Source organism: Gastrolobium bilobum, unplaced genomic scaffold (assembly GCF_033153095.1).
Source record: "Gastrolobium bilobum isolate Gb01-03AN ecotype WA unplaced genomic scaffold, APGP_CSIRO_Gbil_v1 utg784, whole genome shotgun sequence".
Lineage (NCBI taxonomy): Eukaryota > Viridiplantae > Streptophyta > Magnoliopsida > Fabales > Fabaceae > Gastrolobium > Gastrolobium bilobum.
The window spans coordinates 1-71,078 of record NW_026896046.1 but is presented as its reverse complement, the minus strand read 5'-3'; the positions used below and the strand labels follow the sequence as shown (position 1 = coordinate 71,078).

The window sequence follows — 71,078 nt, the reverse complement described above, 5'->3', positions numbered from 1 at the left end:
ATGGTTTCTCCAATCAATCAGGAACGAATTACAGTAGTCCAAATCATTCAAATAGTAAATGAGCAATCTCCCTTTGTTCAACGAAAAAAGAAAGATCTAAAAAAGATTGAAAGATGAAAGAGATATTGAGCTATTTTCTAGGATGTCAAAATATAGCTAAATTGGTGTTAATTCTCTCAAATTTTGAGTTCTGATGTGTTTCTATGTTAATCCTTTTTTTTGTGAACCCTTATTGATCGTTTATATAAGTGTAGAAAAGATTAGATAGCCGTTTATAGTCGTTACACCACTAATTTTACAATAACTCACGTGACCAGCGAAATATCCGAATATTTATCAGGCACATATCCAGATATTCTGGGTTTCAATATCCGGATATTCAGATATCCATACCCGGATATTTCTAAACAGCAATCCAGATTTCGATACAATTGATTTCTAATCGATTTTTACTCACTTCTCACACATGTATGTATGCTTCTAGCATTAATCTAACAGTGTTCCATGTGTGAGTTATGTATGGGTGGATAATGTATGTAGGGTTCCTTTAATGCATGAGTTTAAGGCTTATGTATTGCATCCATGAGATATAGCTCAATAAACTCAACCCTCTAAACTCTATAGACTCTAAAATGACTTTATATATTGTATAAGCTTGAGTCTTCAGAAATCTTCTTTGGCTTCATGTTTTGAGTCTTCTAGGTTTTTTCAACCCTTGAATCTTTGACTTTAGAGTTGACTTTATACTTTGAAGTTATTTCTCGACTTTTACATGTTGTCTTAGCCTTCTAACTTCACTTGGGACTTGTTGCACCGCCTTTCATGTTGTGCAAGCTTGTTGAGCTAGTTGGTGCTTTGTTAATCATCAAAACTATACATCTTGATCTTGGTGACCTATGGTTCAACAACCCCCCTTTTGATAATGACAAACGGTTCATTGAGAAATGGAGTTAGTAGCATAAGAAATCAGAATTAAGCTCCCCTTACAATGTGCTCCCCTAAAAATGTGCTCTCTCCCTTAATAGGTAATTTATCATATACATTTTTAGGAAATTATTTCTCCCCTTTTTGATCAATTTTAAAACAAAGAGAATATTTCTTAATCTCAACATATTTTCTCTTTTTTGTCAACATCAAAAAGTGCGAAAACATTTATATATCATAAAGAGCCAATAAGTCAACTTATAGTCAAACTAACTTCATATTAAGCATCAAGATCATGAAATATTCATTAAAAATGACTCAAAAACAACAATTACATAATATTTTTCAATAATTATAGAAATACCATTCAATAACAAATATGATTATTATGGCATCTCAAAAGCATTTAGTTTTTCAATGGCATTACTACCAATTTCTCCAGCTTATGTTCCATGAAGCTTCATTTCTAATCTTCTTTCTTCCCAAGATGGAGTGTTCTTGCTATTCACCCTTCATCTTGAGGGGGAGCGTTAAGAAGTTTCCCATTCAGGGGGAATACTGTTCATGTTGCTGATGTTCATTCTAGCAACTCAGCTGTTTTTGCCGATGTTCAACCCGACACCGTTCATGATGCTGATGGTCATTCCATCGCAGTTGTCTTTGCCGATGTTCATTCTTGCACCGTCCATGTTGCTGATGTTCATTCTAGCATATATGTCTTAGCCTATGACCATCCTGGCACCCTTTCATTCATCGATGTCCATCCTGAAGCCATTTTAGCACACTGTTGATTTTGCTTCCTCATTCAGAAGGAGATTTATTTTGATGTTATATTTATTAGTCTTTCTTGTTCAAACTTGTTGCATACGATTTATATGCTCGAGCTTGAGGGAGAGTGTTAAGAATAGTGGTTTAGAAGTCCCACATCATGTATTTCTCATTGTATTTCCTTTCCTTCCAGTTATATAATAAAACCTCCGTTGTGTAGTTTAGACACACAGAGTAGTCACAAATCTCTCGGATCTTGATATTTTACAATATATATATATATATAAAAGCGCAATATTCTTTCTCATATTATATTATACGGTTATAAATAAAAAGTGTTTTTTATACAAATAAAAAGAGTTTTTAATAAATCTGGTCTCACACTTTTAAAAATAGGACACAGTATTAACTTTCGTAATATTCTTATATATTTTTCATACTAAAATAAACTTTTTGCATACAATTTGGTCCAATTTTAAAAAAAATTAAAAATATTAATTTTATCCTTTTCTAAAAAATTAAAATCATTCTAAATATAACTTTTTTGGAGATTTTTTTTACAGAAATAAAATTAAGTAAAACTTAAAATAGAGGTGTTCTAGAAGAATCGTAGGAGGGCATTGAGATTTCTAGGTCAACCAAGCCCCAATTTACTCATGTCTAAGAGAATCAAACAAACAAAATTGGAAATCAAAGAGCCTTGGCGCACTAATTTAGGAAGTCTATTCTTTATTTTAATTAAGGCTTATATTTATCTCATTTTACATGAGATAATTAAATTTTTTACACCCACAAAACATGAATGAGTCCCATTTAGGGGTGAAAGTGGGCTGGGCTGGGTCATGCTTTGTCCCGAAAAGCCCAAGCCTACGTAAAAAAAAAAATTCAATTTGGCTTGGCCCAAGGCTAGTACGAGTCTAACTATTAGCCTGACTTGGCCCGTTTATAAAAAAACAAATGGCCTGGCCTAGCCCGTTGGTCTATTAATTTTTAACTTTCAAGCAGAACCATGAATTAACTTTACAAAATACTCAAATTCTGTTGTTAAATCAAAAATCATAATTTCAACGTCCGAACAGAATCATGAATCACAACAAAACTCATACAATCTGCATCTAAGCCACTTTCAAAAGCAAAATGCTCAAACTAAATAACATATATTTCATCATATCCAACAAACAAATCCATACTATGTAAATTAAGATAACTACATGAATACAACAAACACATCATGATGCTTGTAGTAAGTATAACCTCTCCCAAAAATCTTTTAATATATTCATATACACAATCTAACATGCTGAGATGTTGGTTCCTCCTACATAAGAAATAAATTCAGATTTCTATTAAAATATAATCAAATATAATTAAATTATAAATAATTGCAATTGATTAAATTTATATCTTTTCTTTTTTCTTCAAGGCATACTTATTTTGTTTAAAATAAATAGTATAATATAGGTTGGCCTGTAGGCTTATAGGTCAGGCCTTGTGAAAGTGAGCCTACGACCTTTTTATTAAACAAGCTTTTTCAAAGCCCAAATCCGCCTTATTTTACGAAATATATTAAGTCAGGACTGGCCTGATATAGGCCGAGTCATAGGCCCCTGTAGGCCGGCTCGATCCAATTTCATCCTTAGTCCCATTTTTTTCTCTATCTTCTTACCTATGGGTCCCACTAGATAACTATATTTCTACAACGTAAAAAAATTATTTCCCTTTAATTATTTGGTTTTAAACATATATTAATCTATAAAAATTAATGAGTTTAATTTATATATATTATCAATGTTAAATTTTTTTATACATGTCATTTAATAATATATTTTCAAGTAATTTAACAAAATTAATAATATATTAATAGAAAATAGTATAAATTTTTTATATTAAACTTAAACAAAATAAAATTCAAAATAAATTATATCGAATATGTGAATTATATATTTTGATTGACATAAAATTATTCCAAATAAAAACAAAATAAAAAGAAAAGTATGACAGTGGGTAGGATAAGCAATCGCAAGAACACCTACTAAAATACTACTGTTTATTAACGTTTTTATTTAAATGTCATGCGAACAATATTATCTTTCAATCTGCTACGGGGACAAGTTCACTATCCGATGTAGCGAACTCGGTTTGCTGACGTGTCATATTTCTAGTGGATAACAAGTACCAAGTTAAATTTTTTTTTTGAAGTTTGCTACATTGGGTAGCGAACTTGGTGTCCACTAAAAACGTAACACGTCAGCAAACCAAGTTTGCTACACCGATAGCAAACTTGTCTCGTGACAGATTAGAAAATAATAATGTTCGTGTGGCATTTATATAAAAAAAAGTTAGTAAAGGGTGATATTTTGGTGACTGTTCTGCAATCGCAACCGTGAGATTTGACGAGAATGAGCGGCTGTGCATCAAATAGTCAAAGCAGGACTGCGCCGCCCGTTGAATAAAAATAATGGGTTCATTACGCGTGCACATCCACATCGCTGTTTCGAACTCTCTTCCCTCCCACATGCCACACCCTTCTCTCTAACAACTATATAGAAGGTAATAATCTATGTAATATTATGAAACATAACATATCCTTCTCTAAAAAATTCCCCTTTAGTTTCGTCCCTCACTCTCTGGCACTGAACATTTTATTTTATTTTATTTTATTTTTTACATTTTAAGCTGCTGATTCAAATTTATTTATCTCATTCCCTAATCTCTGTCTATCTAACCCACGTTTCTCCATTCTCGCGTCGCGCGGCATTCCTGCGTTCTCCGGTGGTTTTGGATTTTGAAGGTACAATTTTTTCGTCTTTTCTTTTTTCCAGGAACTGGATTTTGTTTGATTGCCGCATTTTATTTCTTCCCATGCTTGCAAATTCTATTGGGTTCGTGATGATGCCTTTGCTTCCCTCTCAACGCTTAGTTTTTATGGATCTGTTCTTTATTTAATTTTATCTAGCAAAGATTGGTTTCATGAGACCTCGAAGATATCGATTTCTTGATGTGAATGAATGCGCCAGCTTATAATTTACATAAATATGCATGGATGCCCATTTCATATGAAATTCCGATCTGGGTTTGCGCTTAGGTCTCCTGTGTAGAAAGGAAGGATAAATTGAAGGGTTTATGTTTATTCCATGAAGATTTTCTATAATTTGAGTTTTTAAATCGTTTCAGCACTTTTGATTTTAGCCTTTTCAATTTCGCTTACCTTGGTCCCCATGTAGCATCTGGTATAATGTTCTTAGTGCTCTGTGCCCCCCCCCCCCCCCCAACAAAAAAAAAAAAAGTAAGCAGAAATTGTTGCTAGAAAGGATTATTTACAAGCACTATGTTGAACTGTATCATTGATAAGTTATATAGCACTAATAGCAGTTTAACCTTTATCTATGCATAAATGCTCATTTGAATCTCATATTTTTTTTTAAGAAAGTTATCTAACCAAATGGATTCAAATTTTGAACAGCAGAAAAAAATGGCAGAGACAAAACCAGATACAACACCCTTGATGCCGCCATCTTCGCGGAACCTTCCAGACTTCAAGCTGTCTGTTAAATTGAAGTATGTTAAGCTTGGCTATCATTACCTCATAACGCATGGCATGTACCTGTTTCTTTCACCCCTGGTGGTGCTCATTGCTGCTCAGCTCTCCACTTTCTCCCTCAAAGATCTTTATGATATTTGGGAGCATCTACAATACAACTTGATATCTGTTATTCTTTGCTCCACTCTCCTTGTATTTTTATCCACCCTATACTTTATGACCCGTCCTCGACCAGTGTACCTTGTCAATTTCTCCTGTTACAAGCCTGAAGAATCTCGGAAATGCTCAAAAAAGATGTTTATGGAAAAGTCCCAGATGAGTGATTTTTTCACGGAGGAAAATCTTGAATTCCAACGGAAGATCCTTGAGAGATCTGGGCTTGGGGAAGATACTTACTTTCCAGAGCCTCTCCTAACCACTCCTCCCAACCCTTCAATGAAAGAAGCTAGGAAAGAAGCTGAGGCTGTTATGTTTGGTGCCATTGATGAGTTATTTGCTAAGACCTCTGTGAAGCCTAAAGACATTGGAATTCTGATTGTAAATTGTAGTCTGTTCTGCCCGACCCCATCACTTTCTGCAATGATTATCAATCACTATAGGCTTCGAGGGAATATAAAGAGCTTCAACCTAGGTGGGATGGGATGCAGTGCAGGGCTTATCTCAATTGATCTTGCTAAAGATCTTCTCCAGGTCCATCCCAATTCCTATGCATTGGTCATTAGCATGGAGAATATCACATTGAATTGGTATCCTGGAAATGATAGATCCAAGCTTGTTTCAAATTGTTTATTCCGTATGGGAGGAGCTGCGGTTCTGCTTTCCAACAAAAGCTCTGACAGGAGAAGATCCAAATACCGATTGGTCCACACTGTTCGCACTACTAAGGCTTCTGATGACCAGTGCTTTAGCTGTGTTACTCAAGAAGAAGATGCCAATGGCAAGGTTGGTGTTACCTTGTCAAAAGATCTGATGGCAGTTGCAGGTGATGCTTTAAAAACCAATATCACCACACTGGGGCCTCTTGTCCTTCCTACATCAGAACAGCTGCTATTCTTTGCCACTTTAGTTGGGAAGAAACTTTTCAAGATGAAGATCAAACCTTATATTCCAGATTTCAAGCTAGCTTTTGATCATTTTTGCATCCATGCCGGAGGCAGAGCTGTTTTGGATGAACTGGAGAAGAACTTGCACCTGTCTCCTTGGCATATGGAACCGTCAAGGATGACACTTTACCGTTTTGGAAACACCTCCAGCAGTTCACTTTGGTATGAATTGGCTTACACAGAAGCCAAAGGAAGAATCAAAAAGGGGGATAGAACATGGCAAATAGCATTCGGTTCTGGATTCAAGTGCAACAGTGCAGTATGGAAGGCTCTTAGGACCATCAACCCTGCAAAGGAAAAGAGCCCTTGGATGGATGAGATCCACCAGTTTCCAGTTGATGTTCCAAGGGTTTCAGCCATCTAAACAATGCAGTTTTTAAATATTTTTTGTATCAGCCTTAGAAAGTAGCTTTTTGAACTGGTGGAAGAGGATGAGCGGTAAGTCTGGCTTAGGTTTAGTAGACTTTGTTAAATATAATTTAGTCTAGGGATGGTGCATGAGCATTGGATTGCTAGGTTTGTCAGGAATTTATTGCTCTGTTGTAGTGAAATGCTTTTAAAAGGGATCGGAAATGTAATTCCAATCCTAATTCCTGATTTGCCTGATTCGATTGTAGGGATATATTTACAATTCTTTCATATATTCTTTAATTAATGATATCTATTTGCATCCTTACAAAATTCATGAGCTACTAAAGGTGCTTTTCCACTTCATGACAGTCTTTGTCTACCAGTTAACAAGGGTTTAGAAAAACCGTTTAGATACAAGTTCTTTTTAGTACTTTTATGTAGAGTTTTGTTTTTAGGTCTTCCTCTATGTCTAACTATTGGGTTCTAGATCTTCCTTCAAATCAAGTTTTCTCACTAGAGCTTTTATTGATCTTCTCATATTGCCATCCCTACCCGTACGTGTCTCGGAGAATGTCTGTTTAATCCTGTTGGAGTGCAAAGCATAAAAATTTCGTAAACAGTTAACAAAATCATCATGATCCGGAACTGGTTGGGTTAGAAACAAAAAAACCTGTTTGTCTTGTAAAATTCATATCAATTCGAAATCTTTGCCAAATGATTTGAAATTTTAATATGATAAAGTAGACTTCCGAGGCTTTAAAATGACATAAATTTTAATATGATAACAATTGGAGGTCTGTAACTCAGGAAATGAATTTTTTAAAGTGATGAACAATATTGACGTATGAACAGGTTGTTGTCATTTCTAGTGTATAATCAGTTCAAGTGTTTTTGGTTCTTGGTGCCAAAATGACATTTTCATGAATCAAGCTGAAGTCATACTTATGACAGTTCAGTTTCAGCTCTATTTACAAAGTCTCTGTCACTTCAACTTTTTTTGGAAATTATTCCAAGGGTATTCCCCAGCCGAAAGCCAAAGACTAATTCCCTCGAGGCAGAGAGATCACGCGATCATGGGTACAACCTCTCTCACATGGCTAAGGATCGAACCTGTAACAGCTTGTTACATATCGGTGTTGTTAACATTGATTATGATATTAAACGCAATTACAATCACATCAGTTCATTTAAATATGCGAGTAAGCTTTTTCCTTTTCATTACTTAAGCTTTTTCCTTTAAAATCAATAATAAACGTAATGATAAAAGCTCTGATCATAACTGAAATCTAAACGCGGAATAATTAAAATAATTGCCTAACTATCATATAATACTTCTCTCATCTCACTAAGGGGTTCTCATAAATCCACTTAGCATAATTCTCACTTTTACGGTTTTTACCTAACTAAACATGGTTCAGTAATCTGAATATTGCGAGAGATTTAGTGATTACGAGTCTCTCATATTTTAGTATGTTACTCTAAACTTAATTATCTTCTCAAAAGCTGTCACACGCTCCATAAAGTTCTCGTTTGCTCCGGTTGTCACCGTTTGAAGTTGGACAAGCAAAGCTGCCAGCTAACCTCAAATAGGGCTCCAAACAGCCTTTACCATTTCTGCGATTCTGAACAATCTACTCTACCAATTGCTCTCAAATTTTTATATAGTAAAGTATTCATCTTAAGCTTCAATTTGACATATCATGGGCCTAATTTGACCAAGGATTGAGGGAGAAATAAATTTCCCAAAACCGGTTTCTTGACAGCCCCTGCAGCAGGGCGTTTTGAACAGTCTGGACTCAAATGCCTCTACAGGTCTGCGCACATTTCCAATGGATACCAAATTTTGACACAACATAGTTGACATCTTATACTTCAAAATGTGTATGGAACGTCTCTATTGGACCTCTGTGGAGGGAGATATGATCTCCCAAAGTTCACCCAAAATCTGCCATTTTATAGAAAATTCGACGGCATCTCCTTTGTTTATTTAACCTATCCCACTTTATAAAAAGTGTGTTATTATCCTCAAATGGTACCTAATAGACAAGGGTGGCACCCAAGGACCAACAATGCTTTGGTGCACTTACAACCCACAACAATTTATATCAATTTACTCAACTTACAAATCATTACTTACATTGTTAAACTTAAACCATTTCAATCACATTACTCATATTCATGCATTCTTTCAACATACACATAATCATAACTTAAAATAGGCCTATTGTCCTTTCATCATACATCATGCTTCAATATTACACAAGGACCAATATTTATAAATTACAATTATCCAATGAAAAGCATAATACAATAAGTCCTCCAAGATACAATAATTAAACCTCAAATACAACATGATAAATATACAACTAGACTTAGACAAAATATGGTATGAACAAATATGACACATGCATAATCCTAAATCCATATATAATGTTCATGCCCTAAGTCTAGCCTATACCAAAATGGCCTCAAAATATAAAATGTGCTCAAATCTCCATGTGCTCATCCTATGAGCCTCTTGCCCACAGCTCCAGCCTCACTGCTACTACCTGAAATAAATGCTCCAACACGGGGTGTGATATACGAATATATCTCAATAACCCAGAGGTTTTGGAGATCATTCCGCCCAATGGCTCACTCAGATGTAAATCAACAATGTACTATAACAACCAAAGAGGGATAAAGCAAGAGATTTAGTGAAGTAGGGATGCTCAATGCCAAAGCCACGCAACATCTGGCCTATTGGCCTCGGCATATAGCCTATGGGTTCTCATCCAAGGAAGTGTTCCCAGAACATCAACCAAGGCACCCACCACCAATACACCCAAGACTTTCCTAGAGTGCTCCTCAACGGATAATATCTCCATGACCCCAGGTCAACTGAAACTCCCTCATGGAGACCTATCCAGTGGAAGTCCGTAACGCCCGAAGCAAACTATCTACTGGCCAGAGACATATTTGATAACACATATTTTGTTACACTTATTTATTACTCTTGGATGATATTTTTAGGATTTAATTGAATTAAATAAAGGTCTTTTGGGTCAAATCAGAATTCTAGATTTTAATTGGGTTAGTTGATTTTCGTCAGATTTTTCCAAATTTACACTACTTTTGTATTTTGGACATATCTCAATCTACAGATGCCCGATTGACTCTGTTCTTGTTGCATTTTGCAGATAACAGGAAGGGCTACAATCTCTATTTCAGCCACTGAAGCCCAAGATGATGTGTTTTTGTTGGAATTTTATTTTGACGTTTGAACTTGTAAATTAATTATAACCCAATGTGTTTAGGGCCCAAGGCCATGTTTTAATGTTTTATTTTATTTTATTATTTTTTTATGTATGGGCCGAAGTGGTGAAACCCTAACCCGTTCTGAATGTGGATTATTTAAGGGAAACGTTAGGAAACCTTTCGGCAGTCAGATTTTGAGTTGAACAATTGTTTCAGTTTTCTTTATCGAAATTCTGCACTTTTTCTTTTCATCTTTTTCTTCTTCTTTTATTCAATTTTATTTTGAATGATGTTTAACCTCGCGATGCTAGGCTAAACACCTTTAATCAATCTAAGGTTAAAGGTTCGTTAATTTATTTCAGAGGATAGGTTTTTAATTTTTTAAATCAATTTTGTTTTTTCCCACTTCAGGTTGAATATCATGCTATTGTAGGTATTCAAATTGAATAATGTGATTGCATTCTATAAGGGAAAATTGATCATTAGATTTAATGGTCAGATTAATTTAGCTGATGAACATAAGTTGAACAGATCAAAACTACTGCGATCGCATAGTTGAGATATTGTATTCAACCAAACGCTAGGCGATAGTCTAGAGAGGGTTTCCAATTGAATTTGAGGATTCCTAATTCGATTGGCGTTAATCATGAATTGATAATTATATCTTTTTATCCAATGACGAAATAAATTAATGAATCCTAATTCCTTAGGTTGATTGCTTTTAATTCTGATTTTCAAATCCCAATTTTAATTCTATTTTTATTTAAATATTAAATCAACAAAATCCCCCTTTTATATTTTATTTACAAAACGTTTTTGATTTCTAACACATTCTTTGGGAGACGATCCGAGTTGCCCTATCACTACAAATCTAAGTTCGGTAATTTGTATGGGTTCGACAACACACGTCAACAGTACATCCTATGTACCTAATATATATACTTATGCATGAGCATGTTATAACACATTATCATCCTACACCTCCAACCACTACCCCCAAGGGGCATGATGGAGGACAAACGTGGATTAACCCTAGTACCAAATGATTACCTTGTTGAAGCTCCCTCTCTAGGTAACTCCAATGCAAGGTACCACTGAGCTTGGTCATACCAGAAATGCCTACACACAGGTCATTCCTGTAAGAACCCGCATCGCTAAACAATTAATAAAATAACATTATCGATGCATGATAAACCCTTAGTTTATAGTGTTTTAAAGCATGAATTAGCTTAATTTGTGTGATTAAATGGATGGAAAAGAGGGTTAATGTCCTAGAAAGTCCTAAATACAAGTTTTTGAAAGCTTTGTTGAAAATTTGCATTGTTCTTGTAGGGAAATGAAGCTCAATGAAGCAAAAGAGAGAAGGAAGAAGATTCTGAAGAATGGGAAAATTCTAAGTGTTGGGCGCTAAAACGCCCAAAGTCAAGAGTTTTAGCGCCCTGCTGCAAAATGAAGCCAAAAAGTGCTGGTGCTGAGCGCTAAAACGGCCAAGTCAAGCGTTTTAGCGCTCTGATGTGCAAAAAGGTCCTGGTCTTGAGCGCTAAAACATCCAAGTAGAATGTTTATCGCTCAGGACAGTTAAAAGTGGTTAAGCATCCGTCAAAGTTGAGCGCTAAAATGTCCACAATGAGCGTTTTAGCGCCCAAGTCAGTTTTTGGTTGTTTTTCAGTTGTATTTTGTAATTCTATAAAAGGCAAGAGCCTTCATATCCTATCATATTCTCTCAGATTCTAATCTGACCTGGCCCATCACACTAGGAGAGGGGAGATCAGATCAGATCTTTCATAGATCTGATCTGACTCCTCATTCTCTCTGAATTTCCAAATTCTTTAGGATTAGTTCTTGTAATAGTTAGTATTTCCTATGTAATTGTACTTGGAGATTGAAGACTCAACTATCATGACAATGGAGTTTGATCTATCTTTCTTCTCTTGTTTAGATTTCAATTATGTCTGAGTAGAGTCCTTTGTAGTCTGATTCAATGGAACTCAAGTGTGAATTTATGAATGGTTAATTAGATATTTTTTTATCTCTTATGTGATTGTATGAAGTTGTCTTGATTAATTCTTCATGTTAAAGGAATAGTGTAGAACAGACATGTTTACATTGTTTCTATTTTTGAACACTTCATCATCAGTGTTGTAGTAGTCAAGACATTGATGCTAGGATTCTGATGTGATCTTAAGATCTTAGTAATTAATGCATGTGTTAAGAAGGGAATAACCAAGACATTGGGGTTTCTTATTAATGTATCAATCAGGGTAGTAAGACATTACATCTTGATGATAAGAAAAAGGTTGATCAACATCACATAGTAGGTAATTCATTATGGAAATTGGTTCATCCATAAATTCATGCTTGAGAGAAATTGACATCTGACTACTTGTTTAAATTATAATCACATGTTATTTGCTTATTAAGTTTTAATACAATTCAACTTAGTTTCTGGTGACAAGAAATTAATGCAATCAATGATCTTTTGGTTGATTCAACTTAAGTATATATGGTTAGTCAGTGCTTGAACACAAATCCTCGTGGGAAAGATCTTTACTCATCATTTTATTACTTGTTTGACTAGTACACTTGCTAAATCTTACAACAAATTTTTGGCGCCGTTGCCGGGGATTTGTTTCTTCAACATTGACAGACACCATTAATATTTGAGATTGAATTTTTATTTTTCAGCAATTTATATGTATTTGTGAAGTTTTGTTCTTTCTGGTCCAGAGCGCTAAAACGTTCAGACGTGACCGTTTTAGCGCGATGCGACGCACATCAATGTGCACATGTCTCTAGAGACCAGCACTAAAACGCTTGATTTCAACGTTTTAACGCTGGTCCACTTATATGATTTACATGGTTATCTCATATGTTTCACACACTCTCATATTCTACTCACTTACTTTCATATTCACACACTCTCAAATTCTTCTGCCTCTTTTCTGCATCCACCCACCAATCAACCACAATGTATGTTACAACCTTCCTTCCTCATTTAGAGCATCATGGATTGTTCTTCTCTTGTGTCCCACATTGACTTTTGATTTCTCTCCTCTTTAGTTTCTGTTGTTCTGATTTTAGTTTCTTTTAGTTTTATTTTGCTCTTAGTTTATTTTTGTAATTCAGTTAAGTACATTGAAATAATTGCTGTTTTTGCATGATGCACATTACGATAGTACTAATGCTATAGGTTTATATATGAATGTGTTTTAGTAATCAATTGCTGTTTTCAATTTAAATTAGTTGCTGGGGACAGCAACATTTAAATCTGGGAATTGGGTGTGATTGAATGGCATGCAAACTTCAAGGAGATGTCACACAAATTGATGAGCCAAAACAGGGAAATATCTTAATCTTTTTCTTTTCTAAGTTTTCTGTGTGATTTAGATTTTAGCTGTAATATTGAATTTGGATTTCAGTTGTGATATGGAATTCCATGAGGATTTGACTGATCAAAGTTTTAGATGATTGATCAAATTAAGGATACAATCTTATACCTTGCATGTTGAGCAAAAAAATGAAATGATTGCATGACTCATTCAATGTGTAAGAGTAAAGAGATTAGTTTTGATGCATAGAGAGAAAGTCAAGCATGCACTCTGAACTGTGAGAAATTGAGCCTATACAGAAAATTTTATTCAGAGAGCACTTCACTGTATGAATAACTCTAGAACTTGCCATGTTTCTTGCTTGAAATGGTTTATGATGTGTAGTGTAGAAATGATTGAGGCACTTCCTTCTTGAACCAGAAAGTTTAAATGACCAACCTTAATATTTCCATTGCATGAAACCCTTGAGCCTAGCATGTTGTCTATAAAACCAAGAACCACATTTATTCCAATCCTTCAGATTAAAAGTTTCAGATAAGTGATAATGGATGGAGTGTTCTGTGGGGAGGAGAGTGTTTTTGCAATAAGTGAATGCACAAGTGTTGGAAATATAGGGAAAGAAGGAAGGAAAAGAAAGAAAAGGGTACGAGACACAAAGTGTCTGGAAGAGACAGAGGGAAGTATTAAAGACACAAAGTGTCTGAAAGGAAAAGAAAGAAGAAAAAGAAAAAAATGTTAAAGACACAAAGCAAGCTTGAAGGCAACTGGAGAAGGAAGAAGATTCTGGAGCTCAAGAGGAGAAAAATTGCCTAAGTGTTGAGCGCTAAAACGTCCACACTGAGCGTTTTAGCGCCCTGCTACAGGAAGAGGCCAAAACTTGCTGGTGATGAGCGCTAAAACGCCCACACAGAGCGTTTTAGCGCGCTGCTGCACTTAGAAGATGGAAAATTGCTGGTCTTGGGCACTAAAACGGCCTGCAATAAGCGTTTTAGCGCCCTGAAGTGGAAAAAGGACTCTGGTCTCCACCGCTAAAACGTCCAAATCAAGAGTTTTAGCGTTGGAGTCAGTTAAAGTCAGTTGAGCATTCACCAAGTTTGGACGCTAAAACGGTCATTCCTTAACGTTTTAGCGTTGGAGTCAGTTAAAAGCAATTGAGCATACGTAAAGCATGGACGCTAAAACGGTCACTTATGGACGTTTTAGCGCCCACATCAGTTTTCTGTTTTTAATTGTAACACTATTAAAGGCAAAGCCTTGACACTTAGATAAAAAGCTGGATCTGGAGGTATCTGAACTTTCTCTCTCTCTCTCTTAAACTTTAGTCTGACTTCTCTCTAAATTCTCTTAGTGTTTAGTTTTTGTATTAGGATTTCTTTGTAATAGTTTGGAGATTGAAGACTTTCAACATGGAAATGAAGTTTGCTTCTTCTTCTCTTATCTATTCCTTAGCCATGTCTGAGTAGAGTCTTTGTAGTCTGAATGCAATAGAACTCCATGATAATATTATGTCGATCTGATTAATATGATGAAGTATTTTTCATGTGTTGATTTGAGATTTTCTGATTTAATTATTTCTATCAAGGAAGTAATATAGAACAGGGATGTTTACATGACTTCTGTATCTGACAATCTCAACATCAAAATTCTAGTACTCAAGGGATTGATGCTAGAGTTCTGATGTAATCTTAAGACTTTAGTAATTCATGCATGTATTAAGAAAGAGATCACCAAGGGATTGGGGTTTCTGATTAATGTATCTATCAGGGTAGTAAGGGATTACATCTTGATGATAAGTAAAAGGTTGATTAACATCACTTGAAAAAGAATTCATCATATGATCAGTTTTTACATGGGTTATTATGGAGGAAAGTTGTTTTCTGACTACTTGTTGTTTTATTAATTCTTAATCCATATTTATTTTGTTTCAAATTACTTACAATCAATTTTCTGGTGACAAATTATTCATGACTTTTACAAATTCTTATCTGATTCAAATTAGTTTTCTATGGTTTATTGGTGTTTGAACACAATTCCTCGTGGGAACGATCTTTACTCATCATTTTATTACTTGTACGACTAGTGCACTTGCTAAACGTCCAAACTATTAAATTAGGAATTTAGAAATTTTATTATGAGTTTAGGAAATAAATCAATAATTGACCTTGAATAATTATGAGAAGATTTAAATAATTATTATAAAGGCTTAATAACGCTGAAAGTCACTTTTCTGACGAAAAGTGCAGATACCGGTTCTGTTTCACGGTATAAGTGCGTACCAGTGAAGTATCCTAAAAAATTATAATAAGTGTATGAATATTCCTAGAATAATATTTAGGACTGGTATACCAAATTTGGAGTCGAAATAATGAGAACTGACATCAGAACTTATATCGATTGTGTGTAAACGAGTACCGGAATAGTGTTGCGAAAAATTATAATAAAAATATGAAAAATCTTAGAAAAATGGCTAGGTTCAGAATATGAAGCTTGAGATTAAAATGATTAGCGGAGCTATTAATGCTAATACTGTTGGATTAAACTTAAGTGGACTATAAATACCTAGGGCACAAAACCCTAGGTCAGATTTCTTCTTCTTCTATGTGAGATTTCTGATATCCTTGAGAGCAACCACCTTGTCTCCACCTTCCCCCTCCATTGAAGCTCCAAGAGACCATATTTTCTCTTGTTTTCGTCACAAAAACTCTATGTGAGAGTGTGCTCTAGCCTCGGGAGGTTGAAAGGCTAGTCATTTCTGAGTTGTAGCTTATATGAGTATGGGGTGCTGACTTCTTGGGTTTGTATAGAGGGAGTCATTTTCTCAGCATTTGTGGCTTCAAGAAGCCACCTTTGAAGGAAAAAGTCCTAGCTTGGTGATCATTTTTGTGGCTTTTCATTGGTAGTGGTGTGGAGTGGTATTTAAGGCCCCAAGCCACCTCCTTGTTTCTGAGTTCTTGACCCCATAGGTATACCATGATCATTTCCTTTGAAAATTCTTGATTTTAGCTTGTTTAAGTCACTAAAAGAGGGAACTTTGATTATCCAAGTTAAAAGTTGTTAATCCATGTATGATGAGTAGTGTTGAACATCTGTTTTGATGAAAACCCAAACTTTGGACCTTGGGGAAGCTTGTGGGTCGCGGATTATGCAGAAAAATTCTGTAGAATTTTGTTCTGTTCGTGTGGTAATCGATTACCTTTCGTTTGTAATCGGTTACCATGTTCAGTAATCGATTACCCTGTTTTTTGGTAATCGATTACCATGTGCAGTAATCAGTTACTCTATTTTTGGTAATCGGGTACCGTGTGGAGTAATCGATTACCACCTGTGTGGTAATCGATTACCCCCTGTCAGAATGACCAGAAACTAATTTTAATGTGTGGGAAGATTCCCATTTGGGCATGAGGCCCTAGGAAGTCAGTATTACTGTTGGAAAACATTAACACCTTTAATGGTGGGGCTTAATGCTTGATAATTATGAACTAGAAAGGATGTAAACGAAAAAGGAAATGTTATCGTAATGTAATGAACTTCTAGAGGTTGAATGTTGATAATGTTTCTATTATAAACAGACTATGATTGGGCTGTTTGGTGACGTGGGCTGGTGTGGACTCATTTTTGGATTGATAGCTTGAGAGATAAGCTTCATGTCCTCGGTTTTGCCCATTGTTGGTTCCACCATACCTCATGGAGGGACGATTTTATATGCATGATGTGCTTTTATGAAATTATGTGATGATTACTGAAATGCTATTGAGCTGTTTATGAGTGTTTTGCCATATGATATGTATGTGGTGTTCCACCTAGACGGTAACCCCTGAGTATGTGGAGACATACAAGATGGTAACTTCGGAGGTGAAGTACAAGCGGTGTTCCTTGTACTGTAGGTTGTAGACGTATGTAATCCCTACATTTTTATTCTCTGGCCAGTAGGATTCTTACACACATGACATGGATATATGCTGCATTGCACATATTTTGAAAATGATATTATTATACTGTTTTGGAACTTAAATTGCACATGTAAATGAGCTTGGGGTGGAGAGATCCTTGAGGAATCCTTGTCTTATTGAGATTTCTTTTTAGAGATCTCACCCCGTGTTGGGGCACATTTTCAGGTGCAGGTACCTCGGGAGTTGAGACCTCTGGCAGCAGGAGGTCGAAGCTGAGTTGATATATGCATCTCTACCTGTTATCGCTTTTGGATTTATACATGCCTTGTTATTATGATATGACTATTGATTTGAGACATTGTTGGCTTTGTTTCCTAATTTGGTGAGCATGGGGGTTGTCCATGCCACATTGATTTCTATTATGCTTTTAGACTTGAGTTGTATAATGTATCAGGATTTTGTCTGGTCTACGTGTGGTAGTGCCGTGACTAGATACACATATATCTATTGAGGTTATTCAGTTAGTTATTTCTTGCAATTTACATACATGCGATATTTTGAAAAGAATAAGTAACCCACTTGGTTAATGATTAATGATGGCATAATTAAAAGGAAAAAGTTAGCTTCCGCATTTAATTAGCTGCGCTATTACCATTTGTATGTTAATACACCAGTTGCACACGGGGTGTTACACTATCACAAGTTGGCGGTTTTCCCCAGATCAGCACCAGTTTCGCAGAAGAAAAGGAAGTTGGGGCCAGATAGAAAACAAGTTTTGGAGGAACATATGAAGGAATTGCTGGATACCGGGTTTATTCGTGAAATACAGTATACGACCTGGCTTGCCAACGTCGTGATGGTGAAAACACCCAACGGGAAATGGAGAGTCTGCACTGATTACACATATCTGAATAAAGTGTGCCCAAAGGATTCTTACCCTATGCCCAACATAGATCAGCTAGTGGATAACTCAGCTGGATTCCAACTGCTATTCATGGATGCTTATTTGGGGTATAACCAGATCCCGATGTATCCTGAAGATCAAGAGAAAACTGCCTTTATTGCTGAAAAGGCCAATTACTGCTACAACGTGATGCCTTTTGGGCTCAAAAACTCTGGAGCTACGTACCAGAGGATGATGAACAAGGTGTTTGAGGATCAATTGGGCAAGAATATAGAAGTGTACATTGATGATATGATCGTTAAGTCATTTGACATGACGAATCATATTCGAGATCTGGAGCAGACATTCCAAAAGTTTAGGAAATACCACATTCGATTAAGCTCGGTAAAATGTGCGTTTAGAGTCCCAGCAGGGAAATTTTTGGGTTTCATGTTAACCCATAAGGGAATTGAAGCAAACCCTGACAAGTGCAAAGCAGTGCTTGATATGAAAGATCCTCAAAGCAAGAAGGAAGTTCAGCAATTGACTGGTAGGCTAGCTGCACTAACCCGATTCTTACCCAAGTCAGCTGAAAATGCTCTCCCATTCTTCAAATTATTAAAGAAAGAAGTTGTGCAAGGTTGGAACCCAGAATGCCAATCCGCATTCGACAAGGTTAAGAAATGCTTGGCAATCCACTAGTACTGTCTAAACCAGAACCAGGAGATACTCTGATCCTGTACTTAGCTGTGGGGGAAGAGGCAATAAGTGTTGTTCTGATCAAGGAAACGAGCAAAGGTCAGGATCCAATTTACTTTGTCAGTAGGGCCTTGCAAGGTCCTGAGTTGAGGTACCAGAGGCTAGAAAAAATGGCTTTTGCCTTGCTGATTACGGCGAGGGTTGCGGCCATACTTTCAGGGACACCAGATAGTAGTTTGTGCTAATCAACCTATACGGCAGGTATTGTATAAATCGGATTGGCAGGAAGAATGACTAACTGGACAATTGAACTCTTTGAACACGACATAACGTATGAAAGTCAGAAGGCCATCAAATCACAAGCTTTGGCCGACTTCATAATGGAGCTCACCTCGATTAGCCCAAAAAATGGGAGAAGTTCAAGATACTTGGAGGGTATATGTAAATGGGATCATACTTGAAAGTCCAGAAGGGGTGGCAATAGAACACTCCTTGAACCTGGGTTTCCCAACTTCAAACAATCAAGCAGAATATGAAGCCCTAATAGCCGGGTTGATGCAGGCTAAGGAACACGGGTCCAAAAGGGTTAAAGTCTTCAGTTACTCCCAATTGGTGTCTTTTCAGATAGAAGGAAAATATCAGGCCAAAGGCCCTCTACTGATGAAATACCTAAACAAGGTCCGAGAAATGACGGTCGAGTTTGAAGAGGTGAAAGTTACACTCATATTTCTCGAGGGAAAAATAGTCGAGCTGACATTTTGTCTAAATTGGCAAGTACAAAAAATTCAGAAAACCATAGAACCGTGGTACATCAAACCAGAACAGAGTGAAGTTGCTTGATGGTAATCACCTCGGCAAATGACTGGAGGCAGCCTATAGTGGCATACCTTGAGAAAGGGACATTGCCTGAGGACCCATTGGAGTCTAGGAAGCTAGTCTGAGATGCAACATAATATGCAATAGTGGAAGATCAGCTGTATAGGAAAAGGTTGTATATCCCTATGCTGAAATGCTTGAACTTGGAAGAAGCGGAATATGTGCTAGCCGAGATATACAAAGGAATCAATGGCCACCACATGAGGGTAAAACTTTGGCTAGAAAGGCCCTCCGAACTGGCTACTACTGGCCGACTATGGAAGCAGACTCCAAAGAACATGTCAAAAGATGCGACAATTGTCAAAAGCATGCCAGACTAATTCTTTCACCACCAGAAGAATTGAAATATATCTCAGCGCCACGACCCTTTTTCAAATGGAGGATGGATGTTGGGACCCTTCAAAGCTGCTGAATGACAGTTGAAGTGGCTAATTGTGGCCATGGATTACTTCACTAAGTGGATAGAAGCAGAATTAGTTATCACAATAACCTCGGTCAGGGTACAAAGGTTCTTTGAAAGGAACATTGTTTCCAAGTTTGGAATACCAGTTGAAGTGGTGACTGATAATGGAACACAGTTTGCTGATAAAAGGTTCCAGGAGTTAATGAAAGACCTAAGGGTCAAACACCATTTCTTATCTGTGGAACACCCACAGTCAAATGGACAAGCTGAAGCTGCAAACAAGGTAATTGTTGATGCGCTCAAGAAACGTATGAAGGATGCCAAAGAAAGCTGGGTTCATCAATTATACTTTGTTTTGTGGGGATACCGAACGAGTACCCAGACAGCAACAGGGGAAACCCCTTTCAGATTAACATATGGATGTGAAGCCATGATCCCGGTAGAGGTTGGAGAACCGTCTTGGAGAAGAATTAATGCTATTAAGCAGAATGAACAAGAAAATAATAAACCGCTCACTGCCGAGTTAGATCTCATTGATGAAGCCAGGGTTACAGCTCACTGCCGGGATACGATGGCTAAACAAATGATAGCATCTAGATACAAAAAAAAGGTGAAACCAAGAATGTTTGAGAAAAATGACTTGGTACTCAGAAGAGCAGACATTGGCAATAAGAATGCCAAAGATGGAAAGCTAGCTGCTAATTTGAAAGGTCCTTACGGAGTTAAAGAGAAGCTTGGAAGAGGAGCCTATGTCTTGGAAACAACGAAATGCAAAGGAATCAAGAGAACATAGAATGCGGATAAGCTGAAAAGAATAAATTTTTAAGAATCTTGTTCGATAATTGAAGATTTCAAAAATAGTTTTTGAAAATACGATATCAGATTTCTAACCCCATTCGTTTGCAGCAACGAACCTGGCTCTGATACCACTTGAAGGTTCGAAAAACTGCACCATAGTCATACCATGGTGCGCATACATGGGTGGAAAAACAAAAAAATTTCGCAGCGGAAGCATAGACCATCTATACACCCCATGTATGAATGCTTTACGTTGAAACGATATAGGGTTTCAGAATTACCTTTTCACTTGTAGGCACAAAAAGATGACGCCTTCCAACGGTGATCCACACGGTTATCTCCTTCTTGCTATTGAGAACTCTTTCTCCTTATCCTCGGTGGCTGGCTAGGCGCATGCAAGGAAGAGGCTACCAAGTGTTTGGATTATTTTATCAAGACTGTAATGGTGTCTTGAGGTTAGGTGATGGTGCAACAAGAGAGAGAAGAGGAAAGGTGGAGCTTGTTCCTTTTAGAATCATGCACATAGGAGAGATGATGCATCAGGTTTTTATAAAATCTAATCAACCACATGAGCCCCCCTTTGATTAGGCGCACAAATTAAAGTGATGAGAGAGACTTTCCTTGATTCTCTCCTTCTCATTATGCGCCCCATATCAGCTCCCTTTAATCAGGCACACACATTAAAAAGATGAGAGAGACTTTCCTTGATTCTCTCCCTTTGATTAGGCGCCCCTCATCAGCCTCCTTTAATTAGGCACACACATTGAATGATGAGAGGGACATTCCGTGATTCTCTCCCTTTAATTATGCGCCCCCTTTAATTTATTTCCTTTCCTCAGAAATTTTGTTGCAACGATATTCATTTAAATTCCGAATTCAAATGAAAGAGTAGTTGAGAGAATCTTCATCCAATCTCTATTGGATTATTCCTTTAAATAATTCTCAACAACCTAACCTCATAGAATTTAAAATTCCAATTCAAATTTCAAATTCGCCCAAACCTTATTTTGGTCAAGTCAACTCTGTGACTTACTAGGATTCATGCCCCAAGGCCTCTTTGGCCTACCATTATATTTGGCCCCATTAGTGGAGAAAACTCTTTCACCACTAATGCCCAAAAAAGGGCGCATGGATCAAGTGGGCTTGGAGTCCCTACTCCAACCCAACTTGACTCATAGTCTTGACAAAGCCCAATAACTCACTATTGGTCCAAACTTGCTATAACTTGCAATAAAGAATAACCTTTGTGTGTGACCCATTAGGCCCAATTAGTTACTGACATAAATAAACTTGAACCAGTTAAACTCCTTTAAAAGGCCCAATCCATTTAATGACTACATGATACACTAGCAATGCTCTGTAGTCCCAGAACTAATTAAGTTGATCAAGTGATCTACCTTTCTGATTTGGATATCGTGCTAGCATTGTCCCTCACATCATCATTCACATTTAGTCGAGAGCAAGGATAGAGTATCATCTCTCTTTATTGACTAAATATAATATTTCACAGGAACTAGGAATCTTCTTCTATTGACTCTAAGATAGATCATGACTCCTCATGATCTCTTACTATGCATAGATTCCCGAGTCAACTAGAAGTCATCTCAGCCCTACCGGTCTTTGTGAACGACTAATCCCTTATAGGGGATTGTGAGTCCTTTCAGCATGTCCATATATACTCATGTATTCGAATTATACCCAAAAGTACACTGTTCTCCCCATTTTTCAGGCAGATAGAGTTGTACAGTCAAAGTATAACTTTAGGACATAATATTCGATGACATCCTTAAGTCTAGGACGATCTGCACTACCAAACGTTCAGAGACTTTACAAATCCAATGATACTCTCCATAATGAATCCTTGTGGAGTCTCTAAGCGGGTCAGTTCAGTGCTATCTGTTCTCCAACAGATCCACCCACGACATCAGCTAAGGCATCACCATGCCTGCATTCCATGAGGTCCCTACCTTGTATCTCCATACAAGTAGATGATGTCGTACTAGTCTTATTGAGATCACTAATACCCTTTCTTGGTGATTCAAGACCAGGAACAGATTTTAGGTAATAGACATTCAGTGTCCTCGAGTCCTCATGATCATGATCCCTATCATAGATCCCCGAGTGAACACCTGTTCTATTCCTAGGGTCTTTATCTTTAAACGCATATTAACAATAAAATATTGGCGAGACATAAATATGATAAAGATAAAGTTGCTCAAATTTATTAATCATGAAATACCAAATAGAAAAAGGTGTTCATATGATAAAACAGATTGTCTCTAGGACGCCTATATACTAACACGTGGAGGGCCTATATCAAAGTTTTCTAACTTCCCAACGGGGAGACTAGCCACATTGTCTGTACTCATCTCGGACGTGGTGTTTAGAACTTCATAAGTTACCTAGGAAAACTAGGATACCAAGGAGGCTGGAGGAGACTCAGAACATGACTCGGCAGAACCTGACTCTTCTACAACCTCTGGGGGAGATGCCATAAATACCTAAAACAATAAAAGAACTTAATCAGAAGGACATAATAGGCATACCTGAATCAGAAATGCTACTAGATGAAGAATCACTAGAAGATGAACAAGTCGACTTCTCCGAGATTGTGATTGGGTCATTTGCCTCACCAGATGCCGAGGTAGATCCCGAAACATCTCCATGCTGGAAACTAGCCAATGTAGACTCGGCCAAAGAGTCACATCCTTGTTCAATAAGTTTGGAACTCAGAAAAACACAAGAATAACACGGAACGGTTTTTTGGATACGAAAAGACTGTGGGATATCCCGGTTGTCTAATGGAAGACCAGGCTTTGCTACAAGTGAATTACTGGAGGGCTTAGAACCGGTTTGGGGAAAATGCTGGGGAATACGTCTGCTCACAGAAAGACGACTCCTACCCCGGGTGGATGAACCTCTACCCCGTCTTTGCCCTAATTCTCTGTTGGACAACCCGGATCTCCTCTAGGATCTACCACCGCGGTAGCCACGAAGTATGGCTTCACGTTCTTCCTCTTCAGTTCTTGGAATCCCCCACAGCCAAAAACGAGCACCAGGGGGAATCGTTTTCAAAAATTCTGAATTCTCCTCCTTCTTTCCCTCACAATGCAGAACTGAAGAAGGGGGTTTTTTCCCCCTCATTTTGTTAAAAGTTCCAAATGACACTAAGTTTTGAAGGAACAGAGGAAAAATGACAAACAGAGGGTGACGCACACTAAAATGCCAAAAATGAACCAATATGCAACACCCTAGAAACACTGAGCATTGGCACAACAAGAAGGAAAACCAACCCCCAAATAATTTTCCAGAATAACGTATGAAGAACAACAAACTTAAAATAGAAATGGCAAGTGTCTAAAATGCAGACAGCCAAATGCAGACATTCTGAAAAAGAAGACGAAGAAGAAGATAAGGCAAGTGTGAAGGAAAGTGGTAATACCTGAGTAAAGAAGACGAAGAAGAAGACGAACTTGAAAAACACGCAGAAAAACACTTGCGGATGCTAGCGCTCAAAGGATTTAGGGAAAAAATTTCTCTAGAGATAAGCAAAGTAAAGAACGAAATGGGGAAAAGGTGCGTACTTAGATAGGCGCAAGTGTAACTGCAACGGTTACGAATGGCAAGGGTCAGGGGCAACAATGTCGTTTCACTCGTGAGAGGTAACCCCAGCGGTCATGGCAAGAGGCAGGGGTACCAGCGTCATTGCACTCAAAAAGGCAATGATTAGATGCCTGAAATGACACTCCTAATCAATGCGCACAAAATGCTAAAATAGCATAAAACGGTTGCAGCATGCTAACACACACGACCAGTAGCACGTGTCAGAATGAAATGATTACTGATGTTAAGTCTGCATGTAAAGTTCAAGACACGTCTACACAATAACTTTTAGCCGGTTACATGCATGACGCTTGGGGGCAACTCGCCAGTTGGATCCCAACAACTCAAGCTCATTTCTAACTCGGCCACGCCTGTAAGCATCTTGCCGGGTTCATGCAGATCCCGCCCATATGGGGCGGAGAGAAATCATTCCCGTTTGCAAAAGAAAGCTACAAGCACAGAACATGTGCGTAAGGAATGATACTTGGGGGCAACTTGCTAGTTGGATCCCAGCTGCTCAAGCTCATTCCTGACTCGGTATAGGGAATACGTAAGATATCTCTCCGGGTTCATGCTCAACCCACCGAGATAAGGGCAATGAGGACCCCGATTGAAAAATCCTAAGATGCAAGGAACATGTATGCAAAAAGTTTACAAAAACTCAAACACCCTCAGCTCAGCAGCAAAATGCAAGGAAATTCACCCTGGCAACCTGAACACCCAAGTAGCCTAGCTGAGGGGCAACTGTTATGGACCCATATAAGGGGCCCTATTGAATGACAGGCCTAATAAGGGGCAATCCAAGATTTAAATCAAGTATAATTATGGATAGTATACATCAAGGATATTAATCCTAATACGACAGCGTAGCAGACATGCCTGGGCCCTCATTAGAGGTAGGTACTAAAGGTCCAAATCACATTACCCACAGGTAACCTCTATAAATAAAAGGTAAACCCTAAAGGTACGTTACGCTCTCTCTCTTATTGTTATGTTGTCACTGTGCGCACACACATACCCCATTGGCAAAAGTCGTTATTAGTTCGTTGTGTACAGTGATCTGCTTGACTCAAGGGTATTTCCTTCATAGATACCTTAGAGAGGGCACTAGATCCAAGATCAACATACTAGCCTATTGGACTGGACATTTCTGTCTCCTAGACAACAGAATACAATCTCTATGCTTACCACTACTAATAATGCAGCTCGATAGCCTAGCCAGAGTCTAGAATTCGAGCATATATGACAAAAGAATGGAACGTATGTCTCCACCAAGTTCATCATGAGGGTAATACATGTGCAGGTTGGCTTGGGAATGATGCCGTTTACATGGGCGAAAGGCTACTATGAATACCAGCATATGCCTCTGGACATCAATTTTCTATTTTCTGCATACTTCTTAGGAGTCCATAGCTTTAGTTTATTAAACTCTCTTAATTTATTTTGTTTTTGGCCTTTGGCCCTCCTAATTACCCCAAAAAAAATGAAGGTAAGATGGACAGATGTGAAGAAAATATATACAAAGTGTACATTAACGTTGCAATCTTAATGTCTCATTAATCAGCTTAAATCAAGTTTCCAATCTTACATGACTATTTCCTTCATTTTCTTTCTAGTCTTTTCGGATGATTTGATAAGAAGTACACAAATCAATTTTTTCCGCCTGTATTAATACATCGCAAATTTAGTTATAATTCTTGATAAAAACGATATTTTCACATTTGTAAATTTCATTTTGCGATCCTGCAATTGGGTCCCTAAATCCAACAAGGAATCTATTTATATTATGTGAGAATTCAGAAAAGAAAGAAGTCATCATACAACCGAATTTTATTTTATTTTTAAAAAGTATATCTCATTTCGAAGGCTTGGGCAAAATCCTAACAATTCAGCTTGATGCCCACCTTTACATGAATAATGAATATCAACTACCACCACCGACTATACTTGCATCAAACAAATTTTCAAAATAAAAATAAAAATTAAATAAAGGTATCGTTGAATCTAATCATAATTCAAATCATCAGATCGAATTACCACAAATAATATTACTGTAAACAACAAAAGTAGTCCCATATAACTCCTTGTCTGTTGCACTGCAAAGCTGATATCATAACGACCACTATGAATATCACAATCACAGACAACATGCCCACAGCAATCATTACAACATCATCACTACCATTGTCATAATCATGTTGCCATTGGACTAGCATCGAAACAGTAATAAGTGTTTATTAATATAGAGTGACGATGATAAGAAGCAACAACCTTCAACAAGCATCATCTAACTAGCATGATTGGGAAGGGAATTTAGCTACAAGACAAGACACCCAATGTTTCATATCTTAAGATGCAATGTCAAACACATAAGCGGTCACATGACTAAAAAATTAAACGAAAATGACATCTCAATTAAGATTTTCAGTGATAGTGACATACTGAAATGATACGGAGAAAGACCAAGTATATCCATGATCAACAACAACTTAAACCATAAATAGAAAAACCTACTGTTTTTTCAAGTGCATGCAACAAATCCACAATTAGTAGAGACAGAAATTTTCCATCAAGTAGCTAACATTAATTAATAATCTATTCCTTGGAAGACTTGTTGATAAGAGACTTGTGAATGTGAGGAATTACTCCTCCACCAGCAATTGTTCCTTTTATCAGGGTATCCAACTCTTCATCTCCCCGGATTGCAAGCTGTAAATGCCTGGGAGTAATACGTTTAACCTTGAGATCCTTGCTAGCATTCCCAGCCAGCTCCAATACTTCAGCAGTTAGATACTCCAAGATAGCAGCAGAGTATACAGCAGCTGTGGCCCCAACTCTTCCATTAGCTGTTGTCCTTGACTTCAATAGCCGGTGGATACGGCCAACTGGGAACTGCAGATACATTATAGAAGAAGCTCATGTAAGATGAGAACATACTGCTTGCTAGTCATTTGCCTAAGACATCAATAGTTAATGCAGACTATATGCTAGCATGTTGTGCAGAATTATAATAAAATGATTGGGGTAAATTGATAAGTTTAGAGGGGTTAAAGTCATATTTCATGAGAAAGAACTATGAAGGGGACTATGAAAATGTTGTGGGCATGACCCCTAGGTATATGTAGATTTGCACGCTACAGAATAAATATCTTGAATAAGACTATTGTCATTAATAGTGAGTAGTTACAGTGACTAGCTACAATCAACTAGCTAGCAAGAAGGGACTGATTTCAATTTTCAAACCCAAAGGTTACCTAAAACAGTGCCCTCAATCACGCAGGAGGCAAAAGAACCAAACAGATAGTTCATATCACAATCACACCTATGATGCTTTAAGAATTTATATAACAAAAATTAATTGGAAATGAAAAAAACAAACAAAAGACCTACATCATGTAATTAGTTTACATGATGTAGGATGGGTTTCCTTAAGCTATATACTACCTACCCTAAAACATCAGCAGCCGAAAATTCACAGGTTTGATTGGGCTCAAGTTGCCTTACTAGGGTACATGGAGAACTTCAAACGTGTCAACATGTCTGTATGCTTTAAGTAGTTTTAAAATAATAATCCAAAAGTATAAACATGCAGATATTGAAACAGAACTATGTTACATGATCAGAAAAATTTGACATAGTTCAGTCAGAATTGACAATGACTCAAGAGTGATGGTTAGATAACTCGTAATGATAAGAACAAGTGATCTATTGAAGATTTAATAATACTGGCAAAAACTAAACAGAAATGAGTGCTAGAGCGTTACCAATTATTTTTAGCAGACAAGTAATTAATTAAAATATACTCTGTTATTCATTAACGAAATAATGGCTCACAGTGTTATGTAGAATATGTTGTCGTGACTGAGTATGTTGTAATCAAACTCCGTATGGCACCTATTAAAGCTTCAAGCTGATAATATGGGTTTAACATAGGGGTGGACACGGTTCAGTTCAATTCGGTTTTCTATGCCAATCCAAACCGAACCTGTATTAGTGGTTGAGTTTGGAAACCAAATCGGTATTAGTGGTTCGGTTTCGGTTTTAGTGGTTCGGTTTGATGAACCAAATTGGTTAACTTTTTTGCGAACCGGTTTTGGATCTTAATCGGTCTAAAACTAGTTCAAAACCGATTTTAAGGCAAAAAATTAAAACAATAATAAATAAAAAGATTAAAAAAGAAAGAGAGCGAACTTGGAGCAATGGTAAAACTATTCATTTGTGACCGAAAAGTCATGGGTTTGAATCTAGGAAACAACCTATTTGCAATTATCCAAGGGTAAGATTGCGTATAAGGATTGCCCTCGCCCCACCCTCGCTAGTTGGGATTTCATGGAGAGTGGTTTTTTAATAAATAATTAAAATGCAAGGAAAAGAGAACTGGTTTGATTGTTTTGGTTCTTGAAATGGTTCGGAAAAAATAGTTCAGTCCTTGATCTGGTTCGGAAAAAATGATTTGATTCTTGAACCAATTTGAAAAATACAAATCTTTTGGTGCAATTTGGTTCAGGTCAGTTCACAGCCAGGTTTGGTTTCTTTTGGAATTTTTTGCGCATACTTAGTTTAATATTTCTTCCGGAGATCAAGTTATTTGACATGAGTGGTGTCCTTTCTTCTCTCTCTTATCCTGAGAGAACCCATCCACTCCCCTCTATTATCCTGTATATGCGAGATAACTTTATCTCACACTTATGAAAGAAACATTAAACTCATGTATAAAACTGTTTAAAACCACTCCCATTAAACCCGAGTTCAGAGAGTAGGGTGAGGAAAATCATGTTTTAACAAAAAGGCTATTTTGTTAAAGTCGAACCCTGAGCTTTCATTCACAATTAACACTGCTCAAAGCTCGCCTCTGTTTAAGGAGATAAAAAATATCCCAACTTGAACCTTCCCCCCAGTTCAAATGTCCTACAGGATTCACTGAATGTCAATGCACAACAAACAATGGCTCACATTGTACTACCACAATAATAAGGCTAAAAAAAATACAAAAATTTACAAAATGAACATGTCGAATTTTTAACCCCGTAAAATGTGATAAAAGGCAATCAAAATAGATAAAGGAATTCGAAAGAGAGGGAGATCTAAGAGAGAGAGAGAGAGAGTGAGAGGACCTGAAGACCAGCACGAGAAGAACGCGAAATGGGTTTCTTCTTGTCCTTGTCTTTGTTGGTGGCAGATGCTTTGCCTGTGATCAAACCCTTCGCCCCCTTCCCCGACATCTTTTACCGCCAAAACTCTAAGATGTTCTATACACTATTAAGAGAGAGAGATTTTGGAAAGAGAAGGCGAAGGCAAAACCCGGTCTCAAACTCAGGGAGAGGTAATCTTATAAACGAAACGAAGAAAGAAATTGAGGTAGTTTCTTAGTCCTGCCTCCCACGCCTATCTTTTTCTTGTACCCATTCTCTGACCCTCCTACTTTCTTCTAATTACATCTTGTGCCCTCTTCTTTAATTTTGAGGTCTTTAATTTTGTTTAATGAAATTACATAGTAAGTCCGCGTTAAAAGAAACAAAATATAAAAATATAAAAATATAATTATTAAATTAAATTTATAATCAAAAATATTTTGACAATGACATATATCATTTTTAAGGGAAAATAAATTAAGAGATTAAGATAATTTAAAGATATCTAATTTACATATAGTAATAGATTACTCGAAAATATATAACACTTTGTATAACCAATATCTATATATAATCTTATTTAATGGATATTTGATATTTGGTTAAACAAATAAACAAGGAATAAGCATATAAATTAGGAATTGATAAGTAAACGATTAAGGGGATATTTAATTAAGATTTTAAAAGAATTTTATTAAGATTATTTTTTAATAAAAACTTTTATTGGTGTTTAATTAAATTTTTAAGTGATTTAAAAAAAATCATGTTCTATTCAATCAGGATAATTAAGAATTTCTTTAAAGGTGATAAATCATGTTCTCCTTATAAAAAATAAAAATTGTCTTTTTTTTTTTTTTTAACAAGATCGTATCCTATTTAATATTAAGGAAGAATCTAATTAGTTTATTTTTTGTTAGTTATTATATTTATCACTTCTTTTATAACACTTTGGTATTTATTTTATTATATTTACAATTATTTGAACGGATACACACTAAAGTTTGTTTTTTGTTTTTTTAGTACATACACTAAAGTTTTAGGATAATGTACTTTAATGGAATTCAATTTAATGCGAGAGAAATAATATTCTTGAATTTTTTATGGGTAATAGGTTACTCATTCTTGAAGTTATGAAGTACTTATAAGTTATAAGTCGTTTGTTAAAAGATTAATGAAAATCTTTTACCAAAAAAAAAAAGATTAATGAAAATAGAAACCTTTTAAGCAAAAATATAGATATTTACGAGGTTCGCTTGGGTCCTTGACATTATGGGTGTTAACGGGCCGAGCCGAGCCGAGCTTTGATCTTAAAAGACTAAGTCTGTGTTTAAATGTGTCAGCCTGACCAAGGCTATTACCTATTATGGATATAATTGTCGGCCTGTAGCATGACTTATTTACAAAAAATAAAAGTCTTGTTTAGCATGTTAGCCTGTTTTAAAAAAATAAGATAATAAAAATTTATCCAAATAAAATATACAATCAACAACATTAGTAATTTCATAAATATCCATAAATTCAATGTATATCCAAATAGCATAATATAGAATGTTTAACCAATAAAATGAGGTGCAATAGATTAAGGAGAGAGAGAAAGTTATTACAAGTAGTACAAAAAATATAAAATAAAAATAAAAATTAATATACTAGGTCAGCCTGAGAGGCTTTAAGGTCGAGCTTTTGAATTGGAGCCTGGGTCCTTTTTATTAAATGAGCTTTTATACAAGTTCAAGCCCGATTGCAACAACCAATTTTAGACATATAAGCTCAGGCCTTCACGAGCAAAAACCCTGGTTTGTTTACTACACCTACTTGACATAACGTTGAGATTGACGTAATATTTTGTCATTTTTGAATCCTTAACATGTGCTTTAAGATACTTATTAGCATTTGCTTTCTTTTATTCACATTAAATTGGGGCAAATATAACTTTTTTACTTTTTTGCTGCACTGATAGGCAGGATTGGCCCCAAAATTTAAGATCCACTTAAATTCGGAATCAAATTATACATTCCTATTAAAATTAGCATGACTTAAATTTTATGCTAGAAATTCAATAGCTCCAGATAACATATGTATATAATTACCATTTTAATTTTTTTTTAATTTTCACCTTAGGCAATTTAGTATAAATAACAATAAAATCTGGTTTTTCATATGCAGTGTGATGGGACGAAAATTCGTTCCCATCTAAGCTCATTTTGATGGTAAAATTCCATATGTTCCTTCATTTGGTGATCAATTTTGGCCTCAATAGCACAGTTCTAGAACTTAGGAACAAAGGCACTAGAAAATGGGAACATATCGATTCATTAAATACACCTGCTCCACTAACTCGATCTCTCTGATCACTTTGCAGGAAACGTTGAAAATGAAGCTTCCAAAAAGCAGAAAGAGGTACAACAATCAAGCAGGAAGAAACATGTATAGCAGAGAATAAAGAGTTACCATTGGGTAAGAGGAAAAGCAAGCATAGGAAGTGCAGAAAAAAGGCAAATCTCAACAATAAGTGTCCCATCCAGCAACTTGCTTCCCAAAAGAGCACTGCTCATACCGCCTCCTCATGCATTCAAGAAACAACTCAAGTTGGAATTACAAGTTTTGCCATCCACTCTTCTAACCTATAAATAGGACGTTCCAACATGAAGAAAGGATCGAATTCCTTAAGAAAAGATTATTTAGGATAGTTTCAGTTTCTACTTTTCAGTTGTATAGTTTTTAGCAATAGTTAAGTGACAGCAACCCTTCCTCAATTCTATATCTTCCATTTGAGACTCCTTACGAGCAACTACCATACTTCTCCATTTTATTTTCTTGTGATCTAATATTGTTTCTTATTAATATAAGTTGTTATTTCTCTTCTCTTCCAGTCATTATCTCTGAACTGAATCTCGGGTCTATGAGACTTCAGTTTGGAATAATTATGTTTATAGTTATAGGCATGGGCTAAGTTATTTGTGGAACGAAAAAGCTATGAAGTTCTTAAAGAACTACATTCAAAACTTTTGCATTGAAGCTTTTGTATTTCTGTGATTTAAGTGGGCTTTATTCTTTGTGTATCAATGGAAATTGAACTCAATCTGAGAAAGGAACTTCCATAAGGAAGGGATTTCAGAGAACTTAATCAGAGAAGGAAGGTAGTATTGTTTAAACAACACTACTGGTTGCCTTAGGAATAAGGAACCACCTCGTTCACTGAAGGTTCTGAACTTAGTAACTATTAAATTCAAGGGAGCCATAGGAATATGAAAACTTGTGAGCCATTAAAGTACATGAGCTGAGGAATCAGAGTTGGCAGTGAAAAGTCTTGAACAAATTCATAAGGGTTAAGTCTTGAGTTGAGAATATAGTCATTTAAGAATGAAACAGAAGATCCGTTCCTTGTGTTAAAAACTATTTTTAACCATCCATCTTGTTGTCTCTTAAATATTATTATCTTGTTGTTATTTTCTTTCATAAACCTTTTGACTATAAAATCAAAACTTCAATGAATCTTGTTGTTCCTTCTCACATCAAGAAGGATTTGGTATATAACGACGCGAGGAGTTGTTTGGAGTAAGACTGAACTTAATATCTTTAAGGAACGTTTTCAAGATAGTAGGGAACGAATGACCAAACAGTTCAAATACTGTCTTTTCTTTTCATGATAATTCTTTGTAAAATAGTTTAAGATATTATTTAGAGTTCTATCCTCGTGGGAACAATAATCTGGGCATTAATAATCCCATTTATTACTTTATGCGTGCACTTGCGCAACTGGGTTGATATCAAGAGAACAAATGCATTTTCTCTTGATGGACTAAGGAAAAGGAACGTCCTTAAAAGAACATCTAAGCAACCAACAAGTTCACACCCAACAAGTTTTTGGCGCCGTTGCCGAGTATAGTTTACACTAAATTTTTCCTTAAACTATTTTATTTTATACTTTGTTAATATATCATTCGTTATTCTTTGATATTTACTCTGTTGTTTATACTATTTATGTTTTATGGTTTATGAGTGAAGAATCTGAAACTAATTCTCACTATTCCACTGAGATACCTGAGTTTTTCTTTGACCCTGAACCAGAACGCACTTTTCACAGGAGAAGAAGGAATCTAAGAGAAAACATTTTTGAACCAAACATGGCTGACCATAATAATAATGAAGAGATTCCTCTTGAACAACACTTCAGAGCTCTAGCTGCTCCTTCAAGAAACAGACCAGAAAGAGGAGTAATCCTCCCTCTTATTATAGCTCCTAACTTTAAGTTAAAGCCTATCATGTTTAATATGATCAGGGAAGCTAGAGTTTTCAATGGACTCCCTGCAAAAGATCCCTACACACACCTTAATAATTTTTAAGACATTTGTGATAATTTTAGAACCAAAGGTGTAATAGAAGAGAGTATGAGAATGAGGTTGTTCCATCACTCTTTGGGATCAAAAGCCAAGACTTGGATGAAATCTCTCACCCTGGATCCATAAACTCGTGGGAAGAACTATCTAACAAGTTCATAGAGAGATTCCTCCCTATGTCCCGTCAAGCTGATGTCAGAGCAGAGATCTCTAGCTTCAGAATGTTTTATAGAGAGAACCTCTATGAAGCATGAGAGAGATATAAGGACATTATCAGGAAATGTCCTAACCATGGGGTTGAGAAATGGGGAGTCTTACAGTCTTTCTATAAGGGAATTGACCATACTTCTCAATCACATTTAGATTTTACTGCAGGAGGATATTTTTTTACAGGAACTCTTGAATCCAGATATGAAATCATAGAGAGCACTGCAGAATGTTGTCTTTAGTTGCCACTAGAAAGGATGAATCCAGTCAGGAGACCAGGCATACTAGAGTTGGACAAACAAACTGCCACAGAAGCCCAACTGGGTGCACTGATGAATGAAGTAAAGAATATTAAAGCTGACAAAGAACAACCAATAGTTTATGTCTTACAACTCACAGCCCCTGAAATTGAACCATGCTCAGCATATGGTGATCATCATGACTCAACAGACTGCCCTTCCACAACCTTAGTGTGTTATGCTGAAAATTTTGGGAACAGAAACTTCAATCAGACCAGACAATCAAAATGCAGGACGCAACAATAATCAGAATTCTTGAGGCACCATATAGAAGGATCAGAACCATAACCCTCAGTGGAGACCTCCCATAAACCAGAGACCATATAACAATCAACAATAACAATACCAGCAAAGCAACAATGGGGGAAATGGAGCATACGACCCACAAAGAAGACCAAATAATTCTCTGTTTCCCAGAGAAGAACAATGCATCAGTACATTGGAAAACTATGTGAAAGAGTATGTTACCAGAAATGATGCAGTTGTTCGAAACATTGAGTCCCACTTGGGACAAATAGCTGCTAGCCTTAACACCTGAGTGCCTGGAAAACTGCCATGAGACGCTGAAGTCCCCTCAACATCTTCCCTAGAGCAGTAATGGGCACAGACTGAAGTTATATTCTGATGACTCAGTCAATTGTAAAGAAGAAAGTATCCCTATTTCTGAATCCAATTAAGAGGTAAGTAACATGTATAGCTAAACACATTAAATTAAGCGCTGCTGGGACGCAACCCAGCTGTTACCTTTGTTCTCTTACAAGGAAAAAGTTTTAGGGTGGTTAACTTAACCACATCTAACCCAAAAGAGAGGGAACATCTGATGTTCACCTCTGATCCAGAGAGATAAAATACATTCTGTGGTAGGAACGTAGTTTTGGGGTGGTTCAATAACCACATACACCCATATAATTAAAAATAATAATAATAATAATAAATAAAAAATAAAAAATAAAAAATAAAAAAATAAATTATATATATATATATATATATTTATAATGGTTATACATATATTGTTGTTCATAATTATTTTGATCACAGAAAGGGTTAAGTTTTAGGATATGTTGAAAAGGGGAACATTCCTTTAGCTTGTAAGATAAGGATGTTAGGGATACCTGTCCCTGCTGAGTCACTCAAGGGCACGCAAACGTTATCAAATCTGCACTCGTTGCAAATTTTGAAAACGTGCTCAGAAAAAGCAACTGTCCACTCAACCATTAATACAACTGCTCTCCCCTTCCTTCCCTCTCTCCCACGATTCTGCCCTAAACCGTTCCATCTCCTCCACTCATCATCAGCAGTCATTAGCCATTACTCCTTGACCACTTATTTTGTAACGTTCCTCCTCCACTAATTCTTTAACTTCCCTCCTTAATACCCACGTCCTCAAAACTCCTCACTTTTCCTCCTCTGCATGCTTATTTAAACCTTTCCCCTCTCTCCTTCATACTTTACCACTCTCTTGCAAACTTGGAAACTTACATTCTCCATTATTCTTCTCTTTCTTTTGCCCTAATTCCTTCTAAAATCGTAGCCATGACTAGACTCACAGTAACCATCACCCATATTTCAGACTACACCCAAGAGCCTGATATCACTGAAAGTAATGTGATTCTCTATCCAGAGAGGAACATTTACCTTAAAGACAAAGCTCCTATGCCCACCTTCGTGGTGAATGCACTGACCCAACTCAGGTGGGTCAAGTTCGCAACAGCAGAACGAGATTTTTACCCTTCTTTGGTGGCTAAATTTCTGTACCATGCAAAGAGGCTACCCAAGGATAACCAGTCAGATGAGGTAATGGTGCAGGGGAAGAAAGTCTCATTCTCCCCTAAAACTATTAAGCAAGTGCTCTTTTTGCCCACTATGGACAAATGTCCTTATGTTGAATACATAGAAAAGAAGGAGGATCCTGAGTTCATGCTGAAAATGAAGAAGCTTATAACCATCGGCAAACCTGTGTATACCAAGGGAGACCTCTGCAAGGGTAGTTTAGTAGATGAAGCCAGGTTCCGGGCTTTGTTCGCAAATACCAACTTGACTCCCTCAACCCATGATGCCACTGTTAAGTGGGCATTGCAAGTTCAAATTTACTACATCATGAAGAACATGATATTGATGCAGTACCCCTTATCTATGGGAGCCTGAAGAATGAGTTCAGGAAAACCACCAACTGCTTTCCCTGTCTGATTTCAAAGCTCTGTCTAAGAGTTGGTGTACCCGTTCCCTCAAATGAAGACCCAATTGTTGGGTCAGTGCTTGATTTCAAAACTTGGAATAATCTGAGAAGCACTTACACTGATGGAGCCCATGCATTTCTCAGGGATCACAATATCAAGGTTGATGTTGTTGTGCTCAATGATGAAGAAGATGAAGAAGAAAAAGAAGTTCCTACCCGCAAACATGAGAAAAAGAAAATCAAGAAAACAAAGAAACCTGCAACCACTACCTCAGAAACCAAATCCTCTAAATCCGTTCCCCCTCCACCAAAAATCAAGGAGATTCTTGCTGCTACTGAAAGCAAGCAAGTGAAGAAACCACCACCCAAATCTCTTTCAAAACCTTCTCCAAAGACACACAGAAAGGAGGAACGATCCAGTCAGAGGCTGAAGTGAACCTTCAGCAGCACAAAAGGACCAGAGGGAACTACCTTTGAGAAACCTATCACTATTTCTGACAAGGAAGAGGACATTGAGGATAACATGCCCATTGCAAAAAGACTGAAGAGGAATGAAGCCTCTAAATCACATGCAGCTACCAAGGAGAGTCCCAAAGTAGCTCTGAAATCTCTGGTTTTTATGACGTTTCGTCTTTTCAGGCATCACCTCCTTACCACCCCCGCAAGATAAGCCACAACAACCTTCTTCCAAGCAGCAAGAAGGAGAAAGGTTAAAGGAAACATAAATAGTTGAAGCTGCAGAAAAACAAGTGGCTGAGCAAGCACAGCAAGAGGCTCAGCCGCAAAAAAATCTTGACAAAGGCAAGGGGATTGCTCACAGTCTCCCCAAGAAGAAAAAGCCAACCGTTCCCAGACAAATCAATCTGGGGGGACCCTTCTCTTCTTCATTCATTCGTCCCGACACTTCTGGGGATGAAGCACTGGCTGGAGCTCTAGCAGAAGAAGAAGGGCTTGACGTTCTTCCACTGATGGAGAAACAGGTGACAACAATCCCCTCTACCTCAAAAACCAAGGAGGTAGTATCCAGCGAAGCACCTTCTGAAGAACCAACATCCACCATCAACAAGCCATCTGCTGAGAAACCATCATCTTCTGGCCTTCAACTCAAAAGCAAACAGATAAAGAGAAAGCCAACTTCCCTCTCCAAAACAATACCTCTAGCAGCAAGGAGAAAGTCTCAAATAGGTATTGCTGAGATAATTGAAATGATAGGGAAGAAGGTGGCTAAACTACTTCCTGAAGAGCCACCCGTTCCCCAAATAGACAATTCAAGCACAATAGAAAAACTGAAAGCCTGAGGAACGAGGTGGAACAACTTTCCTTTGCCTTCAACCAATTTCAAGAGAAACAAAGAGCAGAGAGAGATCAGTTCCTCAACTCTGTCGATGCAACTATCAGGAACACCAAAGCTGCACCCTCTGCACCAACTCTACAAGCTATCAGAAATGAAGTCAGAGGTGCAGCTGATGCCCTGAAACATGCGCACTCACTGCATAACACCAGAGCTGATTTACAACTCAGATGCCTCCTCATCAAAGATGCTGAGGAACGAAAAGAGACCAAAGAGGCTTTCAAAGTCTTTGGGACGTTCTTGGAAGAGAAGATCACTCAGCTGGAGGATAGAGTGTTGGATTGAAAGTTAAATGGCCTTGAAGGCCGTAGCATGTGAGAGGGAAAAACAAAATTTTTCTTATGCGGAATCACACATGCAATCAAGAATCATGCTTTGTGACAGTATGATGTTACCTTTGTTTGTGAGTTCAAAACTCCAAGACAATCAGTGTTAGGTTTGAAGGGTTCAAACCCTCTAACGTTGATCCACACCACCCACGTCAAGATGCAAGAACTCTTCTTATCAAGCCACCAATTGACCACCACAAAGAGGCTTGCTATGCGCTCAATAGGTGAAGAAAGAGGCTAGGTAAATGTGTTTAGAAGAGTGAAGTCTTCAGCATGAAAACTTCACAAGAGTGGGGAATGGATTGGAGTAGAATTGGCTAGGTCTTTTTCTGAAAACCTTAAGGAGAACTTACCCCTTGTATGCGCACAAGAGAGTGAGAGAGTGAGAGAAATTAAATCAGAATTTTCACTTAAAAAACCAATGAAAGTGGCGCACAATAGAGGAGAAAAAGGTGGAGTTGTTGCAATTCAAAATTCCCAACAACCTACCTTTGAATCCTCATGCGACTAGGTCTCTATCTAGTCAAGATTCTGAACTAATGGTCATCATATGACCATCCTATTCATGCGCCCCATTCAGCCCCAAAAGGGGTCCAGATACTTTGAGCTGTTGCATTCAAGTTTAAACCAACTAGCTCACTGATTCTCTCAACAACCAAATCTGATTGGAGCTTGTTTGTTTGAAAAAGATGACACTCATCTCCAACCAGAGTGGGGCCCCAAATCAGCCTTTGGAGATCTCCATAGATCTTCTCTTGCTACAAGGAATTTGTTCCAACAAGATCTCATCTTATGCTTTTGTTATGAAACAACTTTTCATAGCCAATTCAAATTCGAATTCAAACATTTAAATTCAAATGTTCAAACATTTAAATTCTAAATTCAATTTCAAATTTCAAATTCAAATTCAAATTTCAAATTCAAATTTCAAATTTCAAAATTCCAATTCAAAATTCCAATTTCAAAATTCAAATTTCAAATTTCAAATTCAAAATTCGAATTTCAAAATTCAAATTCAAATTTCAAAATTCAAAATTTAAATTTCAAATTCAAAATTCAAAATTTAAATATTTGGTAATTAATTTAACCAATTAAATTAATTAGTAATGTCTTGGACCATCCAAGCCCATTAACCATACCATGCGCCCTCTCCCTCTTAGGTGGGCTTCCAAACTTCATCTTGGGCTAACAACCATTATTAGGCCCAATACCTCTAATGCTAGATCATCATGACAATAAGGTGTTAGTGTGTGATCCATTAGGTCCAACATAGCCACTGACATAAATGGGCTTGGGCCCAATAAGCCCACAACCCATTTAATGACAACACAGAGCACTAGCAATGCTTTGTTGCCCCAGAGCTAGTTAGATTAATGACTTGATCATCCTATTACATATATTTGGTTGCCGTATATATTTCCTTTCGTCTCGGTTACCTTCCCATTAAACCTAGGGTAAGGAAACGTATCAACCCTTGCGGTTTAGGGTAAGCTTTATTCGAAATAGGGAATCTTCAATTTACTGACTCTAAAGGCAGATCATCTCATGATCTCTTTTACTATGCATAGATTCCCGAGTCCCTGTAAATGTCATCTCGATTTCTCCAGTTTACAGATAACCTAATCTCTCACAGAGATTTGACGAATTCCTTCAGCTTATCACCCTAGCCTTGTTCTCTTTCAGGACAAGCCCAACAGTGTACCTATGAGTCTCCATGTTTCAGGCAGACGAGGTATACAATCAAAGCATGCCTTCTAGAACACAGTCTAGGTAATAACTTCTGGTCTAAGGAAAGACATACCCAAATATAAAGAGACTACTCTAATGATACTATCTGTGAGATTTCCTCATAGAGTCTCTTTGTGGGTCTGTTCAGTGCGAGCTATACCCTTATAGGTCCACCCACGACTTTAGCTAAGACATCTCCATATCTGTAGCACATGAGGTCTTTACCTTGTATCCAAATACAAGTAGATAAGTCGTGCTAGTCTTACCTGAGATCACTTATCCCCATTCTCAGTGTCTCTAGACTAGGAACATAAAATTAGGAATAAACGTGCGGTATCCTTGAATCCTCATGATCGTGATCTCATCACAGATACTCAAGAGATACCTGTTGTATTCCAAGGGGTTTATCCAGTTACTCATATAAAATATTAACAATAATATTGAGACAAAATACGAAACAGGATAAAGAGTGCTTTTATTTATTTGCGACAATATAAAAGGTCCACATATGTCCTAATCTAATCAAAAGATTTTCTCTAGGACATCCATATTCTAACAAGCTCCCACTTGGCCTAGAGCCAATCTGACCTAAGTCGTATACCTAAAGCCTCATAATGACTATCATGTTTTCTCTGAGAAACAGCCTTTGTCAGAGAATCGGCTAGGTTATTATCTGTGGGAACATAATCCATCTTTACATAGTTTCTATCAATGATTACTCTAATCAGGTTATATCTTCAGAGCACGTGTTTAGATCTTTGATGAGACCTAGGTTCCTTTGATTGCGCAATGGCTCCAGTGCTTTCGCAAAGCAATTGTATGGCCTCATCTCCGCTTGGAACCATACTTAGTTCAGATATGAACTTCTTGATCCACACGGCCTCCTTAGCCGCTTCTGAAGCAGCTATGTATTCAGCTACTATCGTTGAATCTGCTTTTGTTTTCTGCTTGGAACTCTTCCAAGATACTGCCCCACCATTTAAGGTGAATACGAACCCTGATTGTGACTTACAGTCATCTTTGTCACTTTGAAAGCTGGCATCAATGAACCCTTTCGCTGTAAACTCATCAACCCTACCATAGACCAGAAACGCATCCTTAGTTCTTCTTAAGTATTTGAGGATGGTCTTGACTGCTGTCCAGTGACCCTCTCCAGGGTCCGACTGGTATCTGCTCATAATGCTCAAAGCATATGAGATATCTGGTCTCGTACATATCATGGCATACATGATGGATCCAATAGCCGAAGCATATGGAATTCCACTCATGCGATCCTTCTCAGGCTGTGACTTAGGACACGTAGCCTTTGAAATATGTACCCCATGACTGACGGGATGAAAACCCCTTTTCGACCCTTCCATGCTAAACCTCTTTAGCATCTTGTCAACATACGTAGATTGAGATAAACCCAGCAGCCTCTTGGATCTATCTTTATAGATCTTTATACCAAGTATAAAGGCCGCTTCTCCCAAATCCTTCATGGTGAAGCCTTTTGAAAGCCGCTCTTTCGTTATTTGTAATATGGGGATGTCATTTCCTATTAGCAATATGTCATCTACATAAAGTACCAGGAAGACGACATTACTCCCACTAACCTTCTTGTAAACACAAGGTTCATCCTCGTTCTTGATGAAACCATTACTCCTAACGACTTCATCAAAACGAATATTCCAACTCCTTGATGCCTGCTACTATTGCAAGCATGATCCTAATAGATTTGATCATGGAGACCGGTGAGAAAAATCTCATCATAGTCAACTCCTTGTCTTTGACGATACACTTTCGCCACCAACCTAGCTTTGTAGGTCTGAACATTGCCATTTGCATCAGTCTTTCTTTTAAAGACCCATTTATTACCGATAGGAACTATTCCTTGCGGTTTAGGAACCAAGGTCCATACCTTGTTTTGATACATCGTATCCTTTTCAGATTCCATGGCGTCAAGCCATCTAGAAGACTCAACATCCTTGACTTCCTCTTCGTAGTTACTTGGTTTATCATCCTCGACGGTTTGCTGATTCTCAATCACAAACCCATACCTCTCAGGTGGATGGATGACCCTCGTAGACTTACGGAGTTGTGTGTTTACTTCTCCTCTGCAGAACGTCGCCTGCGGAGCAGACTCGGGTTCCTTAATCTGTTCTTGTGGTCCTTGAACTTCTTCAAGATCAATCTTACTCCCACTGGCTCCTTGAGAGATCAAATTCTTCTCAAGGAACTCAGTATTCTTGGACACAAACACCTTGTGTTTAAAGTAGTATCCCTTAGAACCTCTGGGAAACCCCACAAAATGACATTCAGTACTCTCAGCACTAAGCTTGTTTGATGCCAACGCTTTGATATAAGCCAGCTGTAAGAACCCGTACCGTTAAATAAGGAATTTAACTGATTAATTATGTTAAATTAGGAAATGATTCCATAATTGATCCTAATATTTATTAAGAGGCTTTAATAATTTTGATAAGTGATTAAGAATGCTGAAAGTCGCTTTTCGGAAGAAAAGTACAGATACCGGTTCTGCTAGTCGGTATAAATGAGTACCGAAAAAGTATCCCGAAAAATTATAATAAGTGCATGATAATTACTAGAATAATATATAGGACTTGTAAAACGAGTTTCAAGTCTAAATAATGAGAACTGGTGCCAGAAACTGATACTGGCTATGAAAAGCGCGTACCAGAAAGGTGCTCCGAAAATTATAATAAAAATATGATAAATCTTAGAAAATTGTGTAGTTTAAGAATCTGGAGTTTGGGATTAAAATGCTAAGCGTAACAATTCAAGTTAATACTGTGTGTTTTATTTTAAAGTGGCTATATATACTAACTTAGCACAAAACCCTAGGCCATAATGCCTCTTCTACGTGAGTGTGTTGGCTGGTCAGTTTCCCCTCTTACTGTTCCATTGCATTTCTTCTCCATTCTTGAGCTTTGAGACCTTTTTCTTCTTGAAAGCTCCTCCTATACACTTGTGGTGAGTGAGTGTGCATTGGGAGGTTGTAGGTGACCTTGTTCTGAGTATTTGGAACTGTGTTGTGTTGGTAAGGAGGCTGAGTTGGTGGTTTGTTGGGTTGGAGCCTTTTTCTTGGTTGTTGAAGCTCCAAGTGTCAATCTTCGTAAAGAAAAATCATGTCTTGAAAGCCATTTTCGTGTACCCTTTTGTGCCAGCACCTTGAGGCTGGTTTGGGAGCTCCAAGAGCATCCTTTTGCTGAGTTTAAGCTTGGGTAAGCTTCATCACCTTTGAACTTGAGTTTCGATGCGTAAAAATGGAACCTTCATGCATGTAAAGGTAAAAAGATGATAACCTAATGTTGGGTAATGCTTAACACACCTAGAAATGCATGTGTTAGTGTCTAAAATCGGTAAAAACCTAACCTTTGAAGGATATCTTCGCGAAATGCAGAAACTGCATTCTGTCGCGAAATATCCGGATATTTTCCCGTGAAATATCCGGATATTGATATCGGGATATGGGTATCCGGATATTGATATCCGGATATGGGGATCTGGATATCCGGATATTGATATCTGGATATTGCCAGAGAGATATATGGATATTGGATATCCGGATATGCCCCGAGGAATATCCGGATATGCCCCGAGCAATATCCGGATATTCTGGGATTTCGAAGAACAGTAGCTGTGTTGTGTGTACAGTAGGCTATTGGGGGTTTGTGGACCCTAGATTGATGAAGTTGAACTTCTGTAATTAATGAACTAAGTCAGAATCGTGTGATTAAGGGCTTGTGGCTTTGTTGGGAGTCTTAAGATGTAAATCGTTAAAGGAGAACGTGGTCTTTATGTTAATGCTTTTGAGCTATGTATGTTGATACACTTGCTGGTCCTAAATAAGATTGTGATCTGTTGTGTGTTGGACTTGAGCTGTGAGGACTCTTGGCATTGGATAGTGAGCTTGCAAGGTAAGCTTTCGTGTCCTCGATTTAGCCATGTTGTGGTTCCACGATGTCCCATAGGGGTATGGTTATATGCATGATGTGTTACATGCTTTTGATGTTTTGGAAATATTGTTGAGCTGTTATATGCTAGTGCCTTTATGATATGCATGTGGTGTTCCACCTATACGGTAAGCCTGAGTATGTGGTACATACAAGATGGTGAGGCTGTGGGTGAGGTGCAAGCGGTGTTCCTTGTACTACATGTAGGTATAGACGTATTCCTGCATTTCTCTGGCCAGTAGAATAGTGATAAACACACATGACATGAATATCTGTTGCACTGCATAGTTTTGGAACTGATATTTATATAAATGCTTTTAGAACTTATATTGCACATGTAAGTGAGCTTGGGGTGGAAGATCCTTGAGGACCCGGTGTCCTACTGAGATTTCTAATTTAGAGATCTCACCCCACATTTGGGGAATGCTTATTTCAGGATCAGGCAATGTTGGGGTTGAGACCTCAGGCGATAGGAGGCCGGAGCTGAGTTAGATATTGATGATATTATATGCTGACATGTTGGATGCTGGATATGCTTGCTGCTTTTCTGCTTTTAGCTTCATGTTATGATTTTGGATTATCTTGTTGAGACTCTGTCGTTTATGCTGTTGATTTGGTGAGCATGGGGATTATCCATGCCACGTAGACTTGTTATGTCTTGTTTTAAGTAGAGTTGTATTAATGTATCAGGATAATGTCCGGATTAGGTGATGTAATGTCGTGACTTAGATATTCACTTTATTATATATTGAGGTATTTCAGTAGATTTCTTATTGCAATTTACATTCAGGTGATATTTTATGAAATTGATTAAGTAATCAAGTTGGTAATTGATAATGACGTCATAATTGAAAAGAAAAAGAATATTCCGCATTTTTGATTAAGCGTAGCTTAATACGATGTAATGATAACACTACCAGATATATACGGGGTGTTACATTTTATGGTATCAGAGCGACGGTTCAAGGGAAAAGTCTGTATGTATTGCAATGATTAGGATGTTTGGTTGTGTCTGTTTTGTGTGTTTGCTCCATCGAGTATTATTATGATAATGCATATGTGATCACATTGCGTGGGCCTGATCAACTCATAATTTGTGTAACTTGTCCAGAGTCATGGTAAGACCCGGGAGAAATCGCGAGACTTCGGAGGATCAGCCTGATCCTGTCCTGGCTGCATTGGCTGAGATGCAGGCGGCCCGACAAGCCGACCAGGAGGCCATGAGAATGGCAAACCAGGCCATGCTGGACGCCGTCAGAGAGGCGAACAGGAATGCCACTGAGGACGTGTTGGAGGCCAACCGTCTAGCGAACATGACGATGTTTAGAGTCATGTTTGAGGAGATGAGGAATGGTCCTACTGTTGACCATGTTCCTCCGCCACCACCACCACCTCCACCCAGTCTGCAGGATGACTCTCAGAGTCAGATGGGTGATGGCAGTCACGTTGCAGGGGCCATGCAGACCGTCCCTATTTTTGTTGAGGATCGAGATGAGATCGATCGCCGGCTGAATGCTTTCCATAAGCATAAGCCACCTGCCTTTGATGGATCCTTTGATCCTGTTGCTGCGGCGCGTTGGCTACAGGCGTTGGACAAGATATTTCGGGTCATGCAGTGCACAGATCCGCAGAAGCTGATGTTCGCTACTTACATGCTGGAGGGCGATGCCCAGGAGTGGTGGACGAACACTTCTCACATTTACGAGATGCAGGGCCATAGGATGACATGGCCATTGTTCGAGGATTTCTTCTTGGTTCAGTACTTTCCGTATGACGCTCAGGAGAGCAGCAGGGAGAGTTTAACCGTTTGGTTCAGGGCTCGTTGTTTGTGGACGAGTACCTGGCCAAGTTCAACCAGTTGGTGAAGTTTGCACACTTCAGGAGAACCTGAAGACTCTCGTCGGACCACTTAAGATTCTCGATCGTAGCGAGAAGCAGCTGAGGAGCAAGATCATTCCAATGGTCAAAGTGCAATGGACCGGAAGAACTCTTGAGGAGTGTACTTGGGAGCGAGAGGACGAGCTTCTCCGACAGTACCCCGAGTTTCGATCAGGTATGTTTTCTGATTTTGAGGACAAAATCCTAAAAAGGTGGGGTGAATGTAAGAACCTGCACCGTTAAATAAGGAATTTAATTGATTAATTATGTTAAATTAAGAAATGATTCCATAATTGACCCTAATATTTATTAAGAGGCTTTAATAATTATGATAAGTGATTAAGAATGCTGAAAGTCGCTTTTCGGAAGAAAAGTGCAGATACTGGTTCTGCTAGTCGGTATAAATGAGTACCGAAAAAGTATCCCAGAAAATTATAATAAGTGCATGATAATTACTAGAATAATATATAGGACTTGTAAAACGAGTTTCAAGTCCAAATAATGAGAACTGGTGCCAGAAACTGATATTGGCTATGAAAAGCGCGTACCGAAAAGGTGCTCCAAAAATTATAATAAAAATATGATAAATCTTAGAAAATTGTGTAGTTTAAGAATCCGGAGTTTGGGATTAAAATGCTAAGCGTAGAAATTAAAGTTAATACTGTGTGTTTTATTTTAAAGTGGCTATATATACTAACTTAGCACAAAACCCTAGGCCATAATGCCTCTTCTACGTGAGTGTGTTGGCTGGTCAGTTTCCCCTCTTACTGTTCCATTGCATTTCTTCTCCATTCTTGAGCTTTGAGACCTTTTTCTTCTTGAAAGCTCCTCCTATACACTTGTGGTGAGTGAGAGTGTGCATTGGGAGGTTGTGGGAGACCTTGTTCTGAGTATTTGGAACTGTGTTGTGTTGGTAAGGAGGCTGAGTTGGTGGTTTGTTGCGTTGGAGCCTTGTTCTTGGTTGTTGAAGCTCCAAGTGTCAATCTTTGTGAAGAAAAATCATGTATTGAAAGCCATTTTCGTGTACCCTTTTGTGCCAGCACCTTGAGGCTGGTTTGGGAGCTCCAAGAGCATCCTTTTGCTGAGTTTAAGCTTGGGTAAGCTTCATCACCTTTGAACTTGAGTTTTGATTCTTAAAAATGGAACCTTGATGCATGTAAAGGTTAAAAGATGATAACCTAATATTGGGTAATGCTTAACACACCTAGAAATGCATGTGTTAGTGTCTAAAATCGGTAAAAACCCAACCTTTGAAGGATATCTTCGCGAAATGCAGAAACTGCATTCTGTCGCGAAATATCCGGATATTTGCCTGTGAAATATTCAGATATTGATATTCGCATATGGGGATCCAGATATTGATATCCGGATATGGGGATCTGGATATCCGGATATTGATATCCGGATATTGCCAGAGAGATATCCGGATATTGGATATCCGAATATGCCCCGAAGAATATCCAGATTATAACATCGCGTGAAAATTAGGAACTTACATAAATTACCGTTAGTATTGTAAATGCAAGTCTTGAATTCAAATCACTAACCTATAATTATGATGGGATAAATTTTAATAATATTGATTACATTATATGTAGAAACTTTAGTTACTACCTAATGGATACATGAAATAATGAATATTAGGAAAATTATTCTATGTACAATTATGAGTGAGTTTATATTTGGGGCATTCGAAACATTAGTTAAAAAGGTAAAATTAATATTAATTACTATGTATATAAATCTTAGTCAATACTTAGTGAACTACATGAAATAAGGGTCATAAAGAAAGGAAATTGGATCCCCTTACACTCTAGTCCTCGGCCCAAATACCCTTAGGTAGTGTTTGGTTCGGGAGAAATTTTTTTTTACGAGGGAAATGTAATTGATAGGAAAATGGTTGGAAAGTGAGTTTGATAGGAAAATGTAAAAAAAGTTGTTTGGTTGACCCAAATATTACCAGGAAAATTTATTTAAATATGCAAAATATATGTTCGGGAAAAACTTTGCACCTGTTTTTTCATTTTCCCAGTCATCTCAAAATACCACATCTCAAGTGGTATTCTGTGACAGTGAATTTCATCCAAAAATCAACATAAAAGTCATTTTTCCATCTATCCTTTTTGCCTGGTATTTCTTGAAAAAACCTGAACCAAACGTAGTATTTTTCAATATCCACCTACAGTTTCCCATCAATCCTAAAATAAACCTTCAACCAAACACTACCTTAGAGGAGGCTTGAGTTGGCCCAAGACTTGCAAACAATCCACTAATTTATCAAGAGAAATCTGAAAGCATGATTCTAATTGGTCTGAACCTGAATGCATGCAACCTTATTGGGTGAGCTCACATCCAATTCTGCCCACTCCTTCAGCCTCATGCACGCTTTTGATTGGTCACAAAACACACCTATTTTTCTCCTCCTCATCACGTGAGCGCACAGAGTAAGCAAAACAAAACTGATCTGTTTGTGGCACCGGTTTAGAACATTAACCAGACCATGATTCCCTTTCTTTCAATCTATTCGCATGATCCACTCAAAGAAAAATTAATAGACTACCTTGGATTCAGAAGTCAGAAGATGTACAAAACCGATCAGCCCTTGATTCTCCTCAAAACCGCAACCTTAATAGAGAAATAGCGCAGAGAAGATTGTAACCCAGACCTCGCTTCCTTAAACCGTGAACATAGATTTCAACTTGAGTTATTCCCCTTTCTTTTCCTCTGGTTCAGCGATGACAACCATCACCAAGGAGGTGAGGTATGCTCTTGCTGTTTTCTTGTTCCTTCTCTCTTGAGGCAGTTCTGATTGAGGCTTCCATTGCATGCACATGATCAAGCTGCGATAGAATTCGTCCTCCCATTGCATGCGGTTGGAACCTGTTCCTTGGAGCTTAGGATGAGTGTTAGGGCTGTTCCTTGATTGTTGGTGATTCAGTGTACGAATATAAGCATGTAAGTTGAGTTAAAATTCTCTTTTCCCTTCTCACTGTTTCGGCTAACATGTAATCCTTAAGAGATAAATTCTGTTTTGAAATCCTCCCACTAATTCTGTCTAAACCGTGACCCCATTACATGTATGATAAGATGATATAATTTTTGGGTGTTGTCCTGTTACTTTCCCTCCATCTTGTTCAGTCTGCGCAACTGTCCTAGGAAACTAGTTATGCCATCAAATTTTTTACTGCTCAGCCATATCACTGATGGTAATTTTGTACATGCCAGATGTATTAATTAATCTTGGGGAGCTTGGGAAAAATAATTCCTCTCGTTTTGATGGAGTGCCCCTAGACTAGAAAGATTTATTAGACTTTATATATAGGAAAAAGAAGATAGCTAAGACAGTATGCTGAGATTCGTTGTTCATGCCTACATGATGTAGTCGATGTTTTACTAAAAGCAAATCTTTAAGCACCTAAATCCTCTGCCTTTGATTCTGTCATTTGAGTAGCCCTATGACTTAATACATGAAAGCTAAAATCGAATTTCTGTGAATTTGGAAAATAGCCTTAATCACTTTATTAACTACCCCTGAACTAGGATTTTACCAAACGTAGTATGTAATAATAATAATCTATATGAACAGCCTGAGGCCTCCGGGGCGCACCCTTGACCTTGTAGATATTTGCATATGAATGCTGTATTGGTGGTATCTAGCTTTAATTGAATTAGAGAAATTGGACAGCATGTATTGAGCCTCTTTTTAGCGCACCATAGGCCATATAACGTTGAAAATATGAATAAACATCATTAGCCTTTTATAGTGTGAAAACCGAGTGTGCATGCATGTGTAAGTAATTTAGATTTTTGTCAATTAAGGACAGCTGGGGAATGAACTTTATGTCAGAAAATGTGTCTATTATATGAACTTGAAAGCCGAATGGTAATGCATGAGGGAACTTAAATTATTTCACTGTTCACAAATTGATGAACCACCTAAAGTCAGAAATTAATATAGTGTCGGAGTTGTGAAAGACCGATTACAGAATACGAACGAGAAGCATGAGAAATGTGGATAAATTATAGGAATAAAATGAAATAAATTCTGACTTGTTCCGCATGTAATTAGGTGCACGTAACTCTTATTGAGTGGGCTGACTTTTGGTGCTGTTGATTATTGCTTGGATGCAAGGTATGTGTTAGGCGGTATTACCTAATGTGACTATTAGCTAGAGTATGAAATTGTGATGTGTTGCTCACATATGCTCAATGTTATGTTATGATGATGATATGTCAATGGTAAGAATATGAAATGATGATAATGCTATGTGCATGCATATTTACATCATGATGCATTTTTCTGTTTGGTGTGTGACCGCATTTCTTGGCATGTATACATTAGATCCATGTAGGCTTTGAAATGTAGAATAGTTATATACAGGATCATGTGGATGAGCACGCATCATATAGGCATCCCTCGGTACCAGGGTATGGGACACTTGGCATCCGTCCGCATAGGTCACAATGGGATTCAATAAATGAGGGTGTCGTTGCATGGAATTCCCGCTGTGTATGCATGCGCACGACGGTGCTATGAGCGTGATGAAGGCGTTATATACGCATATGATATATGATGAAAAGGATATATGATGAAAAGGATTTCATGTTTGAAGCGACTGTTTATAATTTTGTGCCTAGTTTAATACTGTTGCATTATTGGTTTTGTTGCCACACTATTGAGATTTCTCTCACCCCTTTGGGGCTGCTATTTTTACAAAATGCCAGGAGGATGTAAAAGCTTTTGAGGACTTGGATATTTGCTGTTGGCTTCTACTGTTTTGGGCATGCTGCTATTGATGTGATATTTTATGGATGACTGTATGAAATTGAGAAGCTTTTATTACTGTGAACTATGATTTTATTATTGCATTACGATTTTATGACCAGCAAGTATTATGGAAACAGATGTTGAAACGTTTGCGAAAAGGATTTTGACATGTTATCTAAATGCTGAGTTTTGAAAAGTCTTTGCGAGCACTTTGTAAGTTGTCGTACTGGGGCTACGGACCTCCGATTTTCTTATAATTTATATGCACGCGTAGCCCCAAGTGTCTAGTTTCATTATATATAAACCTTGCAAAGAAATTCTGAAAGCTCGATTTATTATGAATTTTACCAGCCAGGACGTTTGTGACATTTTCACTGTTTTATCTCTTATTTTGCGAGTTATATTTCGTGGGGCAAACCAACTGCAAATAACTATTATTTTATATGAACGTGAAGCCCCAAATGTCTAGTTTCCAGATTACAAAGAATATGTTTTTGAATCGTTGAACTGGATTTTATACGAATTTTTAAACACAGCAAGGTCTATCAGGAAATTTATATTTTTAGTAAGTTTAAGAAATTTTGCGTATTCTGATTTTTGTAATTAACCAGATCCCCTCTTTAGTTTTAATTGGCAATGTAAAAGTGAATTTTTTCAGTCTCTAAAATACTATTAAAGAACTCTAATTCCGCTTAGCAAACAACTCTCTTGGAGGCCTACAAGAGAGGGTGTTACACAAATATTCTGGGATTTTGAAGAACAGTAGCTGTGTTGTGTGTACAGTAGGCTATTGGGAGTTTGTGGACCCTAGATTGATGAAGTTGAACTTCTGTAATTAATGAACTAAGTCAGAATCATGTGATTAAGGGCTTGTGGCTTTGTTGGGAGCCTTAAGACGTAAATCGTTAAAGGAGAACGTAGTCTTTATGTTAATGCTTTTGAGCTATGTATGTTGATACATTTGTTGGTCCTAAATCAGATTGTGATCTGCTGTGTGTTGGACTTGAGCTGTGAGGACTCTTGGCATTAGATAGTGAGCTTGCAAGGTAAGCTTTTGTGTCCTCGGTTTAGCCATGTTGTGGTTTCACCATGTCCCATGGGGGTATGGTTATATGCATGCTGTGTTACATGCTTTTGATGTTTTGGAAATGCTATTGAGCTGTTATATGCTAGTGCCTTTATGATATGCATGTGGTGTTCCACCTATACGGTAAGCCTGAGTATGTGGTACTTACAAGATGGTGAGGCTGTGGGTGATGTGCAAGCGGTGTTCCTTGTACTACATGTAGGTATAGACGTATTCCTGCATTTCTCTTGCCAGTAGAATAGTGATAAACACACATGGCATGAATATCTGTTGCACTGCATAGTTTTGGAACTGATATTGATATAAATGCTTTTAGAACTTATATTGCACATGTAAGTGAGCTTGGGGTGGAAGATCCTTGAGGACCCCCGTGTCTTATTGAGATTTCTAGTTTAGAGATCTCACCCCACGTTTGGGGAATGCTTATTTCAGGATCAGGTAATGTTGGGGTTGAGACCTCAGGCGGCAGGAGGCTGGAGCTGAGTTAGATATTGATGATATTATATGCTGACATGTTGGATGCTGGATATGCTTGCTGTTTTTCTGCTTTTAGCTTCATGTTATGATTTTGGATTATCTTGTTGAGACTATGTCGTTTATGCTGTTGATTTGGTGAGCATGGGGATTGTCCATGCCACGTAGACTTGTTATGTCTTGTTTTAAGTAGAGTTGTATTAATGTATCAGGATAATGTCCGGATTACGTGATGTAATGCCGTGACTTAGATACTCACTTTATTATATATTGAGGTATTTTAGTAGATGTCTTATTGCAATTTACATTCAGGTGATATTTTATGAAATTGATTAAGTAATCAAGTTGGTAATTGATAACGACGTCATAATTGAAAAGAAAAAGAATATTTTGCATTTTTGATTAAGCGTAGCTTAATACGATGTGAAATGGAAAAACAAAATTTTTCTTATGCGAAATCACACATGCAATCAAGAATCATGCTTTATGACAGTATGATGTTACCTTTGTTTGTGAGTTCAAAACTCCAAGACGATCAGTGTTAGGTTTGAAGGGTTCAAACCCTCTAACGTTGATCCACACCACCCACGTCAAGATGCAAGAACTCTTCTTGTCAAGCCACCAATTGACCACCACAAAGAGGCTTGCTATGCGCTCAATAGATGAAGAAGGAGGCTAGGTAAATATGTTTAGAAGAGTGAAGTCTTCAGCATGAAAACTTCACATGTGTGGGGAATGGATTGGAGTAGAATTGGCTAGGTCTTTTTCTGAAAACCTTAAGGAGAACTTACCCCTAGTATACGCACAAGAGAGTGAGAGAGTGAGAGAAATCAAATCAGAATTTTCACTTAAAAAACCAATGAAAGTGGCGCACAAGAGAGGAGAAAAATGTGGAGTTGTTGCAATTCAAAATTCCTAACAACCTACCTTTGAATCCTCATGAGACTAGGTCTCTATCTAGTCAAGATTCTGAACTAATGGTCATCATATGACCATCCTATTCATGTGCCCCATTCAGCCCCAAAAGGGGTCCAGATACTTTGAGTTGTTGCATTCAAGTTTGAACCAACTAGCTCACTGATTCTCTCAACAACCAAATCTGATTGGAGCTTGTTTGTTTGAAAAATATGACACTCATCTCCAACCAAAGTGGCGCCCCAAATCAGCCTTTGGAAATCTCCATAGATCTTCTCTTGCTATTAGGGGTGTCAAAACGGGTCGACACGACACGAATTCGACACGACACAAATACATCAACACTAACACGACACAAATTTTTATTCGTGTCAAAATCTTCAACACTGACACGACACGAATTTTTTGCGGGTTGACACGACACGAATAACACGCAAAATAAGGGTCAAAATGGTAATTGACAAAAAAAATTTTAAAAAATGGATCGATATTAAAAAAAAATTAAAAAAATAATAATAAAAAATTAAAAATAAAATAATTTAAAAAAAATACGGGTCGACACGAACACGAATACATCAACACTAACACGACACGAATTTTTTACGTGTCATTTTTCCCAACACGAACACGACACGAATTTTTTTGCGGGTCAACCCCGACACGAATTTTCGTGTCGTGTCGCGGGTCGACCCGCGTGTCAGAACCTATATTGACACCCCTACTTGCTACAAGAAATTTGTTCCAACAAGATCTCATCTTATCCTTTTGTTATGAAACAACTTTTCATAGCCAATTCAAATTCGAATTCAAACATTTAAATTCAAATGTTCAAACATTTAAATTCTAAATTCAAATTCAAATTTCAAATTCAAATTTCAAATTTCAAATTTCAAAATTCAAATTTAAAATTCAAATTTCAAAATTCAAAATTCGAATTTCAAAATTCAAATTCAAAATTCAAAATTCAAATTCAAAATTCAAAATTTAAATATTTGATAATTAATTTAACTAATTAAATTAATTAGTAATGTCTTGGACCATTCAAGCCCATTAACTATACCATGCGTCCTCTCCCTCTTAGGTGGGCTTCCAAACTTCATCTTGGGCTAACAACCATTATTAGGCCCAATACCTCTAATGCTAGATCATCATGACAATAAGGTGTTAGTGTGTGACCCATTAGGTCCAACATAACCACTGACATAAATGAGCTTGGGCCCAATAACCCAACAACCCATTTAATGACAACACAGAGCACTAGCAATGCTTTGTTGCCCCAGAGCTAGTTAGATTAATGACTTGATCATCCTATTACATATATTTGGTTGCCGTATATATTTCCTTTTGTCTCGGTTACCTTCCCATTAAACCTAGGGTAAGGAAACGTATCAACCCTTGCGGTTTAGGGTAAGCTTATTCAAAATAGGGAATCTTCAATTTACCGACTCTAAAGGCAGATTATCTAATGATCTCTTTTACTATGCATAGATTCCCGAGTCCCTGTAAATGTCATCTCGATTTCTCCGGTTTACAGATAACCTAATCTCTCACAGAGATTTGACGAATTCCTTCAGCTTATCACCCTAGCCTTGTTCTCTTTCAGGACAAGCCCAACAGTGTACCTATGAGTCTCCATGTTTCAGGCAGACGAGGTATACAATCAAAGCATGCCTTCTATAACACAGTCTAGGTAATAACTTCTGGTCTAAGGAAAGACATACCCAAATATAAAGAGACTACTCTAATGATACTATCTGTGAGATTTCCTCATAGAGTCTCTTTGTGGGTCTGTTCAGTGCGAGTTATACCCTTATAGGTCCACCCACGACTTTAACTAAGACATCTCCATATCTGTAGCACATGAGGTCTTTACCTTGTATCCAAATACAAGTAGATAAGTCGTGCTAGTCTTACCGAGATCACTGATCCCCATTCTCAGTGTCTCTACACTAGGAACATAAAATTAGGAATAAACGTGCGGTATCCTTGAATCCTCATGATCGTGATCTCATCACAGATACTCAAGAGATACCTGTTATATTCCAAGGGGTTTATCCAATTACTCATATAAAATATTAATAATAATATTGAGACAAAATATGAAACAGGATAAAAAGTGCTTTTATTTATTTGCGACAATATAAAAGGTCCACATATGTCCTAATCTAATCAAAAGATTGTCTCTAGGACATCCATATTCTAACAAGGATGTGGAAGGTCAGTTGGTGCACATTCATAATGGAAGGGTAATGATGAAAGCCATCATTAAACGCATCACTACTGTAGTCAGTGACCTCCTAAAAGAAGCTCAAAAATGGCTCCCTAAAGCTGAACTAAAAAAGTTGCAGAAACAGCTGCGAAGGAGACCATTAACACAAGAGGAGATTGATGAGAAGAGGGATGAAGAGAAGAACAGAAGCCTAGAGAAGAGGCCACCACAATGAAGGGAGGAAAACCCTCTTTTTTATTACATTTTGTTATTACCTTTACTGCAATTTTCAATTTCTTTTATTTTTTGTTCCTGATGTGCCTCTGGCAAGTGTGATTTTCTGTGTTAAAATTGATAAGAATTGAGTCATACTAGAGCAATTTAAATATATATTTGCTAATTATATTGATTCTTTCTAATCCAATAATATTTCTCACATATTAGTTGTGTTTATACAGGAAATAGGAGTGAAAATTACAAATTATAAAAAGCCTGTAGACGCGACTCCACACAAATGTATCACAGTACAATGGACAGCAACATGGCGCCAACTGGCGCCATTATGGCGCCAACCGGCAGTTCATGAAAGAATTAAAAAAGCACAGTGGAGTGGCGCCCAATGGCGCCAACTGGCGCCACATTCATCACCAAAATTCCACGTCACCTTGTGCCCAAAATAAAGAAAGAATGGCGCCAACTGGCGCCACTTTACGTGAAAGTTGTTCCGACTTTTCTGAATTGGATAGAGGCGTGGCGCAAACGTGCACCAAACCGGCGCCAATTGGCGTCGGTGTGCGGGAAAATAATACCGCGTTGTCCTGGGGGTATTTTTGGAAGAAGGAAAAGACGATTATAAATTGGATCCCTATGACAGAATTAGGTATTCAGACCTATTCTTCTGAAGAGAGACGACGACGGTGCTCAGAGAGGATTCCTGGGATCAAGTTCTTCTTCTACCTTCTTTTTAATTTTATGCTTTCATTGAATATTGGATTTTTAGCCATGATTATGTTTGGCTAGTTTACTTTTTATTGTAGTTAGGGTCACAAACCCTATGTGAACCCTTGTTACGCGGATTGATTTATAATTGCTCGTTTATATAATTATCTTTATCTCTACCCTGTTCGTATTTTATATTTTCTTTATTAGAATTGATCACTCTAATAGTTGATAATAGTCTGAGGGTTAGAACCCTAGATAGGAATATTGAGGGTTTCATCCTGAAAGGGGTAGGATAACGGTTCGTATGCATGCTAGAAATAGATGTGTATTGAATTGCGGATGCCTAAATTATTGAGTTCATCGCTTAATTTTCATGAGGGGTCGCTAAGGGATTAGGATTCCAATTGAGATTAAAGGGTTAAATTGCCAAGGGATTGAGATTTAACTAATTATTTTAGATAATAATTTATCCGAGTAATTTTATAAATGAATATTGTAAATCAATCCAAAGTAATAAGTAGGGATCATAAGGTGAGTGCGCTCTAGCTACAATGCTTTTCTCATTTTTATAAATCAAAACTCATTTTCTTGTTCTTATTTTTATTCTTCATTATAGAAAAATTACAAAAACAAGTCTTTATTTTCAGTTCTCAATTTCACAAAATTCGACAATATTTGTCACAACCTTTGAACCCTTCCATTCTTAAAAGGAACAATTAATTGATATTCGACCCAATCCCTGTGGAGACGATACATTACTTACTATTATATTACTTGTGTGATCGGTATACTTGCCGGAGAGCATCAAGTTTTTGGCGTCGTTGCCGGGGATTGGCGTTTCTTATATCATTTAATTTTGATCTTTAAGATTGGATTTTTTTATTTTTTTTTATTTTTTTATTTTTATTTTATTTTATTTTGTAATATTTGAACAGTGGTACTAATCTATTTTCTGAGTTGTATGCGAGGTAAGATTCCAGAATTTTCACTTGATTTGGAGATTACAAAAACTGAAAAAAGATACAGAAAACTTGTTCGACAGAAGCTTGCATTCGACAAGTTAGAGATTCTTTCTGAAGAAGCAAAAACCATGGCAGGGAACAATGAAGAAGATAATCCATTCATGGATTCCATTCTCACTTCATCGTTCAACAGCCCAATGCAAGTATCGTTCAGCCTAATGTTGCCAACAACAATTGGGAGCTCAAGTCTTCCCATATTCAATTGGTGGAGAGAGCTGAGTTTGGAGGAGAGGAGAGTGAAGATCCTCACCGATTTATTGACATATTTTTTATGATATGTGACTCCACCAAGCATCCTCAAGTATCTAATGATGCGATCCGGTTGAGATTGTTCCTTTTTTCTGTTAAAGGGAAAGCTCTCAATTGATTGGAAAGACAGCCAGCAAGAAGCATTCCAACCTGGGATGATTTATCACAGAAGTTCTTTGCTGAGTTCTTCTCGATGGAGAGGTACAACCAGATGGTGAATGATATCACCAATTTCACTCAATCTGAGGGTGAATCAATGTGTGCAGCATGAAACCGGTTCAAGGATTTAATGAGGAGGTGTCCTCATTATAACTTGACTACTGGTAATCAAGTTAGAATCTTCTTCAATGGTTGCAAACCTGAGGTGAGGATGGTGTTGAATGGTGCAGCAGGTGGCAGTATTAAATCCTTGAGAGCTAACGAGGCTCTTGAGTTGATCGAAAGGATGGCTGCGAATGAGAACCAAGGCTTGTCATCCAAGCCTAAGAGAGGTATCCTTCAGCTGGAAGGTAATGATGTGGTGCTGGCCGAAAACAAATGTGTTATCTCAGCAGATAGCAAACTTGACCTTAAGGCTTGACAAGATGCAGCTTGCTGGTGTTCAGGCTCAAACTGTTGTTGTTGTTTGTGAGTACTGCAAGGGTGATCATGAATCCAATGAATGTTCATCTTTACTATCTTCTGACTCTCCTCAACAAGTACAGGTGAATGGCATTTAGTATGATCAGAGACCTCCACCACAAAATATTTCGAGGAATCAAAATTTCCTTCGGTAGGTAATAATTTTCAGAGGAGGGTGCAGGGAAATGGTCTTGATTACCTTTCAAATAACTACTTGCAGCCTCCACCAATCCAACCCAAGGAACCTTCTGATTTGGAGAGGTTAGTTGGACAAATGGCTCAACACTCTAGTGCTTTCATGGAGGAGACAATGGCCAATACCAAGAACACACAGGCTTCTATAAGAAATTTGGAGAATCAAATTGGCCAACTGACAAAACAAATGTCTGATAGAACTCCAGGTACCTTCCCTAGTAACACAGTCACCAATCTGAGGGAAGATTGTATGGCCATCACAATTAGAAGTGGAAAAATACTTCCATCTCCTGAGGTTAAAGAAAAGCTAGACACTGCAGGTGAGCCAGAAAAAGAAAAAGAAATTGAAAAACCTGCTGAAGTGGTGAAGCCAGTGGAAAAGAAGAAGCATGAATTGAGTCCCGAATATGTGAGGGCTATGGCACCGTATCCTGAAAGATTCAAACAAGACATTCAGAAGAAGCATTACGAAAGGTTCTTGAATATTTTCAAAAAGCTTCATGTTAATATTCCATTTGCTGAAGCTTTGGTCAATATGCCAAATTTTGCTAAATTCATGAAGGATCTTATATAAAGGAAGCACAAGTTACAAGAGTGCCAAACTGTAGCACTTACTTAGGAGTGCAGTGCTATCATTACAAGGAAATGTCCTCCTAAGCTTCGTGATCCTGGAAGCTTCAACATTCCTATTGAAATTGGTAACACAAAAATCAGCAGGGCATTATGTGATCTTGGGGCTAGCATTAATTTGATGCCTCTTTCTGTTTGCAAATCCTTAAGGGTCACAGAACTAAAACCCACTATGGTTTCTCTTCAACTTGCTGATAGATCTTTAAGGAAGCCTAGTGGAATAATTGAAGATGTTCTTGTGAAGGTGGACAAGTTCATCTTCCCTGCTGATTTTGTGGTGCTGGACATGGAAGGGGGAGCTGAGATGCCTCTTTTGCTAGGTAGACCGTTTTTAGCTACATCTCGTGCCATGATTGATGTTGAGAATGAGAAGCTAGAGTTAAGGATGAATGATGAGTCCATTACCATCAATGTCTTTGACTCTATGAAACAATCTTCTGGAAAAGGCGATTGTTTTAGACTCGAGCAAGTGAGGAAGGAAGAAAAATATTCTAGTCAAGAGCTTTATAAAAAACTTGAGGCGCGTAAGATTGTTCCTGCTAAGAGAAAAAAGAATGTAGTGTTTGAAGTTCTTGAGAAAACAAATGATGACAAAGAAGATGGTGCCCCAAAAATAAAGTTGAAAGAGCTTCCTGAAACTCTGAAACATACCTTCTTGGGTAATAAGGAGGCAGTGATTGAAGTACTGAAGGAACACGAGACTGCCATAGGGTGGTCTACTTCAGATTTGAAAGATAAAGATCCCTCTTCCCGTACCCACAAAATTCTCAATGAAGATGATGACAAACATAGGAGAAAACCCCAAGGGAGGTGTCATCCTATACGGAAGAAGGTACTGAGAAAGGAAGTGGTGAAACTCTTTTATACGAGTTGGAAGAGACACCGGGAGCTGAAGTTTGACAAGAGAGACCGAGACTCTATCTCTCAGAAAAACCAAAGCTTCAAAGATTTCTTAACATGGCTTCATGGTTTGGAACAAATCTGGGAATGGTGGTCTCATACACCAAAGCATCTAGTACCACCAGATCTTCCATTTGCTGAGTCATCCCACGCTGCTGAGGGGGATGACATGGAGGGTTGATTATATCTCCTTGCTGACAGAGATTTTGTATATTGGTTTATTTTTCTGTTTCGTATTTTTAGTTGTTTTGTGTTGGTATATCTCTTTCTGATGTTTTAATGTGCGCATTATAGTTTATCCTATATGCCACTGTTTATTCCATTGTGCAGATTTTTCTTCCTTCTTGTGGTTTAATTATTGCTGAGGACAACAATTCTCTAAATCTGGGAATGGTAGGCTTGCATCTTAGAACTGCTGCAATTCTTCTATCAGGGGAGATATTCTAACTCTTTTATTTTATTTTATTTAGTTATTTTTGTAGTATTTTGTGAAAAAAAAATGATCTGTTTTTCAAGCAATTCTCAGGTTTAAATGTGCTCCCTCTAGTTAATGTGCTTGACTGAATTCTTAGAAAACATGTTTTGTATGAACTTCTGGCATGATATTGTATGGACATGAGTAGATTTCATGATTGCTCATTTGTCTGAATTTTGTGACTGAATGATTAATGATGCCTAATGTTTCTTGTGGAAGTCTAGCTTGACATCATAGCTGGTGAGGTTTTGTGCTTAAACACTTATTTTATTCTGAGAGACCTCACTGTGATAGCATTCTAGAACTTGCTCTGTTTCTCTGTTATGCATGCATTGGTTGATATGATAAAGACATTTTGTTCTTGTTAGCTATTGCCAAAATAACCCACCTGCATGAATTTTTCCATTGCTAGCCCCTTTGAGCCTAAGCCTTTTTGCTCATAATTCCTGATTGATGGCTTAGCCTATATCCATGTGACTTACCTTAATTGAGATTGAATTACTGATGTGTTGAAAAATAAAACAAAGAAATTGAGGTAAGCTCCACAGAGGTTAAGTAATTAGGGGAGGTAAAATTTCATCTATGCCTTTAAAACAAAGGGAGAAAAAAAAGAAAAAAAAAAGAGCAAGAAAAAGAAAAAAAGGGTGAATGTAAAGAAAAGGTGATTGATAGGAATTAATTCCCGAAATTCTGTGTAAATCTGAGTGGAGCAAAACCATTGAGTTAAATGTGTTAAAGTGAAATAATACCAGTTTTTTAATATCATTGTTGTTTGAGCTACTGTCCATATATTCCTACCCATTAACCCGGCCAAGTTACAACCTGTGAAGTCCTTTTGATCAATTTATGCATGTGTTTGATTCTTCATTTTTAAGAATTTTTGAGAATATGATCAAGCTTATGGTAATGTTATTGTTGTGATGGATTGAATGATTGTAACTCCCCCAAACACTTGAGTGCTGAGCGTTATATGTTTATCTTGGTGAGGGGTGTTCAAGCCAGATTCTGACATTTTTATGAGAATAGAAGGCATTGTTAGGAGTTCTTTGCATTGATTCAGTCATGCTTAGCATAGTGAGCTATTGATTGTCTGTGTGATGTCATGTTGGAATAATTGATTGTTTCCTGGATTGAGTCTTGTACATTGCTGGGGACAGCAACGTTTAAATCTGGGAATGGTTTGATGTGTCTCTGGCAAGTGTGATTTTCTGTGTTAAAATTGATAAGAATTGAGTCATACTAGAGCAATTTAAATATATATTTGCTAATTATATTGATTCTTTCTAATCCAATAATAATTCTCACCTATTAGTTGTGTTTATACAGGAAAAAGGAATGAAAATTACAAATTATAAAAAGCCTGTAGCCTGTAGACAAATTATTTGCAACATGGCGCCAACCGGCGGTTCGTGAAAGAATTAAAAAAGCACAGTGGAGTGGCGCCCAGTGGCGCCAAAATGGCACCAACTGGCGCCACATTCATCACCAAAATTCCACGCCACCTTGCGCCCAAAATATAGAAGGAATGGCGCCAAGTGGCGCCAATTGGCGCCACTTTACGTGAAAGTTGTTCCGACTTTTCTGAATTGGACAGAGGCGTGGCGCAAACATGCGCCAAACCGGCGCCAACTGGCGTCGGTGTGCGGGAAAATAATACCGTGTTGTCCTAGGGGAATTTTTGGAAGAAGGAAAAGAGGATTATAAATAGGACCCCTATGACAGAATTAGGTATTCAGACCTATTCTTCTGAAGAGAGACGACGACGGTGCTCAGAGAGGATTCCTGGGATCAAGTTCTTCTTCTACCTTCTTTTTAATTTTATGCTTTCATTGAATATTGGATTTCTAGCCATGATTATGTTTGGCTAGTTTACTTTTTATTGTAGTTAGGGTCACAAACCCTATGTGAACCCTTGTTACGCGAATTAATTTATAATTGCTCGTTTATATAATTATCTTTATCTCTACCCTGTTCGTATTTTATATTTTCTTTATTAGAATTGATCAGTCTAATAGTTGATAATAGTCTGAGGGTTAGAATCCTAGATAAGAATATTGGGGTTTTCATCCTGAAAGGGGGTAGGATAACGGTTCGTATGCATGCTAGGAATATTCGTGTATTGAATTGCGGATGCCTAAATTATTGAGTTCATCGCTTAATTTTCATGAGGGGTTGCTAAGGGATTAAGATTCCAATTGAGATTAAAGGGTTAAATTGCCAAGGGATTGGGATTTAACTAATTATTTTAGATAATAATTTATCCGAGTAATTTTATAAATGAATATTGTAAATCAATCCAAAGTAATAAGTGGGGATCATAAGGTGAGTGCGCTCTAGCTACAATGCTTTTCTCATTTTTATAAATCAAAACTCTTTTTCTTGTTCTTATTTTTATTCTTCATTACAGAAAAATTACAAAAACAAGTCTTTATTTTCAGTTCTCAATTTCACAAAATTCGACAATATTTGTCACAACCTTTGAACTCTTCGATTCTTAAAAGGAACAATTAATTGATATTCGACCCAATCCCTGTGGAGACGATACATTACTTACTATTATATTACTTATGCGATCGGTATACTTGCCGGAGAGCATCAGTTCCCTAGTGTAAAAACTGTTCAGTGATGAATAGAAAAATTCTTTTTTTTGCTTATTGAAAATTCAAATTGTTCTCAGAAAACATTTTAGTTATAGTCATTTGGCTGCACAAGTATGAATGAATAATGGCATAGAATATAAAGCCAATGAGTGATAATTGTTATTCTTAAACTGAATTCTGGAAGTAGACAAAGAGAAGTGAATTTAATCTTCAGATTTTTGAAGGATGCTGATCTGTGTGAACTAGCAGGTGAGGAACGTAAAATGCCAAATACATACTCATGATAGCGTTCCCAAGGTGTAATCACAATGAAACTTCTGAACCTACTTTGATGCTGTTAGTACTGCAGAGGAACGAGTGAATTCCAAAAGAAAAAGGAAAACCACCAAACAATCATTCCCCCACCAATCACAACAAGCACCTTCATCAAAACACTCACTCACACCCCTACAAGCCACCAGGTCAAAATCAAGGATCAAAGGAACAAAAAAAAAATGAATAGTAAGGATAAAGACACAAGAAGTCATAACAAAAAGAAGGAATGACAGTTGAGAAAAATACAGAAGAAACTCCCAAAGAAAAGTTCCCTCAAAGGAAGGAAATAAGGTAGACACACAAACAAAATGCGTTCCTCAATGACATTGTCCAACTCTCAACAGAAAAGCTAATGTAAATGTTCCTTGATCTAAAGACCATTTCATACACTACCTTTCCAGCCTGTTCCCACAAAGTTTCTGATGGGTTTCAAAAGCTGTTGGGTGAAAAATATATTATGATGAAAAACGTTCCTTAGTTCGTTAAGAGAAGACACAGTTGTTCTCTTAGTTCAACCCAAGTGTGCAAGTGCACGCATCAAATAATAAATGGGAGTATTATGCCCAGATTATCATTCCCACAAGGATAGAACTCTAATTAATGTCTTATAATGTTTATATAAAGAATGAAAATGAAAAGAAAAGTTAGTAATTGACCTGTTTGGTCAAACGTTCCCTACTGTCTTGACAACGTTCCTTAAGGACAGTAGGTTCAATCAGACAGCAAACAGTTCATCGCTTTGTTATGTATGGTATCCTTCTTGTTTAGGGAAGGATCAGCAATATTCATGAGAGATTTATAGATGCAAGATTAAATAAAGAAGAAAAATACAAAAAAGTAATAACAATAGTCAAGAGACAACAGGGTGGATGGTTTAAAAACAATAATAACAGAAGGAACGAATCTGCTGCTCCATTCATAAATAATTATTTTTCTACTCAAGACTCAACACTTTTGTATTTGTTCCAGTCTCTTCTCTGCCAACTCTGATTCCTCAGCTCATGGACTAGATGGTTCACAAGTTTCCATATTCCTATGCCTTCCTTGACTCCAACAGGTACTGGGTACAGGACCTTTGAGTGAACTAGGTGGTCCCGTATTCCTAAGGCAACCAGCAGTATTGTTTCCACAAGACTGTTGTCCCCCTCTGGTTAAGCTGTCTGAAATCCTTTTGATGGGACGTAAATTTGTTCCTATCTAAGTCCATTTTGATGGCAAAATACCATACGTTCCCTCATCTGCTGAGCAACTTCAGCATGAAAATCACTTGTTTTACACATTTGTGACAAAAACACAGTGGGGGAACGGATGGTAACGTATTCCTTTAAAATATATTAAAAGGGGAACGAACTGAGACTGTAAGAACCCGCACCGTTAATTAAGGAAATTAAGTAATTAATTATGTGAAATTAGAAAATAATTCCATAATTGACCCTAATAATTATCATGAGGCTCTAATAATTATAGTAAGTGAGTAAGAATTCTGAAAGTCATTTTTCAGAAGAAAAATGCAGATACCGGTTCTGCTAGTCGGTATAAATGCGTACCGAAAAAGTATTCCGGAAAATTATAATAAGTGCATGATAATTACTAGAATAATATGTAGGACATGTAAAACAAGTTTCAAGTCAAAATAATAAGAACTGTTGCCAGAAACTGGTACTGGCTATGAAAAGCGCGTACCGGAAAGGTGCTCTGAAAATTATAAGAAAAATATGATAATTCTTGTAAAATTGAGTAGGTTAAGAATCCAAAGTTTGAGATTAAAATGCTAAGCATAACAATTAAAGTTAATACTGTGTGTTTAAGTGTTAAACCGCCTATATAAGCCTTAGTGGGCACTAAACCCTAGGCCATGTTGTGCCGTCTACGTGAGTTTTTGCTGAGCTTGAAGTCAGCCACCCTTAGCCACCTTCTCCTCCATTGTTGTGAGCCAAGGAGCTTCCTTTCACCTTGGTTTCTTCTGCAAAACACCTTGGGTGAGTGGGAAACACTTGGGTGAGGGTGTTGTGAGCTCCATTTCTGAGTTGGTGGTTTGTCTTGAGTGCTTTTGGTTGCTGACTTGGGAGGTTGAGGTTGTTGAGCTATTGTTGTGGCATTTTGAGGTGCAAGAAGCCTTCTTTGTGAAGAAAGGGCCAAGCTTTGGTAGCATTTTCGTGCACCCTTGAAGTCAGTACCTTAGAGCTGTTGTGTGAGCTCCAAGAGCAGCCCTTTGCCTCTGTTTTGAACCTTGGTGAGTTGTACCGACCTTGGTATTGAGTTTTGTTGCTTAAAGATGAAGTCTTGGCATGTTTAATGAATTAAACAAGTAACCAACTGTCATATGAACCTCAATGAACCTTAAAGATGCATGTTTAAGCTTCTAGAAGTGTTAAAAATAGAACCTTGGAAGGATATCTTCGTAAAATGCAGAAACTGCATTCTGTCGCGAAATATCCGGATATTTGCCGTGGAATATCCGGATATTGATATCCGGATATAGGGATTTGGATATCCGGATATTGATATCCGGATATTGCCTGTGAGATATCTGGATATTGGATATCCGGATATGTCCCCGAGGAATATCCGGATATTCTGGGTTTGCGAGGAACTGTAGCGTACTGTTCATCCAGAACTGATCTATGGATTTGTGGACCCTAGTTTAAGGAAGTTGAACTTCTGTAATTAAATAATGTAAGTCAGAATCATGTGATTAAGGGCTTATGGCTTGGTGAGAAGCCTTAAGACGTAAAACATAATGAAAAGGCGTTGTCTTTATGTTGTATACTTGTAGAGTATGATTGTTGATGTATTATTGGTCCATAACAGATTGTGAATCTGTTGTGTTTGGACTTTAAGCTATGGACTCTTGGCTTTGGGTGTTAGCTTGCAAGGTAAGCTTTCGGGTCCTAGGTTTAGCCATGTTGTGGTTCCACCATGCCCCATGGGGGTATGGTTATATGCATGCTGTGTTACATGCTTTGGATATTTTGAAATGCTTTTGAGCTGATATGTGCAATGGCTTATAATATGTATGTGTTGTTTCCACTTAGTCGGTAAGCCTGAGTATGTGGCGTCATACAAGATGGTGAGTCCGTGGATGGGTGCAAGTAGCGTCTTGCATATTGTGTGGGTAATAGACGTATTCCTGCATTTCTCTGATCAGTAGAATAGTATTGACATAGATGACATGATTATCTGCTGCATTGCACTGTTTTAGACATGATATTGATGAACTACTTTTAAACTTATATTGCACATGTAAGTGAGCTTGGGGTGGAAGATCCTTGAGGACCCCTTGTCTTACTGAGATTTCTTGTTTAGAGATCTCACCCCACGTTTGGGGAATGCTTATTTCAGGTTCAGGTAGTTTGGTGACTGATGCCTCTGGCGGCAGGAGGCCAGAGCTTAGCTGATTATGTTATTACTGCTTATTTGCTAGCATGACTGGACTGGATGCTGTTTATGTTTTCCGCATTATTATTATGTTGTTGATGTTGAGACTTATGTTGGGCTTTGTTTCCTTATTTGGGTGAGCATGGGAGTTTCTATGCCACTATGTTGTTAGTACTTTTGAGTTGAGTTGTATAAACTGATAGTTGGTCCGGTCTACGTGTTGTAGTTCCGTGACTAGAGCCATACATTATGTTATTTTAATGAATGGGGTATTTCAGTTAGCTGTTTTATTTCAATTGCATACAGGCGACGTTTTGAAAATGATTAAGTAATCAAGTTGGTAATGATTAATTACGTCACAATTGAAAAGAAATTGATATTTCGCATTTTTAATTAAGCGCAGCTTAATACGATTGTATGATAACATTACCGGATATATACGGGGTGTTACATTTATGGTATCAGAGCAATGGTTCGAGGGAAAAGCCTGTATGTATTGCAATAGCCAGGATGTTTCGTTGTGTCTGTCTTGTGTGTTTACTCCGTCGAATTTTATTATGATAATGCATATGTAATCACATTGCGTGGGCCTGATCAACTCATAATTTGTGTAACTTGTGCAGAGTCATGGTAAGGTTCGGGAGAACACGAGAGACTTCTGAGGATCAATCCGATCCTATCCTGACTGCATTGGCTGAGATGCAGGCGGCTAGGTTAGCCGATCAGGAGGCCACTAGATTGGCCAACGCGACAATGATGGACGCTGTTCGCGAGGCGAACCGGATAGCCGCAGAAGAGGTTCGTGAAGCGAACCGGAGGACCACTGAGGATGTCCTCGAGGCGAACAGGATTGCGAACATGACGATGATGAGAGTCATGTTGGAGGAGATGAGGGTTGGTCCTGCTGTAGGCCAGTTACCACCGCCACCGCCGCCGCCGCCTCCACCTAGTGTTCAGGATGAGAGCCTGAGTCACATTGGCAGTGCTGCTCATGTCGCTGAGACGAGGGAGACTCTTGTAGAGCCTGCTGAGGATCGTGATGTGATTGATCGTTGGCTGAATGCTTTCAGGAAGCATAAGCCACCTGTGTTTAAAGGGTCTTTGGACCCTATTGCTGCGGCGAGATGGCTGGAATCGCTGGACAAGATATTTCGGGTCATGCAGTGTACAGACCCACAGAAGCTGATGTTCTCGACTTACATGCTGGAGGGCGATGCCCATGAGTGGTGGACGAACACCTCTCGTGCTTTTGAGATGCATATTCGTGTTTTGACGTGGCCATTCTTTGAAGAATGCTTCTTGGGAAGATACTTTACCTACGATGCGCAGGAGAGGAAGCAGGGGGAGTTTGCGCACTTCCGGATGGTTCCTTCTACTCCGATGTTTCTGGCTGCTAAGTTCCGCAGAGGACTTAGTGAGGTGATTGCTGAGCATATTGCTGGAGCTGCTTCGAGGGATTTTGGTACACTGGTTCAGCAGTGTAAGGACATTGAGGATGTCTGCATTGCGACCAAGGCCAAGAGGGCCAAGGTCGACGAGACCAAGGGGATTGTTAGTTCCACTCCTGCTCCTACTTCTTGGAAGGACATGAAGTTTGCTGGGAAGGGCAAGGGTAAAAAGTTGGCGACTAGGTAGGCGCCTGGTCAGTTCAAGAGGACTGCTTCGCAGCAGGGGAGTTTTGCTAGGCCTCCTTCCACTCCGAGATGTGCGGGGTGCGGAAAGGAGCATGCTGGTCGTTGTGCTTCGGGTCAGCTGATCTGTTTCTAGTGTGACAAGGAGGGCCACTTATCTAGAGACTGTCTGTCGTCGACGGCGAGAGCTGAAGCTGTTCAGGCAGTTCCTTTGCAGATGGTTCCAATGGCTTCTACTTCGGCACCTGCGGTGCCACCTTCTGTTGGGCGTGTGTACACCTTGGATAGGCAGCAGTCGGACCGCGCTCTGAACCTTGTTAGAGGTACTGTGTATATTGGTGGTATTGCTGTTGATGCATTGTTTGATTCTGGGGCTACGCATTCGTTTGTTGCTACCCCGATTGCTTTGGGGCTTGAGTTGCCCATGTCTGTGCTTTCTCCACCGTTGCAGGTGACTACCGCCACCGGAGAAATGTGTGATTCTACCACTGTACATCGCAATGTAGCGTTTCAGTGGGATGGCCGTGAGTTCTCGGTAGATCTTATAGGATTGCCGATGACCAACTTGGAGATTATTCTGGGCATGGATTGGTTGTCTAGAAACTATGCACTGATTGATTGTTGTGCAAAGCGCGTGGTGATGTCTCCGTGTGATTCCACAGCTAGTTCCTCGCCATATATTTCATTGCTGCAGGCTAGGAAGGCCTTGAGAGCAGGGGCATTCGGGTATGTCATGTTGGGAGGTTTGGTGAGTGAGACACAAGAGGATATCACTGGCATTCTTGTGGTGGGGGAGTTCCTCAAGGTGTTTCCTGAGTTTCCGCCATAGCGGGAGATAGAGTTCTCCATTGATTTGTTGCCTGGTGGGGGGCCGATTTCATTAGCTCCATATCGGATGTCGCCACCGGAGTTAGTTGAGCTGAAGAAGCATATTGAGGATCTTTCAGCGAAAGATTTCATCCGACCGAGTGTGTCTCCTTGGGGAGCACCGGTCATCTTTGTGAAGAAGAAGGACGGGACAATGCGATTGTGCATCGACTACCGGCAGTTGAACAAGGTGACGATCAAGAACAGGTATCCCATTCCTCGGATTGATGATCATTTGGATCAGCTCAGGGGCGCTTGTGTGTATTCCAAGATTGATCTCTGGTCCAGATACCATCAGATTCGGGTGAAGCCGGAGGATGTCCCTAAGACCGCATTTTGTTCGAGATACGGTCACTTTGAGTATTTGGTGATTCCTTTTGGACTCACAAATGTGCCGGCAATGTTCATGGATTACATGAACAAGATTTTCCAGCCGTATCTAGATCAGTTTGTGATCGTCTTTATTGACGACATTCTGATTTACTCCAAGACTGAGGAGGAGCATGTAGAGCATCTGAGGATTGTTCTGCAAGTGCTGAAGGAGAAAAAGCTTTATGCTAAGCCTTCTAAGTGTGAGTTTTGGCTCAAATCAGTCAAGTTCCTTGGGCATGTGATTTCAGCGGATGAAGTTGCAGTGGATCCCAACAAGATTGAGGCCATACGGGATTGGGAGAGGCCCAAAACAGTCACGGAGGTGAGGAGCTTCTTAGGTTTGACAGGTTACTATCGGAGGTTCATCAAGGGTTTCTCCACGATGGTTCGCCCTTTGACTCGCCTTACCCGAAAGGAGACTCCATTTGTGTGGACTCACGAGTGTGAGGATTGCTTTCAGGAGTTGAAGGAGAGATTGACTACATCACCTGTGTTGATCCTTCCTGATCCTGAGGAGCAGTTTGAGCTTTTTTGTGATGCTTCTGGAAAGGGGTTGGGCTGTGTGTTAATGCAGTCTGGTAGAGCTGTTGCTTTTGCTTCGAGGCAGTTGAAGCCTCATGAGGAGAACTACCCGACTCATGATTTGGAGTTGGTTGCGATTGTGTTTGCTTTCAAGATTTGGAGGCATTACCTGTTCAGTATGCAGTTTGCGGTGTTCAGTGACCACAAGAGCTTGAAGTATCTGTTTGATAAGAAGGAACTGAACATGAGACAGAGGAGATGGATGGAGTTTCTGATGGACTACGACTTTGAGTTGAAGTACCATCCTGGCAAGGCCAATGTGGTAGCTGATGCTTTGAGTCGGAAATCCGTGAATCTATCCAGTTTGACGATGGGTGACTTCGACCTCATAGAATAGTTTCGAGATCTGAAGGTGACCACCTTGTTTGGGGGTTCACTTCTCGAGATGGAGACTGTGAGAGTCAGGAATGAGCTTATGGAGAAGATCCACGAGGCGCAAGTGCAGAGAGAGGGTCTCGACTACGTGAAGAACCAAGACAGTGTGTCCTGGAATGAGGATTGACTTCTGTTGTTTCAGAAGCGTGTGATGATTCCTCGAGGTTCTTTGACCGAAGAGGTTATGGCAGAGGCCCATAAGGGACATTTTACTGTTCACCCTGGTGCTACAAAGATGTACCAAGACCTGAAGAGGAATTTCTGGTGGCCAGGAATGAAGAAGGACATAGTTGTTTATGTGTCCAAGTGTTTGATCTGCCAGAAGGTGAAGATTGAACATCAGAAACCGTCTGGTAAACTTCAACCTCTTGAGATTTCAGAATTGAAATGGGAGAGCATTTTCATGGACTTCGTTGTGGGTTTGCCGAAGACTCAGGTTGGCTGTGACTCGATATGGGTCATTGTGGACAGACTGACGAAGTCTGCCCATTTTCTTCCAGTGAAGGTGAGCTTCACTACTGAGCAGTTGGCCAAACTATATGTTCGCGAGATCGCGAGGCTTCACGGGGTGCCCGAGAGTATCATCAATGATAGGGACCCGAAGTTCACATCTCGATTTTGGGAGGCGCTGCAGGGAGCTTTTGGTACTCAGTTGAGATTGAGTACAACCTAT

At 38.2% G+C, this 71,078-nt stretch overlaps 2 protein-coding genes, 1 long non-coding RNA gene and 1 other non-coding gene across 6 annotated transcripts; 2 read left to right on the top strand and 2 right to left on the bottom strand.

Moving 5' to 3' along the window:
• Positions 1-4,267: 4,267 nt before the first annotated feature.
• LOC133297429 (3-ketoacyl-CoA synthase 11-like) lies at positions 4,268-9,974 on the top strand. 2 transcript variants are annotated; one of them, XR_009749636.1, is made up of 3 exons: positions 4,268-4,483; positions 5,159-6,774; positions 9,867-9,974. XR_009749636.1 is itself a non-coding variant. In XM_061496576.1 (2 exons), exon 2 carries the CDS (start codon positions 5,165-5,167, stop codon positions 6,698-6,700), a length of 1,536 nt encoding a protein of 511 aa, XP_061352560.1. In that variant the 5' UTR covers positions 4,268-4,483; positions 5,156-5,164; the 3' UTR covers positions 6,701-6,949. The 2 variants fall into 2 exon arrangements, 1 of the variants encoding a protein (XP_061352560.1); XM_061496576.1 differs by lacking the exon at positions 9,867-9,974 and having other exon boundaries at positions 5,156-6,949.
• Positions 9,975-26,798: 16,824 nt separating this feature from the next.
• On the bottom strand, positions 26,799-29,758 carry LOC133297434 (probable histone H2A variant 3). Its single transcript, XM_061496582.1, has 2 exons — positions 29,520-29,758; positions 26,799-27,297 (listed from the first exon to the last, which is right to left on the bottom strand). The coding sequence occupies exons 1-2, from the start codon at positions 29,625-29,627 to the stop codon at positions 27,001-27,003; spliced, it is 405 nt and encodes a 134-aa protein (XP_061352566.1). The 5' UTR covers positions 29,628-29,758; the 3' UTR covers positions 26,799-27,000.
• A 4,307-nt stretch (positions 29,759-34,065) lies between these two features.
• On the bottom strand, positions 34,066-34,172 carry LOC133297436 (small nucleolar RNA R71). The gene has a single exon (XR_009749640.1). It is a non-coding gene; the product is annotated as a small nucleolar RNA R71 (small nucleolar RNA).
• A 14,047-nt stretch (positions 34,173-48,219) lies between these two features.
• On the top strand, positions 48,220-52,399 carry LOC133297430 (uncharacterized). 2 transcript variants are annotated; one of them, XR_009749638.1, is made up of 3 exons: positions 48,220-48,753; positions 49,868-49,930; positions 52,086-52,399. It is a non-coding gene; the product is annotated as an uncharacterized LOC133297430 (long non-coding RNA). The 2 variants fall into 2 exon arrangements; XR_009749637.1 differs by lacking the exon at positions 52,086-52,399 and adding an exon at positions 50,524-51,531.
• Positions 52,400-71,078: the final 18,679 nt, after the last annotated feature.

Coding starts and splice junctions, on each gene's coding strand:
- LOC133297429 (XM_061496576.1), top strand. CDS start 5,165: ATGGCAGAGACAAAACCAGATACAACACCCTTGATGCCGCCATCTTCG.
- LOC133297434 (XM_061496582.1), bottom strand. CDS start 29,627: ATGTCGGGGAAGGGGGCGAAGGGTTTGATCACAGGCAAAGCATCTGCC. Junction 27,298..29,519: donor CTTCTCGTGCTGGTCTTCAG/GTCCTCTCACTC, acceptor ATGTATCTGCAG/TTCCCAGTTGGCCGTATCCA.